At 47.5% G+C, this 70,941-nt stretch overlaps 2 protein-coding genes across 9 annotated transcripts in view; both read left to right on the top strand.

Moving 5' to 3' along the window:
* Positions 1–209: 209 nt before the first annotated feature.
* On the top strand, positions 210–29,687 carry PKM (pyruvate kinase M1/2; the record flags this gene model as incomplete). 8 transcript variants are annotated; one of them, XM_081084964.1, is made up of 12 exons in its annotated part: positions 395–482; positions 1,869–1,945; positions 11,385–11,551; positions 12,188–12,279; positions 18,004–18,135; positions 18,609–18,795; positions 19,384–19,654; positions 21,632–21,782; positions 21,996–22,148; positions 25,593–25,759; positions 28,068–28,249; positions 28,961–29,687. In XM_081084964.1, 11 exons carry the CDS (start codon positions 1,905–1,907, stop codon positions 29,065–29,067), a joined length of 1,650 nt encoding a protein of 549 aa, XP_080941090.1. In that variant the 3' UTR covers positions 29,068–29,687. The 8 variants fall into 8 exon arrangements, 7 of the variants coding, with proteins under 7 accessions (XP_080941092.1, XP_080941094.1, XP_080941090.1 ...); XM_081084965.1 differs by lacking the exon at positions 25,593–25,759 and adding an exon at positions 26,165–26,331; XR_013995608.1 differs by lacking the exon at positions 1,869–1,945 and having other exon boundaries at positions 210–482; positions 25,593–26,331.
* A 39,138-nt stretch (positions 29,688–68,825) lies between these two features.
* The window catches only part of GRAMD2A (GRAM domain containing 2A), a gene marked incomplete at both ends in the record, with an annotated part of 6,266 nt that continues 4,150 nt past the window's right edge, over positions 68,826–70,941 (top strand). Inside the window, 4 exons of the mRNA XM_081102504.1 lie at positions 68,826–68,830; positions 69,089–69,181; positions 70,046–70,103; positions 70,448–70,523. Of these exons, the coding sequence (XP_080958630.1) occupies positions 68,826–68,830; positions 69,089–69,181; positions 70,046–70,103; positions 70,448–70,523 (232 nt within the window). The remainder of the gene's footprint in view (positions 68,831–69,088; positions 69,182–70,045; positions 70,104–70,447; positions 70,524–70,941) is intronic.

Below are 70,941 nucleotides of genomic sequence, written 5' to 3' on the forward strand. Positions count from 1 at the left end.
ATGGGCCAGGGCATCAGGGTGGCCTGGACCGAGGGTCAGGAGAGGAGCCCTCCTCAACGTGCTAATTGGCGGCAACAGGTGGCCAAGGCGCCCGAGGGTCTGGGGGGAGGGGGAGGTCTGCGGGGCTCCGAGGGCGGATCCTGCCGCCTCTTCGCTTCCTCATTGGCCTCCACCGAGCGTCACCGTGAGTCAATGTACAGTGTCCTTCCGCCACAGAATATAGTCCTTCCCAAAAGGGCAACCTGCAGGCCCGTTCCGGCCTCGCGGCACTTCCTTCTGAATGACTGCTCCCCGTGAGCACGCAGAAGGGCGGGCCGGGCGAGCGGGAAGCCAGGATTGGGTCGGGGGCGGGGCGGCGGAGGGATTGCGGCGGCCCTACTGTCGGGATAACCTTGAGGCAGAGACAGCAGAGTCTGCACACGAGTGACGCCTCCGGAGCCTCGCGACCTCCCAGCTGCAGCTCCTGCCGGACCACGCCCGAGGTGAGCGGGGGCCGAGGTTGCGCCATGCATGCCCACCTGGACCCCGTCGGCCCGGCTCGTGCGGATTCCTGGCACCCATTCCACGGCGGTGTTGGATCCTGGGCATCTTGGACCTGGTGGGGCTGGGGGAGAGAAGCTGCTCGCACCCAGGGCCTGTTCTTCAAAGCCCCCAGCTCCCGTTTCTTCCAAAGTCAGATGGGTCAGCCAGCCCCTTTCCTGTCTCAATCCCTACTCTCATTCTGGCCCCATTCTCGCTACCCACTTTCCCTCCTAATCTGCTCCCCGCTCCCTTTCTCCCCTTCCCGCTCCCTTGCTCGCCTCCCCTTCCCCCTTAATACGATGCCTTTCGCCTCCTCATCTTCAACCTGCCCGTTACCCCCTCATTCTGATGCTTTCCTTGTAACCTCTCCATGAAAGCCCTCTAGCTCCCCCCGCCGCCGTTCCTCCCCACGCACGTCCTCGTGCCCTCTGCACACCCACCCCTGCCCCATTCGTGCTCCGCTTCTCGCCCCTCCCCTCCATTCGGGTCACGTCTGCTCCTCCGCATCCTTGTCCTCCGCGCCGCGCGGTCCTCGCCCCTCCCACTCCGTTCTGGTCACGTCCGTCTACTCCCCGCCCCCATCGCCCATCTCCCATCGCCCATCTCTGTCCAGTCCCTTCTCCATCACGCATCCGTCTCGGGCTCTCCTGGAGCCCCGGGCGCGTGGCCCCCGATGGGCAGGTTTGGCCGGGTGCAGCCGCGATGCAGCGGTGGCCCGGGTTATGTAACCCGTGACCTTCCCCGCCTCCGGGGAAGAAAGGGTGGATGCTCCTGGGACGCCCCAGATTCGATGGGGGTGGCCGCGGCGCTGCGACCGCCCGCGAGAGCGTCGCCGGGCTCCATCCGGCCGCGGTGGGGCTGCACGTAGCGGCCGGCGTCGGGGACCCGCCCCGCGGCGCGACGGGCCTGCGACCGGTTTCCGCGCGGCCTCACCTGCAGCGCGATCTGCCGCCCAGGCGGCGGAGGCCACGCCTCTGCTTCCCGTTGCTTAATTAACAGACGCTCCCGCCTGGGGCGCGGGGTGGGATGGAGTAGGTGTGGGCTGGCACCACGGACCGCGTTCACTCAATAAAAACTGCCAGGAGTTGTTTGGGGCAAAGGGATGGAGACCGGGATGACTGGGTCGGCCGTAGTCCACAGTGCTCGCATTCTTACTAGAGAACCCACACTGGTTGTGTGGTGAGGAAGGGACGCCCTTCCTGCTCGGGGAAGCGGGTGGCGGGTGCCAGGAGGCCTCACGAGCTGGCGTCACACTGAGTTTGAATAAGTAGGAAGGCACCTTATGGTCTGAAGGTTATTTAAAGGCAAGGTCATGGAAAGACTTCTTATGCATGTCTTCAAAACAGGACATTGCTCCTCTCCAGTACCAGAGAGCCTGATGGATGGAGGCATCGGGGCGGTGTCAGCAGGCGTTTAAGATCAGGTTTGACTCATTAACATGCTGATGAGAATGATGGAAGGAGTTCGGCCCCAGGACGTCAGTTTTCCCTGTGGGAACCTGGAGTAACGTTTTTCTCCTGATTGTTTTTAGACACACACACACACCCCACGGTGAATAGTCAGTGCAGTGTCTAATCTATGGCGAGATCTCAGAAATGCCTCCAAATGTACACTTTTAGTCACTGAACAAATTCATACATAATTGGGCACGAAGGCTCTTCATGCCATCCCCATACACAGTTCATAGTTATCCTTGGGAGTCTCTAAAGCCAGCTATCTCCTCAGGGATCCTGGTACAGTGTTTACAAAGTAACTAATAGCGTTACTTTGAAACTCTCCATTTGCAATGGGTTTTCTTCCCCTGAGAATAAGGACCTCTTGACAAAAAGGCAGGGGAGTGGGAGATTTCAGTCTTTAGTGTTTGGCTATAAGAAAAGAAACAAACTTGCAACCCAAGACTGAAATCTTTACCTTTTACTCCCAACTTGCCCAGATTCTAGGATTTGCCCAGCCAGCTGGTAAGGGTGAGATAAGGATGGCAGTGCCGCCCCCCCCCCCCCCCCCCCCCCCCCCCCCCCCCCCCCCGCTGTACTGGAGGTGTGGCCACTCCCTAGGGTGATAGGAGGGCCTAGGTCAGGACTCCCACTCTGTAGCATTGTTAGCAAATAATTTGTCCTCTGGTTATTCAAGGATGCTGCTGGGAATACAGTGGGGCTGTTCAGAAGGGCTGGGTATGTTACTATCAGCATCTTTGGGCGTGGGGGTGGGGAGGCTCTGTGGGGAAGATGACTCAACCTTTCAACTTAACTGCTTTTGAGAGAATTCTCTTCGTTGGGTGAGTGGGAAACTATGTTATGATCTTTGCAGGTTTAAAAAGTCCCCTCTCCCCTTTCAGTGAGTCAAATAATGAAATATGCATTTGCTCTAGTTAAAAATATCTCAGCTACAGTGAAAAGTGGTTGGTCCAGGTCCCCGGCTCAGTACTGCCCTCTAAGAGCAGAAGTGCAGTGCAGCAGAGACCTATACCCAGTCTGTGCACATTCCAGAGCCTTCTGTGGTGGGTGTGGCCACCTCTTGAGATAAGGGCTGTAGTAGATATGAATAAGGCCTGAAAGAATGTCCTTGAACTCATTTCTGAATTACTGGATTTGAGCCAGAAGATATGGACATTAGAATCTTCCTGTCTACTACAGCTACTCTCATTTTAATCACTGCATTAGAAGTAAATTTAGTGTTGAATTTACAGTTTAACCAAGAGCATTACTAGGTCTTTAAGAAATGTACCCTCAGTGATTTGGCAAATTTGGTAGCTGTGACTCCAAACAGCTAGCACCTATGGGAGTTATTTCTGAGCCTTGAATGTTGGGACATCAATGTGGAGTCATAGGAAAAACCATTTCATTTTTTAAAACTGTTTATTTCTTAATGATGAGGCAATGGAAGGAATGAGGAAATGGTTGTGAGTGGGAAGGTAGAAAAATGCCACTCTTGCATTAAAAACTCATACTACATGAGTTTTAATCTATTTTGCTTCAGCTTTTATGAAGACATGCCAGGAGGTGTTATTCTGACCCAGAGCTAAGGCTGAGATCAAGGTGGGGAAAGTGACTCATTTGACATTGTTATTTCTGAATCATTTTGAGGATCCAAAAGATGAAATCCCAATTAACTGGCACACCACAGAATGTGAGCAGAGTTTTCTTGCAATCTTACGAGATGTATAAGTGATTTATTTGGTAAAAAGTCTTATAGTACCTTGAGTCATCACTTTAAGCATCACATTCTGGTACAGATTGGGATAGAGTTAAATGAAGACCATTCTTAATGCCACCATACATTCTCTGAGAGGCAGCCTTAGACTAAATAAATGAATAGTCTGCTTCTTCAGTACTTTGTCAAAGAAGCTTTTTGGGGAAAGGTGAGCCAAAGGGGATGGTAGGTGGTGTAGTGCAGCCTGGGCTGGGCCCTGAGCAGTGCTGCTCCGCCCCTGCAGTGGTTCGTGCCAGTCTGCACGTAGGAGAGCGAGACTGCAGTACCTCTGGTGGCCTCTGAGACTAACCTCCCCCACTTCTGACCACAGGCAAAGCTCCTCTGGCGCTTTAAGCCTCTTTCCTGATGTCAGCAAGCTGTGTTTGGAAGTCAGGCAGGGGCTGTGGTGGGGAGATGCCAGGACCCCACTGTGATAAGGCAGGGAGGTTGCTGGTCATAGCATTTCTGAGTATGAGGCAGGTTAGCTGATACAGTCCAAAAATTTTTCTGAAAGTAGCCTCATCCCTTCTAAACATCTTTAATCAACCTACAGAGAGATAGTATTTCTTTCACTTTAGACAGCAGGTGTCTCTCCTGTCTCAGGTGTGAGTCAGCTGAGTTGGTTTGGTATGAGGCAAAACTGCACATTTTGGAGAAGCCCTGGAGTTTTGATCTAGGTAAAATGTAGGGAGGTAAAGACTTGATATCTAATATCCCTCTTTTGTTATTATTTTAGAAAGCAGACTCACAAAAGTTACCCATCAGATGGTATCAAATGTTGGCGAAGGGGTGGTAAGGCAAGAGCGGACATATTGGTTATTGTAAATGGATAGAACCACTTTGGAGAGCAATTCAGCAATATTTAGTAAAGTGGAAAATAAGCATACCCTGTGGCCCAGGAACTTTATTTCTAGGCATATAGAAGCTCACACCCGCACAATGAGACATATACTAGGAAAGCTACAGTATTGAAAGCTGAGGAAAATTGGCATAATGGGGGTGGGCGGGGGAGGGGGGGATGGCCAACCAGTAAGGGAATACATAAATAAAGCATCTAGCTGTGCAGTGGGCTGGTGTAGTAGTTCACATGAATTTATTAGATCTGTATATCAACTAGATAGATGTTAAATGTGCTGAATGAAAAACCAAGTGTGATGATATTTGTACAGTATACTATATTTAGGGCATTTTAGAGAACAGCAATATTATGGGGCTCGGTATAGCTATGGACACACTTAAATGAACTAGAAGGATAAAAAAATGTGTGATATTGGTTGGTGTCAATGTTTTTGATGGGGTGTGGAAGAGGTGAAGAGACCCGGGGATGGAGAAAAATAATCTATAAAATTGTAATTGTTTTTTTAAAAGTCTAAAAAGAAATCTGGCTAAATGTTAATGGTCAGTTCTGGGTGGCAGAAATACAGATGTTAGTAGAAATACAGATGTTAATATTTCTTTAGTTCAAAACAAAAAAAAAGAAGTTAACCTATTAAGGTCACTGTAGGAAGACCAGTCACACTAACTAGGTCAGTGCTCTTGGTCAGCTGGCACTGCCTTCCTTCCATCCCTCCCTTTCTCCCTCCAGCTGTGATGCAGGTCGGCTCCTCTAAATGCTGAGGCCACCACCCAGCCTGGTTGTACCTGACTTGGAAGAGCCCTAAACCAAAATATGAATCCCAGGCCTGGAAGCACTGCCTCATTACTTTAAGCCTAGTAGGAAGCACCATAACACAGCAAAGCTTCATCCAAACTTCCTCCTTGGGCTGAAACAAGTCCTCTGCTCTGAGCATGTACAATCAAACCAAGAAATCCTTGGCATCTGAGGACAGGGAGGTTTCCCTGACTTGGGACTTCTGCCCTGGAGTTGTCTGTTCCATTTGGGATTGGGCCCTTTCAGGCTCAGCTTTTGTGTCCTGTTCCACACTCCGGTTTGAAAAGGGACCTTAGGCTCCTGCTTATAAGGTTTAAGTCACTTCGTTCTAGCCCTGAATAAATAAAAGCAAGGGAATTTTACTTGAACCCACAGGTGGGTTCATTCTGTGTAACCAGGTAAACTAGACTTTGCTTTCTGTTATGTGCCTGCTGAGGGTAGGTAGCACAGACTTCTGATTCACATTTCTTAGTTAAAAATTGCTTATCCTCCGTAACCCACTCTGTATGCAAATACACTGTTTCGTGACTCTAACTGTACATCAGGATGCATGCCCATTCACTGCAGACCCTAGGTTCTGTGGCTGGCCCAGTGCCCGTTTGCATCTTCTTGCTGCCATCGTCAGATGAGGGCCACCCTTGGGAGTTATATTTCTCTGCTCCATCTCTGGGGAGAGAGCTAGGGAGCAGGCTGGCCTGAAGCCTTGTCCACCATATTGTGATGTTAACTTTGCAATGAATGCTTAGAGACGTGGAGGCCCAAGTAGGAAATGGATGTGAGAGCGAGGAAGACAATTGTAGGCATCAGGCGTCATCATTATTGGGTCAGTCTGTGTGGTGAGATTGGCATTAAAGCAAAATCGGTGCAGAAATTCCTGGCTGGTTAAAAGTTGGCATTTGCATGGATAAGTTTATAGGCCAGGCTGTTTACTAGGGCAGAATGATTCGGGCCTTTGTGAGACAGAATTGGTGGAGTGAAGTGTGAATCTTTCCCAGAACAGCTTGCCTACAGTATAGGCTCTCAGAAATGTTGGTTTTTTGTTTTGTTTTTAAAATATATTTTATTGATTTTTTTTTTTACAGAGAGGAAGGGAGAGGGATAGAAAGTTAGAATCATTGATGAGAGAGAAACATCGACCAGCTGCCTCCTGCACACTCCCTACTGGGGATGTGCCCACAACCAAGATACATGCCCTTGACCGGAATCTAATCTGGGACCCTTCAGTCTGCAGGCTGACGCTCTATCCACTGAGCCAACCGGTCAGGGCATGTTTGGGTTTTTTGTATGAATCCCCCAACTCCCTGCTGGTTTCTGAAGAGTGGCACAAATGACACTATAGCTTTAGAGAGCCAGGAGCCACTTGAGAAGAAAGGAAAGGTGGAAATAGGAGCACCTGGAGCTGAGCTGACTGCCTACTCTGTCCTGTCAGCCTGTCCTGAGGCCTCTGATGGTGTCTTGTTTCCAACACAGGAGAAATGGCTCTGAGGAAGATCCTACTGCAGGGCCTCAGGCTCAAGAATAAAGCTCCTGTACCTGGGCACGGCGTTTCCCGCCATCAGTGGATACACCGGGCTTCCACTGCTGCCCGGAGGTTGGCTCTGCATGTCGGTGCCTCCCAAGGAGGAGGATGCAGTAGTGAGTCAGCCTGACAGGGCTGGGCAGCATGTCCTGGCAGGCACTGTCCAGGCGTCCAGCACGAGGAAGGGAGTTCTTCCCAGAGGCAGGCCCTGCGAAACCAGGACTGGCTTTCCAGAAAGTGTCTTAGGCAGAATTCTAGGTGGTGGTGGGATTGGCAGCTTGTCCTCTGGAGAAGAGGTTCCTGGAGGCCCTTGGAGACAGGCAGGGGGACCAGTTAGTTGGAGAGCCAGGCATAAAGCATGAGGTCTCTGGTTTGGTAGAAGCTTTAAGAACATGCTGAGACCTTGTAGGAGTCTGGTCTCGCTTGCTGACAAGGAAGGTTTTTTTTTTTATTGCTGGTATGTATTTCCACTCAAATACCAGATAAGTTTTTTTAAAATATATTTTATTGATTTTTTACAGAGAGGAAGGGAGAGATAGAGAGTTAGAAACATCGATGAGAGAGATACATCGATCAGCTGCCTCCTGCACACCTCCTACTGGGGATGTGCCCGCAACCAAGGTACATGCCCTTGACCGGAATTGAACCTGGGACCATTCAGTCCGCAGGCTGACGCTCTATCCACTGAGCCAAACCGGTTACGGCCCAGATAAGTTTTTATTAGTTATTTTTGTGAACAAATGTAACTGGGTGAACATAAGATCAGAGCTTGTAAACCTTGATTTAATTTGAGATGGTGAAATAGGGTTAGTGTTTGAGCCCAATATAATTGTATCTGCTAATGGCATTTTCTGGTCCTGGAGGCAGGCCTTCTGTACCAGAACACCTTTGTAACAAAGATTTTGCTATGAAGCCTGAGGACAGACTAAACAAGAAAAGAAGCTTGCTGGATTTGGTCAAATAACTAACAGGTTTTGGCATTAAATTTTTCTATGAACTATATTAATATTTTTATTTTATTTATTTGCTTTGAGGTTCTGAATGCATCAGGTTGACCTTTTTTTATTAATGTTTCAGAGAGGAAGGGAGAGATAGAAACATAAATGATGAGAGAGAATCATTGATCAGTTGCCTCCTGCACGCCCCCTCCTGGGGATCGGACCTGCAATCCGGTATGTGCCCTGATGGGGAATTGAACCATAACCTGGTTCAAGGTTGATGCTCAACCCCTGAGCCACACGGGTGGTGGTGGGGGGCGGGGGTGACCTTCTTAAGCCGGTGAAACTGTCCAATTGTGACCTAGGGCCTAAGATGCATTATCTTACTTGCCACACTTAAACAGGGTATTCCTAAAGTATATAAAACAGCAATTGCGTAATAGAACCAGGAGATTCATATTTGTATTTTGTTTTTGCTATATGTATTTATATATATGTGTGTATATATATACATATACATACACACACACACATTTTTTTATTGATTTCAGAGAAGGAGAGGGAAGAGAGAAACATCAATGATAAGAGAGAATCATTAATCAGCTGCCTCCTGCACGGCCCCTACTGGGGATTGAGCCTGCAACCTAGGCATGTGCCCTTGACCGGAATCAAACCCAGGACCCTTCAGTCCCCAGGCTGACGCTCTGTCCACTGAGCCAAACCAGCCAGGGCATCATATTTGTTTTTAATTTCAACACTTTTACCAGGATGCTTGTAAATATATTGTTTTTGAAGAGGTATGTTTGTAATTTTTCTTATTATAGAAGTTTTTCATATTAGTAAATTCATTAATAAAGACAAGAAAAAATTTTGCTGTACTTCTATCATCCTGACAACATAATGTTAATATTTGGGTAGCTATCCTTCTAGCCCTTTTATGTATGCTTAATTAGTAACAGCTGAATCTCTAGGAGCAGCTCCCACCTGGATACCTGGTTATTAAAGTAATTTTTCCATTACCCCAAAGAGCTTTAGTTATACTCGGCTTTCACACCTGCATCCTTGTACAGCTCTGCAGGGAAAACCTTACTCAGCTCCGAGCAGTCTTTGCAAGTGGGGCCAAGGAGCCACCCTGAGCCAAACAAAGAGCATTATGTCACCGGAGGCCCAAGCCCAGAGAACACGAGGTATGACCAGTAATCAGTGGCCCCAGGCAGATCTTTGCAAGGAGACCCTAATGTCTCAGGTCTAGTGAAGAGCAGGCTGATGCTTTTTTTTTTTTTAATATATGTTTTATTGATTTTTTTACAGAGAGGAAGGGAGAGGGATAGAGAGTTAGAAACATTGATGAGAGAGATACATCCATCAGCTGCCTCCTGCACACCCCCTACTGGGAATGTACCTGCAACCAAGGTACATGCCCTTGACCAGAATCGAACCTGGGACCTTTCAGTCCGCAGGCCAACGCTCTATCCACTGAGCCAAACTGGTTAGGGCCAGCTGATGCTTTTAAAGAAGAGTGGGGTTAGTTACTCCAACCCTGTCATTCAGACCTTATTTTATTCATGACACAGTCTTTGGGTTGGATGGCTCTCTCTGCTTGGAGGCCCCAATGAGGCCTTTGCCCCATATGCCACCTGCAGGGTACATCTCCTCAGTCATGTTCCCTTAAAAGCCATACTTATTTAAGCCTGGCTGGGTGTTCTGAAGGCACGCAAGCCCTGCTTCAACTGAGTGCAAGTACAAGGACCTTGGCTGTCCAGCCATCCTGCTGTAAATCAGAAGTTCCTCAGGTTTGGCATGGGAGAGTGGAGGTACAACTTTGATTTTGACAAAGAGGCATTAAGACACACGAAGAGGTATTCAACAGACACTGGGATATGTCCAAGTGCTTAAAGGTACAGAACAAAATAGGTCATGGAGGAGAGGGTTGACGTTGATTTTTGGAGACCTGGTAAGTATTAGGGAGTTACTAGGAAATGCACATTGAAAAGGAACGGTGTGTTTGGAATGTGGAATAGTTAGCCGGTATCTTGTTTTTTATCTTAAAAGTTTTAGGTTCTGTGGTTGAAGACGTAGAGCCATTAGTTTTTAACAGCTGACAAAAGGTTTGCTCACAAATGGTCACAAAGCTTTTGGGGCTTTTACCAGGTTTCTTAAAGATGGCAGAGATGAGTTTAGTTGCATGCTCTTCTGGATCCACCCAGAGAAGCCACAAAGTCAGGGATGGAGGAGGAGAAGTAGTAAGGTTATACGTATTGGAAGGGTGTGGGGGTATTTGGAGCCCTGAGACTGAGGAGGAGGTGGGACAGGGCTAAAAAGGGATTTGTTCCTGAGCCTGGGCTGAACCTTTTAAGCTTGAGGACTTTCGAAGGAGTGGCCTTGGTCTGAAAACTGGGGGAAAGGGACAGCCTTCTGATGAGGAGTGTCAAGCTTCTGCGGGCATCCTTGCCTGACAATTCTTCAGAGCACTGGCCACAAGCTTCTCACTTCTTTGTCTCAAATCAGCTAACGAACTGGCTGAGTGAGTTTAGTTATAAATCAGTAATGCAGAAAAGCAAAGGTCAGGACAGTTGTCAGGATTGTAACCTTTGCTGATTAATTACCTGGAACAGATGGTCTTTGTTACTGGGAGTGGTGTGCTTGTCAGACTTCAAAGGGCAGTTAGGATGGTGCATCAGGAAATCAGTTGGGAAAAAGATTTGACAAGCAACTTTAATCTCCTCTTGTTGCAAATACAGCTCATTTTAGAACTAGACTAGAGCCATTGTGGTTATCCTTGATTCTATGCAAATTGCTTTGCACATCCTAAAGTCCTGAGCAAAAGTAGATGTGGTTTTTAGGTACATACTCCTGTGACAAAAGATTTTGCATTCAGAATTCCAGTGGGACTTTGTTTTGTGCCCGGGGATTGGTTTTTATTGTTTATCAGTGGGCTAGGACCTACTTGGGCAAGTCACATGAATTTATATGGTGCTTTGGGTGAGTGGAAATATAGGACTCCGGAGCTAGGAGGACTGCCTGAGTGGTGGTTTTCTTCAGAACCAGGAACATCACTTGGAGTTTGAGTGGGGATTGTTAAGATGCAATGTGAATGCCCCACCCTTCGCAGATATTTGTAGCTTTGAGACAACTTATCATACAAAGATCTAGATTTACTGAGGTTCTAAACTAGGAGTCAGTTGTTTATATCACTGGAAGGTGGTTACAATTTTCTTTTGAGGAAGCTCCTTTGGGGCATGTAAAATGATAATATTTATAGGATTATCAGGAAAGCTGTCAAGGTAGAAACTAGGCCAGTGTGAGGGAGATCTGCTTACAGTGGATGCCTGGGAAGTACATGCATTCATTGGGTCTGAGGTTTTAACTTGCTCATGGTCCCATGAGCCCTTTGCCTGACTTGAGGAACACCCACACAGTCAGAGTATGCAGGGCTCCCTGTGGCTTGTGCACAAAACTTGCTTATTGAGTTAATGTGTAAGCAGGAAACGGCCTCCTGTGCCAAGCAGTGTCAAACAACCCGGGCTTCTCAAACTCATCATTCTCTTCAATCCCCTGGACCCAGGACCTCAGAAGCCATGTCGAAGCCCCAGAGCGATGTCGGGACTGCCTTCATTCAGACGCAGCAGCTGCATGCAGCCATGGCTGACACGTTCCTGGAGCACATGTGCCGCCTGGACATTGACTCGCCGCCCATCACGGCCCGGAACACTGGCATCATCTGCACCATTGGTGAGTGGGTGTGTCCCTCCTCTAAAACAAGGCTTCATGTGAAGTGATCTTTTCTCTCCTAAAAAGAATAAATGCAGCAAACCTGGGTGGTGAGTGAGATTCTACACCAGTGATGGCGAACCTTTTGAGCTCAGCGTGTCAGCATTTTGAAAAACCCTAACTTAACTCTGGTGCCGTGTCACATATAGAAATTTTTTGATATTTGCAACCATAGTAAAACAAAGACTTATATTTTTGATATTTATTTTATATATTTAAATGCCATTTAACAAAGAAAAATCAACCAAAAAAATGAGTTCACATGTCACCTCTGACACGCGTGTCATAGGTTTGCCATCACTGTTCTACACAGATTCTTGTGGGAACTCAGACCATAGGAAGCTGCAATAAAGAATAAGTATGCTTTGTTTCTGCTAACGGCAAAATGAAGAAGGCATCTTCCTTCGCGTATCTCTGTAGGATCATCTCCAAGACCAAGGAAGATCTTCTTGTCATTCTCTGTGCAACCAAGATTCTTTGGTTGGACATCTGGCTTCAGGGAGAGCAACATATCAAGAGTTCTTTAATCCTAAGCAAGTTTCAAGTGTTAATCCTTTGAATAATTAAGACTTTTGTCTTTAAAACTTTGTTCACCAGGCCCTGCTTCCCGATCGGTGGAGATGTTGAAGGAGATGATTAAATCTGGAATGAATGTGGCTCGCATGAACTTTTCTCATGGAACTCACGAGGTGAGCCTTGGTAGACAGTTTGGCCACTGAGATGGCTTGTAAGATGCAGTGCTTATTTGGCACCAGTGGACCAGGCAAGAACGAGTCTGGGGTTTACAGCCAATGGAAAAATGGCCTTCACTAGCCCATTCCTACTCTCCTTTTCCCCTCTCCTGCCATCTCAACTGGCCATGTCTCCTTAAACAAAGACCTTCTTTGTCAGTGGCCATGGTTCTCCCACATACCTGGGCTACCATTAGTCCTCACAAAGGAAAGTGGAAGGATTCTACTGGAACCCTCCCTGAGCCATTAGGTGTCTTGGCCATAGGGCTTGACACTCCACCCAGGGTTTCTGTACTAGCTCATAATGCAGTGACGAACCAGAAGGTCACCCTACGTGTTGATTCTGGCCTAGTTTAGACCAAGATAACTAGGCAGGTCCAGGAGAAGGGTTTCCACTATGGCAAGTTAAGGACTGAGTTTAAAGCACTAGCAGGTGCGCTGTTGGCACAGTAGCTAGTGCGTCAGTCTCACAAAGCACTAACTGTCTGGCATTTATTCCCAACTTCATCAGCATTGTGTCCCCAATCTCTCCCTTCCCAAGGGTTCAGGTCCTAGCACTTTCCCAGGAAGCTGGGAGGATTGTATTAGTGCTGGGCTGTTTACAAGCTGACTTGACCTGTGGACACTGGCCTTACCAGGGACCAGGCAGCTCTTGGGAAGCCCTCCATTCCTGCTTCTGTTCCCAAGGTCAGAATGCCGTTTAAAAGCCTTCGGGCTCAACCATAGGCCCTGAGATTTCACACTGGCATTGATAGAAGAGTAATGGATGAGCCAAACTTTCCCTGCTCTTTTTTGTTGTTGTTGTTGTCTTTTGTTAATCCTCACCTGAGGATATTTTTACATTGATTTTTGGGAGAGTAGAAGAGAGAAAGACAGAGAGAAACATCGATTGGTTGCCTCTTGCATGAGGCCTGACCAAGGCCTGGGCGGGGGAGGAGCCTGCAACCAACGTACGTGCCCTTGATCGGAATCAGTCCCGGGACTTTGGCCCAGAGGCTGATACTCTATCCACTGAGCCAAATGGCTAGGGCCAAACTTTCCCCACTCTTGACTTCTGAATAAAGAGAATGCTACCCAATATGGGCGGGGGGGAGGGGTTGCCCTCTGGTATTTGGAAGTTGGTGTTAAGTTTAGACTAAAAATAAAGCCTCAGAAAGAGCAATCCAAGAGGTGAATTCCTCCTCTCTGGAAACATGAGACTTCATCATAGGTTCCCAACCCATTTTCCGTAAACAGCCTATGGCCTGGCAGGTAGCCGGCCTCCAAATGTCATGGAGACCTGACCAGGTTCAGAGGAACTGTGCTCAGCAGGCATCTCAGGCAGGTTAAAACATGCCATGACATTCTGTAATTTTCCAAAGGAGGTTCTCCGCAGGAGTCATCAGGAATTACTTAGCCCAAAGAGAGCTAAAGACATTAGTGAAAATGGGTTCACACTTGGTCCCTGCTGCTGGATCAGGGATTCAGGGTCTCCTGTGTGCAGGGGAGGGAACAGAAATAGAGTTTAAGATGTTGACCTTTAACTGGGCTTTATGGCCTCTTCCATCCAGTAAAATAAAACCGCACAGCCTTGAAATGGCCAGGGCAAGTGCTGTCTGCTGCGCCTGCTGGATGGGGGCGGGCTCAGGGATTTAACTTAGAGACATTTGGAGGTAATCTGTGCTTTAACTCTTATTCACAGATTAGAATTGGAATTGAAAAAAAAAAAAACCAAGTCCCTCGTGTGGGTTTATTTTCGGTTTTTGGCCAGGATGAGGTTGTCCCTGGGATCTGGGCTTTGGAAGCTGATCTGAAATTGTTCTATCATATAATGTAATGTAAACAAGTTATAGTTTGTGCATCGTGGCTCTTGACTAGCCTCTGGGGCTCTCTTAACATTTTAAATGCTCTTCTAAGCAGAACATTGAAATTGTTTTTTCTCCCTCACTCTGACAGAGGAATATCCACTGGCTGCATTTGATCTCTTCACAGCTTTACCACAGTATCTCTAGCCCCCACTTTTTTTAAAAAAATATATTTTATTGATTTTTTACAGAGAGGAAGGGAGAGGGGTAGAGTTAGAAACATCGATGAGAGAGAAACACTGATCAGCTGCCTCCTGCACACCTCCTACTGGGGATGTGCCCACAACCAAGGTACATGCCCTTGACCGGAATCAAACCCAGGACCCTTCAGTCCGCAGGCTGACGCTCTATCCACTGAGCCAAACCCGTTAGGGCTAGCCCCCACTTTTATCAGTTCACATGGGCAAGATGTGTTGTTACTGAACATGTGGTCCCATAATGCTGTGTTGGCCAGAAATACTGACTTGACCAACCTAAATTTAGACTTTTCCACGAGGGCAGCATTGAGAGATGCAATTCTTTACCAATTGGTAACATCCAACAAAGCCACAGCCACAGTGGAAGACTTTAGTAAGCCTACCAAAAGATGACCAACTTAGTGGATTTGGTAATATAATACCTGATGATCTAATTGGTTTGTGTATATGATTTTATCTACAAGACATAAATGCCTGATTATCTAACACGTTAAGCGCTATGGACTGACACTATACTTTCCGTCTGGAAGACGGAACAGGCTGGGCAGTTTAAAAACACGGATGTTTGCCGGGCTGGCGTGGCTCTGTTGTTGAATGTCTGTCTATGAACCAGGAGGTTGTGGTTCGATTCCTGGTCAGGGCACATGCCCGAGTTGCGTACTCAGTCCCCATTGTGGGAGGCGTGCAGGAGGCAGCCCATTGATGATGCCCTCTCATCATTAAATGTTTCTGTCTTACTCTCCCTCTCCCTTCCTCTCCCTTCCTCTGAAATTAGTAAAAATATTTTTTCAAAATAAAATAAAATATGCTAATAATTCAAAAATATATTAGGCATCAAAAAAAACTAAAGTTTTATAAAGTAGAAATTATATAGGCCACATTCTCTGGCTTATCTTTTTATGGAAATTGAGAATAAAGTCTAATATAGTAATCAGAAAATTTGTAAACTTAAATCCACTTGTCAGAAAGCAAGAGTCTGAAAGTAAATGAAATAAATACATATTTAATACAAAATACTAGGGGGGAAACCTAAAATAACTTTAAAAGAGTGAAAGAAAGGAATTTACTTAAAAGAATAGTTTAATGAAGTAGAAAATAAATTTGACAAATTGAGCCATGAGCTGATTTTAACAGTCTAAACCCAGTAGTGTATTAAAGTCATGACCCTGACCAAGTAAATTGTATTCTAGACACACAGTTCACAATGGGATTAACGTGTGATCAGTGTAGTAGAAGTTGATAATAGGTAACACTCATTAAATAATTACTATGTGCCCATTTCTGTTCTAAGTGCTTCATGTGTTCTCTTACATCAATTCTGAAGAAGAGGTATTTGACAGTATTCAACACCCATTCCTTTAAATTATTCCTGTATTCTATTCTGTACTATTTTATTGCAAGTAGGCAATAGAAATTTTCATAACTTTTACAATAAGGACCTCTACCTCAAAAAAGCCAGTGGTCCTCATTATAAAGTATGCCTGAATTAGGAGCTGAGGCTTTTCAGACACAAGCTTTAGGCAACACCATGCTTGGAGATTAAACTCTGGTTCAGCTCCTCTCTCTGGCCTCATACTTGCAGGAGCCGCTCTCCTGGGCAGTGGTGGTTAAAGGACAAGGCCCACACAGTGCTGAATGGGGTGCCTCTGTTACCAGCAATGCCATATTGATTACACTTTTTAAGAACTTTTGACATCTTAGCTTTGAGTCAAACGGTATTGGCAAGTGGAAAAGAGAAAGGGCTTAAGAAAGAAGATTGACCCAGCCAGAGTGGCTCAGTGGTTGAGTGTCAGCCTATGAACCAGGAGGTCATGGTTCGATTCCCAGTCAGGGCATATGCCTGGGTTGTGGGCTCCATCCCCAGTGTGGGATGTGCAGGAGGCAACTGATCAATGATTCTCTCTCATTGATGTTTCTATCTCTTTTTCCCTCTCCCTTCCTCTGATATCAATAAAAATTATTTAGGAAGGAAGGAAGATTGAAGTCAGGATTGTTGCAAGGGAGAAAGGCATACTTCCATCTTTCCCTATTCCACTTCAGTCTCTAGAAAGTAACTGTGAACATAGGCCTGCATGACCTTAGGAATAGGCCACCTTTTATTTAGCTTGGGCCACTGTTACTTAAGTAAATAACTTTAAGTTTGAATTGTAGCTGGAATCAATAGAGGAAAAGCTCAGAATTACCAAATCTACTCAGCATCTGATTGACAGACCAGTATTATCCAAACACAAGCCTGGACCTTTTACTCCTGTTGTCTGCTTTATTTGATGAGTTCTGAGAAAAAAAGAACCATTGAGGGGACACGGGCTTCTTCCCCTCCTGCCCCCCAAATTATTGGGAAGAAAGAAAAAGAGAGAGATTTTAGTACATAAACCCTACCAAATCAACCAGGCCGAAGATACATAATACCAATAATAGTTGCAAAGTTCCTCTTTGTTTTTGAAATATAACAGAAAATACCCAATGTAAGAAATGGAAAAAAGTGTTGCAAATTCTTCTGAGGAGTGGAATTAGAGGTATAAGAGGAAGTACTCTTTTTTTTTTCTTTTTTAAAAATAATTATTTATTGTTGAAAGTATTACATATGTCCCCTTTTCTCCCCATTGACCCTGTCCAGCGCGCCCCCCCCCGCCCCCCCCCAGGTCTTCAGCACCCTATTGTCTGTGCCCATGGGTTATGCATATATGCATGCAAGGTCTTTGGTTGATTATCTCCCACCCACCCCCCTTCCCTCTGAGATTCCGCACTCTGTTCCATGCTGCCACGTCTCTGGATCCACTCCCTTCATCACTTTGTTTTGTTACTTAGATTCCACATATGAGTGCTATCATGTGAAACTTGTCTTTCTCTGAGTGACTTATTTCACTTAGCACGATACTCTCCAGGTCCCTCCATGCTGTCTCCAAGGGTAAGAGATTCTTCTTTGTTACTCCTGCATAGTATCCATGGTATAAATATACCACGGCTTTTTTGTCCACTCATCTATTGATGGGCACTTGGTATTTTCATTTGCTATTTTCATTTCATTTCATTTCCCTTTGCAAATAGCAACAATCCTGACTTCAATCTTCCTTCCTTCCTTCCTTCCTTCCTTCCTTCCTTCCTTCCTTCCTTCTTCCTTCCTAAATAATTTTTATTGATATCAGAGGAAGGGAGAGGGAAAAAGAGATAGAAACATCGATGAGAGAGAATCATTGATCAGTTGCCTCCTGCACATCCCACACTGGGGATGGAGCCCACAACCCAGATCTTAGCTATTATAAATTGAGAACACAGGCTTCTTTATGTTGAGACGTGTTTACGCCCATGCCTTTAATGGTTTTTAGTGGCAATACTCTGAAAAGTTTCTAAGATTTACCCTTGAAGTGAATGAGTGCTGTGATAGAAGTGGTGGAAGCCAAGGAGCTTGAAATAAGCAGGGCGGGTACTCAGTACACGGGTGAGATTAGACCAGCGGTCGCCAACCGGTGGACCACTGGTAGTCCGTGAGGTCAGAAAGGTTGGCAACCGCTGGACTAGACAATGGTAGAGGAGGTCTGGAACATCCACAGGTCTTTCCTGAGTGATCAGCATCAGCTCCAGTGCCAGACCCTGACCTGGCGTGTGGGAGGACGCTTACTATTGCCCCTCCTTTCCCCCAGTACCACGCAGAGACCATCAAGAACGTGCGCACGGCCACCGAAAGCTTTGCTTCTGATCCCATTCTTTACCGGCCAGTTGCTGTGGCCCTGGACACTAAAGGACCTGAGATCCGCACGGGGCTCATCAAGGGCGTGAGTATCCTGGGAGAAGTGAGGGGGAAGTGCAGGGGTCGGGGCCCAGAGATGTCCTCAGCTGTCCCCGCCCTCCTGGAAGCCACATTCCTCAGAGTTCAGGAGTATAAATGAAGGTTGTATTCGTCGCTGTAAAAATGTTGATTTAATCTACTTGGCTAAGAAACGATACTAAAAAGGAATCCTTTTTACTCTAAAAAAACTACTTCTAAATCTCTACCTTTGGGGAGCAATTTGTCTCTTTTCCCCTATCATTAAATAGCATAACTAGAACATTGTAGGCATATCTGGGGTTATTTCCTTGAAATATACTAAGTTAGGCAATATGATGATTTATTCCCCAAGGAAAAAATCTTTACTGTTACTTCTACACAAGATTTGAGCATTGTTCCCTGGAGGAAAGCATTTCTTTCCCTGCCAGGGCCTGCTTGGCCTCTGAAGTTTAGACTTGGGGCTTACTCTCTTGTCTGCAGAGTGGCACCGCGGAAGTGGAGCTGAAGAAAGGGGCCACTCTCAAGATCACCCTGGATAACGCCTACATGGAAAAGTGTGACGAAAACACCCTGTGGCTGGACTACAAGAATATTTGCAAGGTGGTGGAAGTGGGCAGCAAGATCTACGTGGATGATGGACTTATTTCTCTGCAGGTGAAGGAAAAAGGTGTGTTTAAAACCGGCTTCCATCTCTAAATTTCTTGGACACAGGAAGAGAGGTAGCTTATTCGGCTGACAGCAAGATTGAGTCTGTATTCCCAGGAATTCCCTTTATAATAACTTCTTATCCTCAAAAAAAGACTTGAGTCCTGCTTAATCATGCTCTTGGGGAGTATATAAGATTTCTTTTTATGCATCCTCACTGCTTTGAGCTTTCTGCTTCTCTCCTCCATTCATCAATGTGATATGTACAGGACTCCAGTGTTTCTGGGGATGATAGCTCATTTAAGTGCCAGACACTAGTCTAAGCATTTTACATGATAATTTGTTTAAATTTTAAGACAACCTTATGAGGAGGTATTCCTATTTAACATGTGAGGAAACTGAGTCCCAGAGAGATTAATTCACTTGCCTAAGGTTACACAGTCAGTGGAATTGGGATTTGGGCTCTGGCAGTTTGGCTCCAACTGCCCATGCTGTGCTGCCTCCCAGTTCACTGTCCTGGCGACAGAGGCATCGGCTTTTTGTTTCTCCCCTCTCTGTTGAGGACACATGCCCTCATTGCCCTCCTCCCCGCCTGCTCCATTTGACACAGGTGCTGACTTCCTGATCACAGAAGTGGAGAATGGTGGCACTTTGGGCAGCAAGAAGGGTGTGAACCTCCCTGGGGCTGCTGTGGACCTGCCTGCCGTGTCAGAAAAGGACATCCAGGATCTGAAGTTTGGGGTGGAGCAGAATGTAGATATGGTGTTCGCATCTTTCATTCGCAAGGCATCTGATGTCCATGAAGTCAGGAAGGTCCTGGGAGAAAAAGGAAAAAACATCAAGATAATCAGCAAAATCGAAAATCATGAAGGAGTTCGGAGGTAAGTCCCGACCGTCTTTCCCCGCCTTCTTCTGCCCCAGCCCAGCTCTCTGAGGAAACAGGTGTACCCTGTGAGTACCTGGCTGCCTGTGCATCAGAACACAGCCTTAGCTTGTTCCAGACCCACCGAACCAGAATATCTGCAGGGGAGAATTGGAAGGCGTTGGTATATGTTTTTAAAAAGCTTTCCAGGTGATTGGAATGCCAGATTCTTGTCATTGTTCCAGAGACCCAGGGATCAGCCTTGGAGAGGACAGGGTCACTGTTCACAGGATCAGGAGCCATGGGGCTACATGCCTAACCAGGAGTACTACCTGTGTTTGCTGGAATGGGGTGCCACCCAGAGAAAAGGCAGCAAGCGGGCTCTTTGGAAAGGGCCGTGTGGAAGGAAGCTCAGGGCCTGGGGTTGATGCTGAAGATTATAGTTTCCTAGTCTGCACTTAGAAAGCAGCTGGCTGGGTAACCGGGCTAGCTCTGGCATGATATCAGCTTCCTGGAGGGGGGCATGTGGTTCTCCTCTAGGCTTAGATTGTCCCAGCTCAGCTCACAGCCTCCCCAGTGCCCACCAACTAGAGTCAAATGATTGTGGCCAGCGTGGTGACATCTGTTCTTTGGCTTCCTACTAAAAGCATAACTCAATGCAGCTAAAACCCTAGACTAGGGGTGGGCAACCTTTTTGTGAGTGCGTGCGAAAACCAGCAAAACCTCTGGCTCAAAATTCTTCTGCGTGCCAACCCTAATTTTTTGAGAACATGTTACCCCTACTTGGTATATCTCTTAAGGTGAAGAACCTTGAAGAAATAATAAAATTCATTCACGCAACAAAAACACAGTATATGATGATGAAAAATAAATTTATTTACATTTATTACACTGATAGTCCGACAGAAAACTTTATGACTCCGTTTGATATTATCAGTGGGACTTTTGCTGCTGCATCACTAATGACAGAGATTTTACATCAGGTTTATATTTCGTGACCTTCAGAGATATGCACGAGCTACTACTTTCATCCGTCAGGCTACTCCTATTATGAGACTTAACAAAATTCATCACTGAGAACAAAGATTCACAAGCGTATGTGGATGAAAACATGGAGAGTAACGCTGTTGCAAAGTTTTTTAAACAAAAAATTTTCTGGAATGGCATTCCAAGTCCTCAATAGTTCGTTTTTGACACTTCTCTCTGGTACTCCTGTCTCTAATCGCTTTTTTTTCAATGTTTTCCAAGTCAACTCTAAAGTCAATACATTTCTGCTTCCAAATAAAAAAGTCGATATTAAGAAAAAAATTGTAAATGGAAGTTATAAGAGAGGGTTTCGAGTGCCAGCAAAAGTTACTGGCGTGCCATGTTTGGCACGCGTGCCAGGGGTTGCCCACCCCCGCCCTAGACCTACTCGTGTGGATTAGGCGTGTGCTTGAGGAGGGTGGAAGGAGCAGCCCTGCCCCCTGTTGTGACCTTGTGGTCCTTGACTTTGTGCAGATGTCCTTTGTATTAGGTAAGCCAGCTAACCTCGGACCCAGGCCAGGCAGAGCCATATGTCCTCTTCCCCTCGGCAAGTTGGAGGGGGAGCAGCCTCAAGGAGCAGCCCTCGGGTTCCTGGGCTGGAAGAGGCCATGACCTTTGTGTTGGGAGCTTTTCGCAGGCCTGAGGTTTGCCTCCTGCCTTGGGAGTGTAGCGAGCAGAGGGGCCGCAAAAGATGCAGGTGGAAAAGAAATGAGCTCATGGGGCCGGAGAGGAAACCTCACCCCCGCGCCTGTCCCTGATGAAGCGTCCATACTAGTGCTGAAGAAACCCAGCAGGCCAAACTGTCGGGCCATGCTAGGGAATGAGGTAGCTGGAACTCCCACCTCCGTATCAGTGGTGACATCATGGGTGGCTGTTCTGCAAGGATAGCTAAGGCCGAGGATCCCAGGAAAAGTTCCTTTGCATTACCATACCCCTGTTCCACATAACCTCTCTTTCACCTTTCCACCAGGTTTGATGAGATCCTGGAAGCCAGTGATGGGATCATGGTGGCTCGTGGTGATCTAGGCATTGAGATTCCTACAGAGAAGGTCTTCCTTGCTCAAAAGATGATGATCGGGCGGTGCAACCGAGCTGGGAAGCCTGTGATCTGTGCCACACAGGCATGTGCCTCTTCTCACTACAGATGCTTGCCCTGTTTCTTCCACAGACCCTTCCCCACGTCACAAACACATACACACATGTTCCTTTCCCCCGGTGCACCTACACGAAGCCATACTCTGTGTACATACACACTCTCCAGGGAGTCAGCTTGCAGTCATTCATCTCTGAAGACAGCCCAGGCCACGTCTCACTAATGCTCTGTCTCCTCCCAGATGCTGGAGAGCATGATCAAGAAGCCCCGTCCCACCCGGGCTGAGGGCAGTGATGTGGCCAATGCAGTCCTGGATGGAGCTGACTGCATCATGCTATCTGGAGAGACGGCCAAAGGGGACTACCCCCTGGAGGCTGTGCGCATGCAGCACCTGGTGAGTTCTTGGGGCCTGCCTGTCTCCCAGGCTCGGGCTCGGGCTAAGGCTGGGGTGGAGGCAGCTCTTGTACAGAGCCAATGCCTTTTAGGCTTCTGCACCCACATTTTTTTATTATCCTTCAAATTGCAACAAGAGTGAGGGGGTGTGTGTCCTTTGTTTTTTTCTGTTCTGCCTTTCCTCCCACATCCTCCCTCCTATTTCGCTCTGTTGTGAAGTGTTCTCCTTCATCAGACATAGCCCAATCACTCTGGCTTCTTCCTTTGGCTCAAGTATCAAGATACTTGTACCTCTTCCTCTGCACAGCCCAGAGGACCTCGCACCTCTGCCCTGCTCTGGAAAAGGCCAAGGCCTCCTGCTCCTAGCCATCCTTTGTTTGGCTTCCATTTGATTCCCCACCTGTCCCACAGACAGGGGACTCCCCCACAGGGGCCTCTGGGCCTGTACTGGAGACTGTTGTCCACACTGAGTTGACTGTGAGCTGGCCTTGCATGGCGTCTGCAGCTGGACCTGCTGTGCTGAGTTGTTGCACTCACCCTAGACTAAAAATGGGGTTTAAGTGACAGGTGACAGGTTCACAAATAGAGACTGGTGGAAGGATGGCTGATCCTGGCTGGCCCTGGAGTGAGAGCATCTGGTGGAGCCTTGGAGGTGACTCTTCCCCCCCTCCCCTCCCCCCCACCCCCTGCCCAGGGAGCTAACTAGCTTTTCAAGGCTTTTCTGCTCTGCATGTCCCACTGCCTGGCTGTGTCACGGTTTGTCTGCTCCTGCTCTAGAGCTTACTGAAGAGTGAACGTAGGGATCGGCTATCAGGGTTATGATACCCGAGAAAATGAGTGCTACAAATTAACGTGCCCATAGTAGTCTTAGGTCAGTGTTTATAATGTGTAGCTCAGTGAATTTCTATCTTATCCTGAAATGGGTTTTCTTTAACTTCCTACTCTCTTTCAATCAACAAAGGACCCCATGCCCTTTGTGCAGCACCTCCTCTCCTGCATTTCCCCAAATTTAAAACAACCCCCAAAAAGAACCTCTGGACTAGGTATCTTCCTTTCCTCCATTTTCTGTGTCCAATTATTAGGTTTAACTATAGGTTTAACTAGCTTCCAGAGAAGACGTCATTTATAATTTCATACCATTTCAGTGGTGAACTGAAACATCTTTTTTTTTTTTTTTAATATATTTTATTGATTTTTTACAGAGAGGAAGGGAGAGGGATAGAGAGTTAGAAACATCGATGAGAGAGAAACATCGATCAGCTGCCTCCTGCACACCCCCTACTGGGGATGTACCCGCAACCATGTGCCCTTGACCAGGAATCGAACCCGGGACCCTTCAGTCTGCAGGCCGATGCTCTATCCACTGAGCCATACTGGTCAGGGCAGAAACTGACACATCTTAACAAAAGTTGTCCTTTGGGCTGTCTTCAGCATCCCCCATGGATTTCCCCATGAGGAAATCCTGTCCCTGGCATGTCTGTGTACCTTGGCCCTGGCAAGTATGCACTTGTTAGTGAGACAAGCTTGCTGTTCTGATGCTCAGGTACCCTGAGCCATCCTCTCTCCCTTCCTCTCTCCAGTGGGCCTTGAACCAGTGACCTCTGGAGTGGCTGCTGGTGTATTTATGGGCCTCTCCACACCTCACCAGTCTCTAATTGCCTTGCTTAGATGTATGGCCTCAGGTACAAGAGTGACCTGATACACTGAACCATGAAACATGTAGGGACTTTAATGTGTCTCAAGGCCTTATCTGTAAAATGAATTAGATGGGATATGTTTAATTATAAACTTAACATTAAATATTCACTGTAATTATTAAATGTCTGTTACGTCCCTGTGTAGACTGATGTAATCTTCATAGCCTCCGTGAGATATAGAAGTCACCCAATTTATAGATGAGGATTACATGGTAATATAAAGCCTGAGTTTGAACCAATATCTGACTTTGAAGCCAGTATTCTGTCCTGCACCATAACACTCTAATCTCACAGGAGGTAAGGCCAGGTCTGGGGTCAAAGACAAAGAATCAGGCTCTGGGCTCTCACTTCATGTCCATTTTTTCCAGACCCTAATCTTCCCTATAACAGATGGACACCTTAGAGAGAACTGCAGGGCTCGGATTACGTGGCCCTGCTCATAAGATAAGTTATGGGGTCCAGGCCAGGTGGTGCTGGCCTGTCCTTTCCATGTCCCTAGTTAACACTGGCTGACAGCTTCTCTAAACTGTTAACTCCTTTCTCCTGTGTCTTAACTGATGCAGTAAATGGCCTATAACTAAGGACTAGGCAGTACCGGGTATGGTTCTGTTCCTCTCCCCTGTCCTTTGGGCTGCATGCATTCCATTCTTGAAGAGCGAAAACTAGTGAATCCTGCCACATATCTGTCAAATTAATGAGATGATATTACTGATTCTTCCCTCACCCATTATTCTCTAAGCCAGTGGTTCTCAACCTTCTGGCCCATTAAATACAGTTCCTCATGTTGTGACCCAACCATAAACTTATTTTGTTGCTCCTTCATAACTGTAATGTTGCTACTGTTATGAATCGTAATGTAAATATCTGATATGCAGGATGGTCTTAGGTGACCCCTGTGAAAGGGTCGTTCGACCACCAAAGCGGTCGTGACCCACAGGTTGAGAACCACTGCTCTAAGCTGTTGACGATTGCATTATAATCCTCTAAAATTTAAATTTTCTTTCTAATTTTTAGTGTTATGTGAGCAGGTGGTCTGTAAATAACTCAGTGGCTTTCTCATGACTTTTCATTAGATTTTAATCAGATGTCTCGTTCAACTTGCTTCCACAGGCATCTGTCTCCACATGGCTGTTCAGTCATCCTGACAAATGTGCCAGTTTTCTACCCTCCTGCTTAGAACGCAGTGAAGCCTCATGGCTTTCAGTTTCCAGCGCTGCTCGGTGTGTTTCCATGGCAGGCCATCGGAACACCCCTGTGCCCTGTGCCAAACCAAGCGCTCCATGGAAGCTGGGCAGGAAGCCCTGGAGAACTGGACAGCCATGTGAGGAGGGCGGGCCTGTTTCTTCCTGTCAGCTGTGTCATGAGGCAGTGTGATCCAGCCCTGCCAGGCAGTGCCCGGGCCCAGCCTGGACATGTTTCCATGCTAAGGCCCCGGAACCTGCCACCATATTGTCTCCCTCCACCCCCACCCCCAATCCGAATTCCTTCCAGAATGGAAGAACCAATTTCCCCTCTGATGGAGGGGAAGCAGCCGCAGTTGAGGCTGGAAATTCTTCGCATACCCCTGAACTGGCTTGTGTCACCCTGCCTCTGCATCTGCCTGTGGGACAGATTTAGCCAATTAACCTAAAGTTACCTTCTCTTTATTCTCTGATTAATTCCTCATTCTGTCTTTCCATGTTGTTGTCTCTCATATTTTTTTCCTCCTCCTTCCCTTTCCTCGCCTCCCTTCCCCCTAAACCTTACAGATAGCTCGTGAGGCTGAGGCAGCCATGTTCCACCGCCAGCTGTTTGAAGAACTTGTGCGAGGCTCACGCCACTCCACAGACCTCATGGAAGCCATGGCCATGGGCAGCGTGGAGGCTTCTTATAAATGTTTAGCAGCAGCTTTGATAGTTCTGACGGAGTCTGGCAGGTAGGGCCCTAAAGGCAGGTAACTCTGTAGGATAACCAGCCTCTTGCTCCAGCTGCTCTAGAAAACAGCCAGGGCCCAGCCCTGCCCCTGGGGCCTGGGCCCACAGCCTCTCTTTTCATCTGCAGGAAGCTAGCCAAGGGAGCTCAGGGCAGGGCAGAACCAAAGGGACTGTAGCTCGTAGGCACAGGTGGTGTCACAGGCACCTGGTGAAGGACTGGTCCCTGCGAGTCTCGATCTTGGTCAGCTCAGAACCTACTGTGATTGGGTTCCTTTTGGCCTTTGCACCCAGGGATGTGTTCCCCACCAGCTGTCTGTGCAACTCTTCCCCTCCCTCTCCCATTGTGACACAGCTCTGACAAAGCTCTGTCCCCCTCTCGTTCCTCTGGACGGATGTTGCTCCCTTAGATTGCCCGTGAGGCAGAGGCCGCCATCTACCACTTGCAATTATTTGAGGAACTCCGCCGCCTGGCGCCCATTACCAGCGACCCCACAGAAGCCACCGCCGTGGGTGCCGTGGAGGCCTCCTTCAAGTGCTGCAGTGGGGCCATAATCGTCCTCACCAAGTCTGGCAGGTAGGAGGTGGCAGCAGCTCCCTGGGAATGCCCTGCTTAGTGGCACCTTTCCTTGGGGGTCCTGGGAGCAGCGCATTGAACAATGCTCAGATGACATGAGCCAAGGTAAGACCCTGCTGCCTGCCACCTGGACCCTGCAGGGAAGGAGCTCCCTCAGCCCCCAGGCCAGGATCCAGGAATAAGCAGAGCCCATTCCCTGGGCTCAAAGGACTCCAGGCAGCACTCAAAAGGCATGGGACCATTTGACTCCAAAGCAAGTTTATACCATCAAGACTTCGCTGTTAACTACAGATAGACTGACTACAGTTGATTACTTGGTATTTAAAGGCTGGTCTTCTAAAATGGTAGTAGGCCTCCAGCTTTGCTTCTTTCAGTTATTGTATGCTCTTTAGAAGTTTGGTTTGGAAAATTAGTGTTGTTCACTGACATGCCCTTTGGTTGGTGCATGAGCCCCTCTCTGTCTTTGAACTCCAAAGACAAGTGATTTCTGGCCCAAGAACCGTCACCATGTTGTCATGCAGCCAAGCTGGGGCCTGTTTGGCCATGGACTTAGGATCCCCTGGACAGTTTTGGGGTATGCTCCTCGTCCCTGCCCACAGGACAGCTAGGGTTTCCTGGAAGAGGAGCAGATAGGCAGTCCCCGTGCACTGAGAAGCAGCAGGAGGGGCTACCCAGACACTAGATCTATGCAGATTCCCTCAGCAGAGAGCTCAGGGTAAACAGCCCAACCATTGGGTTGACATTTATGAAAAGGTCCAACCTTTGCTATCTGGCTATTTTTAGCTCCTGTCTTCTTGGATTTCACTCTCAGCCTGTCCTGATTTCAGCAACTGCTTCCCTTTGAAAGTCTTATAGAGGCCAGGCCTTAAGCTGGGCATTCTCTGCTGTAATATGGTGTAGGTTTCCTTGACACCTGTTGAGTGTCCTCATAGCTTACTTTCTGGGGCCCAGTCACTCCTGCACACTATTCTCCAACTCCTGAGACACATCTGCAACTGCAAGTATACAGGAAGTACCCAACATTGGGGCTCCAGAGGGTCCCCTACCTTCCGGAGGAATCTGCCAGAGCCTCCCACACCACACTTCCAGTTCCTGGTCTTGCCCTCACTTAGATACGCAGATTTGACTCAACCTTTAGAGCTCAGTTGCTGGAACTATTTCAGGACCTGGAGACCTGGGGGCCACATGGGGTTGGGAGGGTCTAACAGTATGGACGGCAGCTTGTGTTGTAGATTCCCAGGGGGTTGGTAGGCTCTGTTCCTGTTCTTTGCAGATGTCAAGAGTCAGGTGCTATTCACATGCTGCTTGGCTTGTAGGAGTTACTGGCATCTAGAGAAATGGGTACTGGTGAGCTTGGGTGAGGGCTGCCTCCCTGTGCCAAAATGGAAAAGTTCGGAGGGAGCATTCTGCCAACTATGGGCCATGTGAGGAAAGTGGGTGAAACTGATCATTCTGGGTCAGGAGGATTTCTGGGCCTGTGAGGAGGGGTGGAGGGCGAATGGGTCTCACAACTCTGAAGAGGAGCTACATGCTGTGGAGGATACAGGAAGAGGGTCTTGCCAGCCATGGGAATTCCCACAGGGGCCCAGGGGATAGATGTTTAAGTGGCCAAAGCCTCAGGCTGGCATAGTGAGTTGGATTAGAAGATGAACTGTTGAAGCCCCTGAGGGGCTTCCTGGGAGGCTTCTGGAACATTATACAATGGTCTCTTCTGCTTGTCCTTCATCCCCTCTCAGGTCTGCTCACCAGGTGGCCAGGTACCGCCCCCGTGCTCCCATCATTGCTGTGACCCGTAATCACCAGACAGCTCGCCAGGCCCACCTATACCGAGGCATCTTCCCTGTGGTGTGTAAGGACCCGGTGCAGGACGCCTGGGCTGAGGATGTGGACCTCCGGGTGAACTTGGCCATGAATGTTGGTGCGTGACTGGGAGCAAGGGCTGGAGCCTGGGGTGGAGGTGCTTGTACGCTGAGCTCTCTGGGATGCTAAGGAAAGGGAACATGCAGACCTTAGGGTGCAAGAATCCTGGCTGGCCACTGTCAGTGGGAATGTTCTCTCTGATTCCTCCATCCCCATCTTTGAAGTCTTGGGCTGAGCCCAGGAAGGAAGAAGGCCTTTGAGTCGTGGGGCTAAACAGTCTAGTTTGTCTTCTCACTCTTCTAATCTAGGGCCCAAAGCCAAAGGACCTAAGTAAGCAGGATTGTCCATCCTTTGGCATCTGCTCATTACTGGGTTTTGTGTATGTGTTTAATAAAATTGGCCAGAGCTCCTGCACTGTGGGGTGGCGCACACACAGATTATGTACTGATGTGGCCTTCGTCCCAGTGTAAATGTAGGGTGCCACTGAATGAGAGGAAGCAGCTAGCTCTAACCTTGAGCAAGGGTCTCCATCCTCCAGTGTATAAAATGAGTGATGTCCAAAGGTCCCTGCCAAGTCTGCCATCTGAGTGATAGGGAAATCTCAGGACTGCCCTCATCCCCTTTACCTGGCTTTGAATCTGGGGCCACCTTGTGGTGTAAAGAAGTAATAGTCAGCCAGCCCTGCTTGCTATCTGGCTGTGGGGCAGTGTCCCAAGTTCATACCTGCCTGACTTGGCATTTACTCACCCACATGCCTTCTCTTCTTCAGGCAAGGCCCGAGGCTTCTTCAAGAAGGGCGATGTGGTCATCGTGCTGACCGGGTGGCGTCCTGGCTCTGGCTTCACCAACACCATGCGTGTAGTGCCTGTGCCGTGATGGGCCCCAGAGCCCCTCCTCCAGCCCCTGTCCCCTCCCCTTCCCCAATCCACCCCTTAGGCCAGCGATGCTTGCAGTGCTCACTTGGGGCTATAGTATGGCACCGATGGGCTGGGGCTCTAGGGAAGAAGATTAAGGCCTCTGTAAAGCATGGCGATTTTTAAGACCCTGCTCAGGTGAGGTATAGTCCAGAGCCAGGCTGTCCATCTTACAGCCCTACCCAAGCAAGAGAGGCAGGGGTGCAGGACTGGAGGCTCTGAAGCTGAACATAGGGGCAATCGCTCCTGCTTCTCTGTGCACTCCATTCAGTTCCTGTAGAAATGGACACTCAGAGAACTCCCAAGCCTGGCCTGGGTCAGAAGATAGCCGGCTAGAGAGGGCAGTGGTTCCAGTGTCAGCAGACTCTGTCTGGCCCTGGCCCTGGCCTTCACTTGCTTCTCCAATCCCCTAAGCCTCCCCCACTCCCATCTTGTGCACTGTGCACCTCTGTTCCTGCACTCCACTCAGCTGTCGCTGCAGACAAACTCCATCCTCCACCTTGATTATCCCCACTACTGCAGCCGCCTCTAGGCCTGTTGCTATAGAGCCTACCTGTATGTCAATAAACAGCAGCTGAAGCATTTGTTGCCTCTTTTCTGAAAGGGTTGGTGGTGATCTCTGCCCTCTGAGAAGGGCGAAAGGGCATGAGCCTCAAGGCTCCTCCTGGTGGGGACTCCCAAACAGCTCAGGCCGCCTGCATACTGTCCATCCCCAAGTGCAGATTTGCATAGTGAGTTGGATTAGAAGGTGAACTGTTAGTAGCTGACTTGCATAGGTTGCCCCCTTTAGGTGGCTGTGTAAAAGCTCCTGAAGCCCTGGCTGGTGTGGTTCAGTTGGTTGGAGTGTTGTGTGCACCAAAGTGTCATGGGCTTGATTCTGGTCAGGGCCCCTTTCCAGGTTTTGGTATCCATCCCTGGTTGGGAAGCAAGTAATGTTTCTCTCTAAAACAGCGGTTCTCAACCTGTGGGTCGCGACCCCTTTGGGGGTCAAACGACCCTTTCACAGGGGTCGCCTAAGACCATCGGAAAACACATATATAATTACATGTTGTTTTTGTGATTAATAACTATTCTTTAATTATGTTCAATTTGTAACAATGAAATTGGGGGTCACCACAACAAGAGGAACTGTATTAAAGGGTCGCGGCGTTAGGAAAGTTGAGAACCACTGCTCTAAAATCAATACCCAAAACTGCAGCTGGGGAAGTTTTTTTTTTTTAATCCTCACCCAAGGATATGTCTTTATTGATTTTTAGAGAGAGGAGAGATGAGAGAGAGAGAAACTGATCAGTTGCCTCCCCTACAACCTGGTTATGTGCCCTGACGATCAAACCTGTGACCCTTTGGTGCAAGCAAGGGACAATGCTCCAACCAACTGAGCCACAGCCAGGGCTGCAGCTGGGGAAATGATAATGGCTTGTTTGAGTCATATGAGAAGGCAGTGACCAGGGCCCTTTCCTGTTCTGGTGGGTAAACTGAGTGGAGTAGTCCTTGCCCTGCCCGCCCCTTAGGCCTTCATGCAGTAGAGGCCCCTGATGGGAGCTGTAGGACGAGACCTGGCTCCTGAGACAGCTTCTGCTCCAAAGTTCCCAAAAGTTTCAAACCTGGGCTCTGTTAGTGCCCCTTGCATCTTCCTATGCCCTCCCTCCGTGGTACAGCTGGGTGAAGGAGGTGGGGAGAAGAGGTTTGGGAATGGAACCAAATCCACTTGCACCTTTCCTCCTGACCACTCCCAAGGACTAAGCTCTACCTGGTGGGGATAGGAAGGAAGGGGCCTGCAGGCCAAAAAAGTTGGGGGAACCTGAGTTTGAGCCTGTTCTCAAGGCCCAGTTCTTTGTCACCCCCATTGACACCACCAAGCCCCACTCTTCATTTCCTGGCCGTCTTCAGTCCTCCCCAGACTTATCCAAAAGTCTTTGCCTGGCCACAGTGAAGTTTCCAGCTCTGGGCAAGGTGCATGGCAGCATTTTGCTCCCAGTTTGACTTGTTCCACCATTGCCTCTAGTATTCCCCACTCAGGCCCTCAGTAATACGGTGTGGAGAAAAATGGAAAGCTACCCTGGAGTTCAGTGTTGGGAGGGCTGGAATTGGTTGCTGCAGAGCTCCGCGAAGAGACTCGGAAAGCTGAAGAGGAAGAACGTGGAGGGGCCCCGAGGCCCTTGCTGTGCAGGGCTGGAGGAGCAGACCCTAAAGGGGCGTGGAGATCTGTGAGGCGTTTGGGCCCCACCTTGAGTCTGGAGAGGGTGAAGGACCTGCCAATGGGCAGGGCCCGTCCCGTGCGGGCAACCAATGGGCAGGAGGAGGTGGGCCCTCCCGGCTGCGAGGACGGGGACCGGCTGGTGGCAGTCGGGCCGCTGGGTCTCCCGCGCTGGCCGGAGGCGCATCTATGACTGCTCTGAGCAGGGGCGAGACAGTGGCGGCTGGCAGGTAAGGGACTGCAGCCGCCTGCCTGGTTCAGGCGAGGGGCGGGACGGGGCCCGACGCGCCTGGGTGCCTTCTGCCCGGAGGGCAGGCACTTCCCGCCCGCCGAAATGCAGGCTCGGCTCAAGAGCTGCGCTTCTCAGGTTGCGGGGTGTTCGCGGCTAGGCACGTTGTCCCGGCTGCTGTGCTCCGCGCGAGGGGTCCGGGCGTGGGGATGAGGACGTCCGGGCAGCGGAGGGCACCCTTCTTGGGACATCTCCGTAGCCCACCACCACTACCACCCTCTGCCATCATCCCTGTTCGTTCGTTCGTTCATTCATTCATTCATTCATTCATTCATTCATTCATTCATTCCCCAGCCCTAGCGACCCCCAGCCCTGACTGCTCCCCACCCAAAGGCTGATGCTTCCCTGCTGGCCCGGGGTGGGGGTTTCAGCCTTTCTGCCCTCCCAGCTGAGTGTGCAGTTATATCTGGCTGCGGCTGCCCAGGAGACGGTGTGGAGCTGTCCTGGCACGAGTGGGCCACCCCCGTGCATCAGGCCCGTCCTGGTCGGGCGGGCTGGGGCTGGTCTTTCAGCCTCGAGATTTGATCCAAAGTCGCCCTGGGAGGAAGGAAATTCTTGCACCTGGGGAAGAGGCAGAGAGGCAGGGCAGGTGGAAGGTGGTTAATGTGACATCAAGAATTGTGGACTCTGCCCCTGAGGTCTTGGGGCTTTTGGCGGGGGTGCGGGATGGGGGGAGTGGAGAAGGGGGGACAGTTGGTGAAGACAGAACCAGTGGGTGAGGCTGTAAAGTCCTGCCCCTGCTGTAAGTTCCCAGGTGCCACAGTCTGAGCTCTGGAGGGCAGCCTGCCCCCTAGTCAGCTAGCACTGGGGCAGGTGACATGCCTCCTCCACAGCCCTCTGATCACATTGGCTGGAGTCCAGTCCAGTCCATGTTGGCAGGCACACTCAGGTGTGAGGCTGCAGTTTGACAGGACCAGTAAAGCAGTGAGCAATTCTAGAGCAAATGGGCAGTCTAGAGGGTGAACCTGAAAGAGGCTGGCACTGAGCTTCCAGGAATTTCTGCTTTGGAGAATGTTCTGAATAGCCTCGAGGGGACAACCCAGGCCCTATCTATGTCTTGATGTTACTGGTTGCTTTCAAATTTAAAAAAATTTTTTTTAGCTCAGGCAAGTCCTCAAAGCCTTAGTGCAGACCAGAAAGACCTGTGTGCCAGTTTATTCACCTAGGATGCCCCCCAAGGTTGAGGTTGCCAGTACTCAAGGTGGCTTTATGCCAGCCAGCCTCCCTGAAGCTCTTCCACTGACCTGCTTGAGTGGCTCCACCCAGGCCTTAACCTGGTTAAGTTGTGGCTATGGCCCTTGAATGCCACATACCATATTTATCAGACCAACATGAAGAGCCTCATTCAGGGAATCAGAAGTGAGTTCTCAGCCTAATACTGTTCCTATTTTGCTGTGACTTGAAAACAAGTCAGGTTTTCTCTCTGGGCCTGCTTTGCCCATTTACAACTCCAGCTGGTTCTGAAGTCTAGCTTCTTTCAGAGCAAAGACTTCCAGAGCTGTAGGGAGAGAGAGGTGAGTAGAGGGTGTCTTCTCTACCCATTAGGTAAGGCGTTTGGACTGTAGGTCCCCTAAAGCCCTTCTCCATTCAGTCATTCAGTGATTCTGCTACCTAGCATGTTTCCCCTTTATTTCTGAAGGCATTTCATTTCTTTTTATTTACAATTTCTTCTTTACTGTAACTACTTAGGGAAAGCCCATGAATTTGAGAACAGTGCAGCATTCCGCTTTGGTGCCCAGTGTCTGAGTCCAGACACCAGAAAATCATTTGTTTTTCCTTTCTGAGAAGTGAAAATCATTCTTTGTCATGAAGTCCATCTTGACCACTATGCTGCTATTCACCCTGGATGCAATTCACCTGGGCTGCAGGGCATCAGTTTGTCACTACCTGTTCTCTATCACCAACCTTGGAAGCTTTGATGAATTTCCTACCTGTTTACTAATGTAGGAAAGGAAAGGGGATGGGGGAGAACAGAAGTCCCTGGCATGGAAATTCCTGTGTAATTCAGAAGGAATTGTCTGCCCAAGGAGGATGTGCCTGCTCAGCACAGATACCAGGAGGAAGGGGTTGTTTTCCATAATATAAACCTTTCATTTCTTCTTTTTTGTTTTTGTTGCAATGTATTTGTTGAAGAAATAGGATTATTTGTCCTATACCATTTCCCAGTTTGCTGGTGTTGTTTAAAATATTCCCCTGACTCTTGTATTTCTTATAAATAGTCGGTCTAGATGTTGCTCAGTTTCAAAAGGTATTGAGCATTTGAGGAAGAACATTAGGAAGCACATCTGGTTATTTCTCTTTGGAGGATGACAGCAGGCATTGATGATCATTTTATTTAAACCTGTTATTTCATTAGGGATTGTAGAATGGTATTGCTCTAATTCTATCACTCTTTCATCATTTATTGGCTTGAATCTTCCCATAAAAAGAAATGTTTCCTCTTTCAACTATTTGTTTACCCTGAGGTATAGCTAGTACTAGAAAGGCAGAATTAAAAACGTAATTCTTTCTTTTTATTTACAATAAGTTTATTGCTAGCTGAGTATTTACTTTTTTTAAGTAACAGTTTTGGAGTTTATATTTTAAATCCATTTTGTTGCTGATCAAATTAAAGTTGTATTTCCTATCATTTTGGTAGTCTTGGGTACATTAAAAATCTAATACAAGTGAAATGCTCTCTTTCCAGATGCATACCTCTTTGTTCAGATATAACAATTTTGCCCAAAATTTCAGGCGTTCCCAGGCCCACCCTGAAACTCTTGCCTGGACTCTGGGGTCTCTTAGACTGTCACCTGTGGTCCATAAAGATGGAGGACTGGAAATAACCAGTTGGCTCCCTGTAAAAGCAGCAGGAGGAAAGCTATCGGGCCTTCCAATATCACTCAGGAGAAGAGAGGTTATAAGTGGTTATAGCCCAGACTCTGCAGTGGTCGCTCGCACCAACAGTGGAAATCTAATTTTATCAAGGAAGGAACATGGTGACAAAGGTTTGTTCCTTGATGAAAGACCACTAGATAGAGTTATGCTTATTTGAGTGTTAGAAAGAACTTTCTAGTAATCAGGGCTACAGTGATATACGTGATGAATGATATTCACATGTAGGCACATACTTTGAAACTCCTTGCCCTGGCCAGCTTGGCTCAGTGGATGGAGCGTCAGCCTGTGGACTGAGGGGTCCCAGGTTCGATTCCGGTCGAGGGCACATGTCTGGGTTGCGGGCTTGATCCCCAGTAGGGGGTGTGCAGGAGGCAGCTGATCAATGATTCTCTCTCATCATTGATGTTTCTGTTTCTCTTCTCCCTTCCTCTCTGAAATCAATAAAGAAATATATTAAAATAAATAAATAAGGAACTCCTTGTGCCCAATTAGATCGCCACCATTTTTCCACCCACTTGAATATTTATTTAGTTCCTTTATATGGGTAACAGTGAACAATTTCTTTATTTTCCTTTAAGTCATTCGCAGATGTAGTCACTGTGACATAACAATGGGAAAAGCATGGGCTTTCAGAAAGAGCTGGACACAAATCCTTGCTCCAGAAATGAATGCTGAGCCACTACTGGGTCTGAGCCTCCCTTTCTTCATCTATCATCACATCTGGTTCATTTAAAGGTTCTCAGGTGGTGTAATAGGCTGGTTACCAAAAGTTAGTTTCCCTTCAGTGCCTCCAGCTTTGAGAATCTGAGACCCAGACTCTCTGATAATTTAGCCCCAGCTCTAAGAAAAGCTTAACATTTTTACTTTTTCAAGGTGCAAAGTTCATTTTTAATACACTTTTTATTTTCAGATAATTGTAGATTTACAAGCAATTGTATAAAATAATACAGAGATCTCATGTATCTTTCACTCAGTTTCTCCCAATGGTAACATCCTACATGACAGTAGCGCAATAACAATCAGAAAAATTAACATTGATATAACCCATCAACCTTGTTCAGTTTACACCAGTTTTCCACACACTGGTGTGTGTGTGTGTGTGTTTAGTTTTGTAGTTTTATTACATGTGAAGATTTGGCAAAGTTTATTTATTTTTTTAAATCTATTTTTTTAAATATATTTTATTGATTTTTTACAGAGAGGAAGGGAGAGAGATAGAAAGTTAGAAACATCGATGAGAGAGAAACATCGATCAGCTGCCTCCTGCACATCTCCCACTGGGGATGTGCCTGCAACCCAGGTACATGCCCTTGACCGGAATCGAACCTGGGACCTTTCAGTCTGCAGGCCGACGCTCTATCCACTGAGCCAAACCGGTTTCGGCTAAATCTATTTTTATTGATTTCAGAGAAGAAGGGAGAGGGAGGGAGAGAGAGAGAGAGAGAGAGAGAGAGAGAGAGAGAGAGAGAGAGGAGAGAGAGAGAGAGAGAGAGAGAGAAACATCAATGATGAGAAAGAATCATTGATTGGCTGCCTTGAGCCTACAACACAGGCATGTGCCCTGACGGGAAATTGAACTGTGACCTCCTGGTTCATAACTCAACCACTGAGCCATGCTGGCCAGGCTCAAAGTTTATTTTTAAAATCAATGTCATTTTTTCTTTTGGATTCTGAGGGTTTCCATGTAGGAAGAATGAGGTTTTAGGAATTTGGAATTTTAGAGGTATCTATTAGTTAATATTGCTGTGCTGTAGGAATAAGTTTTTGTGTTGTTGTTTGTTTGTTTTGCTATATTCTCCTTCTTCCTTTGAATTCTTAGCTACAAGTGAGATTGTTTGTTGTGATCATAAAAATCAAGCACAGTATATGGAAAAGTCTAAAGAAGAAAATAAAAAAATATCTAAAATCCCAATTCATGAAGAAAAATATTGTTAGAATTTTGTGAGCATCCTTCCTACATCTATTATATTATACATGCTGTTCTATATAATGCTTTTTTCAATGTTATGTAATGCTATCTGTCTATGTTAATAGACTGTTTTTAATAAATGTTTTAATAAATAATTTGGTACATATTATTTTAATAGTTACAAAGCCATCTATTCTATGAATAAATCATAATAAATCATAATTTTTATGCCTTATTATTTCTCTTCTAACTACACTTCAGTGAACATTCTTGTGCATTTAAATGGGTCCAGTTATTTTCTAACAATAAATTGTTAGAAATGGAATTATGATCTGAGGTTATCTACATATAAAATGTATCTACTCTTCTCACACTGCCCTAAACACAACAGTATGTGAGACTGCCCATTCACCAACATGCTGATCAACAGTAGGCATTATTGGAGTTGGTGCATATAGAGACTGGCAACAGTAGCTAGATCCGAACTAACAGCCGCCATTTCCAACCACTTCCTGTGAGCCATGCATGTAAGTGTTTAATGTCAATCAACTCATTTCAGTCCTCACAACAACCCAGAGTCCCATCTCACAAGTGAGGCTGTTAAGGCACAGAGGACAGGAGGAGCTTACCTAAGGTCATGGTAAAAAGTAGTAGTGTCAGGGATTTTAAAATGGCTGTGGGGTAAGTGGAAGCTACACTGATGCTCTCCCAGTACCAAACTGGAAATACAACTAAATCACAGAAGACCCACTCTGAAAAACCAACGGAGGACTAGCTAGACAGAACCCTGATAAGCAAGGGTGGAAAGTGGAGGCCACACAGAGACGGTAGGAAGTGCAGAGGTGTGAAAGGGCTGACAGGGCTCCCACAGAAAACATCTGGAGTCCTGAAGGGATATCTCAGTGGTGACGGGTTCCCACTGAGAATTCTGGGGTCTAAACTGCAAACTGGGCTCCCCAGCCCAGAGAACCAGAACTGAGAAAGGTGCCCACAGAACATCTGGCTGTGAAAAGCAGCAGGGTTGCTATCAGCCAGCAAGAGATGGCTGGAAATGCAGGAACCCTCTTAAAGGGCCAATACACAAAATTTCATGTGTAGCCACTCACCTTGGAGGGCAGAGTGAACTGGAGTGGTGTGAGGACAGTTCAGGGTGGGGGGCTCTGGGTTGGAGCTCAGAGGGCAGTCACCCTGGTTTCCTGTGCTGATTTATTCCCTCACGTGTGGAGAACATCTTTCTCCCATGGACCTTTCTAATCCAGGCAGTTTTTGCCTGGGGGGAAGGCAGTTGTCCCACCCTGTTGGAAAAACCCCTCACCCTACCCTGTGGTCAATAGCCTGAGGTTAATAAAGGCTGATAACAATCAGACTGCAGGAAGAGGAGGATTTCTGGAGGCGTTGAGTTTTTGCCTGATCTCCTTCTGGGCATGGGGCCAGGAAAAGCAGACCCTGATGCGCATATTGGTCCTTTCCAAAGGCACCCAGTTCCAGCAGAGGGAGCCACAAGCTGTGTATTGCTGATAGTTCCAAACAGTACTCAGGGCCAGTCACAGTGTCTGACATTGTCTGGCACTACAGACTGGAAGTCATGGCAGATCTACCTACAGACATAAACCCAAATAGGCAGACAAACAAACAAACAAATAAAAACAAGCCTGAAATGAAAGAACAGGAGAATTCCCCAGAATAAGAGCTAAATGAAATGGAGATAAGAAATTTATCAGACATTGCCGAAACCGGTTTGGCTCAGTGAATAGAGCGTCAGCCTGCGAACTGAGAGGTCCCGGGTTCGATTCTGGTCAAGGGCATGTACCTGGGTTGTGGGCACATCCCCAGTGGGGGATGTGCAAGAGGCAGCTGATCGATGTTTCTCTCTCATCGATGTTTCTAACTCTATCTCTCTCCCTTCCTCTCTGTGAAAAATCAATAAAATATATTTTTTTAAAAAAAGAAATTTATCAGACATAGAGTTTAGAATAATGATGGTAAAGATGCTCAACAGCATGAAAAAAAGATATATAAACTATAAAGAATGACATGCCACTAATAAAGAGCACAGTGGAAGGAATACATAGCAGATTAGGCAAAACCAAGGATTGGATCAGCGAATTAGAAGACAGAGTAGAAAAATATCACTCAATCAGAGAACCAAAAACAAAACAGGAGGACAGCTTAAGGGAGCTGTCCTCATTTAACAAGTGTGCCAGAAGGGGAAGACAGTGAGTAGGCAATAGAGAACATTTTTTTTTAAATTAAATCTTTATTATTCAAATTATTACATTTGTTCCTCTTTTTCCCCCCATAACTCCCCTCCTCCCAGTTCCCGCCCCACCCTCCACCCTCACTCCCCACCCACTGTCCTCATCCATAGGTGCACGATTTTTGTCCAGTCTCTTCCCGCATCTCCCACACCCCTTTCCCCCCCAAGAATAGTCAGTCCATTCCCTTTCTATGTCCCTGATTCTATTATAATCACCAGTTCATTCTGTTCATCAGATTATTTATTCACTTGATTCTTAGATTCACTTGTTGATAGATGCATATTTGTTGTTCATAATTTGTATCTTTACCTTTTTCTTCCTCTTCCTCTTCTTAAAGGATACCTTTCAGCATTTCATATAATCCTGGGTTGGTGGTGATGAACTCCTTTAGCTTTTCCTTATCTGTGAAGCTCTTTATCTGACCTTCAATTCTGAATGATAGCTTTGCTGGATAAAGTAATCTTGGTTGTAGGTTCTTGTTGTTCATCACTTTGAATTTCTTGCCATTCCCTTCTGGCCTGCAAAGTTTCTGTTGAGAAATCAGCTGACAGTCGTATGGGTATTCCCTTGTAGGTAACTGAGTTTCTTTCTCTTGCTGCTTTTAAGATTTTGCTCTTGGCATTTTAATTATGATGTGTGTTGGTGTGGTCCTCTTTGGATCCTTTTGTTTGGGGTTGTCTGCGCTTCTTGGACCTGTAAGTCCATTTCTTTCACCAGGTGGGGGAAGTTTTCTGTCATTATTTCTTCAAATAGGTTTTCAATATCTTGCTGTCTCTCATCTTCTGGCACCCCTATAATTCTGATGTTGGTACGCTTGAAGCTGTCCCAGAGGCTCCTTACACTATCTTTGTATTTTCGGATTCTTTTTTCATTTTGCTTTTCTGGTTGGGTGTTTTTTGCTTCCTCGCATTTCAAATCATTGACTGGATTCTTGCGCTCCTCTGGTCTGCTGTCGGGAGTCTGTATAATATTCGTTATTTCAGTCTGTGTATGCTTAATTTCTAGTTGGTTCCCCATCATAACATCGAGGGTCTCATTAGTTTTCTTGTAGATCTCATTAAGTTTATCGGCGGCTTCTAGACAGTTCTTGAGAGACCTTAAAAGTGTGGTTCTGAACTCTATATCTTCCATTGACAATTTTGTCCTGTTTCTTTGTCTCCGCATTTTGTTATGCTTTCTTGGTGCACCCCTTAGTGGTCTTTGTGCGCAGTCTTGTAGTTAAGCCTTGATTGTTGTAGCTAATACCAGGGAGGGTTTGACCTCCAGGCCAAGTGGCTGTGAGAATCAGCTGTGTCTGCAGTGAGAGAACTTCTGTCCTCTAGGGAGGTGCTAATCTAGCCTTTGCCTGAGGCTATCCGGCAAATGCCTCTGTGCAGGGCTTGGGCGGGGCGGGTCGCACAGGATCAACAGGGTGGGCTGGAGAGAGCAGTTATGGCGGCTCTCAGTCCTGTCCCCAGGGGCTCTGCCTCTCTGAGTCCCAGCACCCACTGCAAACCTTGGAGAGAAAGCTGCACTCTCTCTGACCGAAGCCAGACAGTCCCGCTTCTCCCGTTTGAGTCTGGGTCCCTAAAGACTCGCCCGTATCTGGAGCTCAGAGTCTGCGACTCCCTCCCGATTGAAAACGCCAACCGCGCCCTCCGCCACCAGCCCGCTCCGCGCACTCCGCACCTCAGAATTTGACTTCAGCACTGCGCCTCCTCTGAGTGTCTGTATGCGTTTCTCTTTCCTCCTAGTTGTAGGACTTCCACTCAGCCAGCATTCCTGTTGTTCTGGGTGATGTCCGTTCCGTCTTTTAGTTTCACTTTTGAAGTAGTTGTTCAAGGCAGCAAACTCTGGCGTTAACCTATGCTGCCATCTTGGTTCTCAAAGAACATGTTTAAAGAAATAATGGCAGAAAACTTCCTTAACCTGGTGAAGGAGGCACAGAGAGTCCCAAACAAGAAAAACCCAAACAGGCCCACACCCAGACACATCATAATTAAAATGCCAAAAATTAAAGACAAAGAGAGAATCTTAAAGGCAGCAATGGAAAAGCAATGTGCTACCTACAAAGGAGCTCCCATAATGCGGTTAGCTGATTTCTCATCAGAATCTCTACAAGTCAGAAGGGAATGGCATGAAGTATTCAAGGTAATGAAAAGCAAGGATTTGAAACCATGATCACTATATCCAGCAATGTTATCATTCAAAATAGATAGTGAAATAAAGAGATTCCCAGACCAAAAAATAAAAAAGGCTAAAGGAGTTTATCACCACTAAATCAGCACTGCAAGAAATGCTAAAGGGACTGCTACAGAAAGAAGAAATATATATAGAGACAAACATAGGTATAAAGAATTAAAATGATGCCCGGCCATCATGGCTCAGTGGTTGAGTGTCAACCTATTAAACAGAAGGTTACGGTTCGATTCCCGGTCAGGGCATATGCCTGGATTGCAGGATTGATCCCCAATGTGGGGCATGCAGGAGGCAACTGATCAATGATTCTCCCTCATCATTGATGTTTCTATCTCTCTCTTTCTCTCCCTTCCTTTCTGAAACCAATAAACAAATATTTTTAAAAAAAGAATTAAAATGGCAATAAATAAGTACCTATCAGTAGTAACCTTAAATGTAAATGGATTAAATGCTCCAATAAAAAGACATAGGGTAGCTGAATGGATACAAAAACATGACCCAATTATATGCTATTTACAAGAGACCCAGTTCAGACTAAAAAACTCACACAGGATGAGCATGAAGGGATGGAAAAAATTTTCCATGCAAATGGAAAGGAAATAAAAGCTGGGGTAGAAATACTCATATCTGGCCCTGGCCGGTTTGGCTCAGTGGATAGAGCGTCGGCCTGCGGACTGAAGGGTCCGGGTTCGATTCCGGTCAAGGGTATGTGCCTTGGTTGTGGGCACATCCCCAGTGGGAGGTGTGCAGGAGGCGGCTGATTGATGTTTCTCTCCCATCGATGTTTCTTAGCTCTCTGTCCTTCTCCCTTCCTCTCTGTAAAAAATCAATAAAACATATTTAAAAAAAAAAAAGAAATACTCATATCTGACAAAATAGACTTCAAAATGAAGGCCATTACAAGAGACAACACAGGTCACTACATCATACTGAAGGGATAAATTCAGCAAGAGGATATAACCCTGGTAAACATATGTGCCCAATAGATAGATAGATAGATATAAGCAAGGATTCGAAACCATGATCACTATATCCAGCAATGTTATCATTCAAAAAAAAATTATATATATATATATATATATATATATATATATATATATATATATATATATAACTTCTAGAGGACTTTAAGGGAGAGATCAACAGCAATACAGTCATAGTAGGGGACTTTTAATACCTTGCTGACTTCACTGGATAGATCTTCCAGACAAAAAATTAACAAGAAAACAGAGACTCTAAATGATACACTGAATCAGATGGATTTAACTGACATTTATAGAACATTTTACCCCAAAGCTGCAGAATATACATTCTTCTCAAATGCCCATGGGTCATTCTCAAAGATAGGCCAGTCACAGTGTCTGACATTGTCTGGCACTACAGACTGGAAGTCATGGCAGATCTACCTACAGACATAAACCCAAATAGGCAGACAAACAAACAAACAAATAAAAACAAGCCTGAAATGAAAGAACATAATTAGGACATAAAACAAGTCTCTACAAGTTCAAGAAGATTAAAATCATATCAAGCATCTTCTCAGTTCACAAAAGAATGAAATTAGAAATCAACTACAGTAAAAACACTCAAAAACATTCAAACACCTGAAGGCTAAATAGCACGTTGTTAAACAACTAGAGGCCTACTGCACAAAATTCATGCAAGAATAGGCCTTCCCCAGGCTTCTGGCACCGGCTTCTCTCTGGCACCGAGACCCGGGCTTCTCTTGCAGGCCTCGGCTTTGTCTGGAAGGTCGTCTGGAAGGACGTCTGGTCTAATTAGCATATGTGAAATGGAGTTGTTGGGTCAAAGGATTTGCATTTCATAAGGCATTGATATATGTCAGAAAGGTTAACTTAGCTTTCACTCTCATCGTGAGGTATAAAGAATGCTTATTTTTTACATTCTTGGTAATGTTGAGCACTATAATTTTTAAATGTTTATGAACAAGATAATTAAGAGAGAGATTTCTTTTGTGACTGGCCTGTTCATATTCTTAATCACTTTTCTATTAGTTTACCTTTTCCTTTTGCCTTGGATGAACTCATTAAATATTAAAAAGTACCAATTCGTTATTTGATGTACAAAGGTTTTTAATTTTTGTGTGATTCTGAGTTTCATATTTTTATGTGTTCTGGGTTTTATATTTTGCTTAAACATTTCCTGATATTTTAATAATTTCCTCCATTTTATTTTAGTTTTTTATTAATTTAGAAAATATTTGGATTTTTAATCTACCTTGAATTTATTTTGTGACTGATGTTTGGTAGCCAATTGTCCCAATACCATTTATTGGACAATCCATTCTTCTCTTACTTATTTGAAATACGTTCTTAATTATATACCCACTAGAGGCCTGGTGCACAAAAGTTTGTGCACTCGGGGTGGGGGGGGGTCCCTCAGCCCGGCCTATGCCCTCTTGCAGTCTGGGACCCCTCGGAGGATGTCCACCTGCTGGCTTAGGCCCGCTCCCTGGGGGATCAGTCCCAAGCTGGCAGTCAGACATCCCTCTGGCAGCCCAGCAGCTCTCGGGGGATGTCCACTTACCAGCAGGGAGCAGACCTAAGCTGCAGTCGGACATCCTTAGTGCTGCTGAGGAGGCAGGAGAGGCTCCCGCCACCGCCGCGGTGCTGGCAGCCGTCAGCCTGGCTTGTGGCTGAGCAGAGCTCCCCCTGTGGGAGTGCACTGACCACCAGGGGGCAGCTCCTGCATTGAGCGTCTGCCCCCTGGTGGTCGGGTGTGTCATAGTGACCAGTCATTCCCAGTTGTTCTGCAGTTAGGGTCAGTTTGCATATTACCCTTTTATTATATAGGATAGAGGCCTGGTGCACGGGTGGGGGCTGGCTGGTTTGCCCTGAAGGGTGTCCTGGAATCAGGGTGGGGGTCCTGCTGGGGTGCCTGGCCAGCCTGGGTGAGGGGCTGATGGTTGTTTTCAGGCTGGTCAAGCCCCCCAGTGGGGACCCTCACCCCATGGGGGTTTGGCCAGCCTGGGTGAGGGACTGATGGCTGTTTTCAGGCTTCCCAAACCCCCTTCAGGGTGGGGGTCCCCACTGGGGTTCCTGGCCAGCCTGGGTGAGGGGCTGATGGCTGTTTTCAGACTGACCAAGCCCCTGGGCAACCAAAGGTCCCAGCCTTTCCTTTTTTTATTTTTTGTTTTTATTTGCTCCAGCTCCATGGCCACGGAGACTGGAAGCAGGTATCTGGGGTTTATTTACCTTCAATAATTGAAACTTCGTTGCCTTGAGAGGAGGCAGCAGCCAGCCTTGAAGCTTGGCTTCTTCCATTGCCAGTGCAACCAAGCCTCCTGCTCACTTGAGCTCCGTGGCCATGGCAGCTGGAAGCAGGTATCTGGGGTTTATGGCTGGGGCAACCAAGCCTCCTGCTTGCTGCAGCTCTGTGGCTGCCGGCCGCCATCTGGTTGGGTTAATATAGTCGCTCTGATTGGCTGGTGGGTGTGGCTTAAGGTATAGCAAATGTATGGTCAATTTTCATGTTTGTCTTTTATTAGATTAGATAGGTCATGTTCTGAACTTATATGTTCTATCAGTATATTAATCTTTACTAAACTAGTAAATACTGTGTTATGTTAATTGATTTGGCTTTGTCATTTGTTCTAACATATGGTAGGGCAAAGTCCCTGAATTAAATTTGAGATAAATTTGCTTCTTTAAAACTTTGAATCTTCCCACTCAAGAACAGAGTTTATCTCTCCATTTATTCAAGTCTCCTTTTATGTCATTTTAAAAATGTTTGTGATTTTTCTCTCACATTTCTTTACATTTTTTTTAAAAATATATTTTATTGATTTTTTACAGAGAGGAACGGAGAGGGATAGAGAGTTAGAAACTTTGATGAGAGAGAAACATCAATCAGCTGCCTCCCGCACACCCCCCACTGGGATGTGCCCGCAACCAAGGTACATGCCCTTGACTGGAATCAAACCCGGGACCCTTCAGTCCGCAGGTCGATGCTCTATCCACTGAGCCAAACCGGTCAGGGCTCTTTACATTTTAAAATGTTTATTCTTGGGTATCTTATATGTGTTGTTGACATATAAGAATCATTCTCCCAAATATATTTTACAACTGTTTATTGCAGGTCTACAGAGAAACCACTGATTTTTTTTTTTAAGAGAAAGAGGAAGGGGGGGTGGGGGTTGGGAGAGAGGGAGAGAGAGAGAGAGAGAGAGAGAGAGAGAGAGAGAGAGAGAGAGAAATTGATGGCTTGCCTGAGGCCTGGAACGGAGCCCACAGCCTGGGTGTGTTCCCTGACCAGGAATCCAACCCGCCACCTTCGGGTGCACAGGACCACATTCAGCAACTGAGCCACAGCAGGCAGGGTGAAACCACTGATTTTCATGTTAATCTTGTAACCAAGTAATAATTAATTCCATAAGAGGTCATTATGTTTCTATTCCAATCACAGCTCTGCCTAGCCCAGTGCTAAATATAAGAATATCTGGGCCAGTTTCTTTCAGTTGATTATATATCCTCTGGATAACCTTACCATCTTTCAAATAATAAGAGTCTTTTTAATATTTCTTTTTCTTGCCTTTGTGTGATGTCTAGAACCTTCAGAACAATGTTGAATAATGGTGGCAAGAGCAGGCGTTTCTAGGGAGTTTCCATTATTTGGACAATCAGGGGTTCTCCCTGGAGGAAAAGGTCCCAACAAGCTCCTTAAAAGTAGATCATCGCTCAGGAATGTGAACCCTTAGCTGGAGTACAGCTTGGGGCGGCAGAGCTGGCCAGGCCTGCTTGGAGCGCCTCAAATCCAGCCTGCTGCCAGGCTTGGTGCTGGGCACCCACGCAAGAGGGGTTCCATGATGGGGTGGGGGCTTCCTTTGCAGGGAGGCCAGGAGGTGTGAGCGTGTGGATGCACCTTCCACAGGCCCCAGGCTGCACCAGCTTTTACTCCCACGCCTAGGGACCCACCGACAGGCGGGCGTGGTCTCTGGCCTCTGGTCTCTGGCGCCAGGGCCTGGGCGGGCTGACTGCTGTGCTGGAATTCTGGGCGTGGCTGTCCTCTCGGCGCAGAAAATGGACTTGTGGTTTGAGGGCTGGGCAGAGAGGCCCGTGGTGGATTAGTGTCAGGGGAAAATGGCTGGGGACGGTGGACCAAGCTGTGAGGCTGAGGGCAAGAACAGTACCTTCTCCCTCCCTGACCCCAAACACCCCTCAAGGAGTCAGGAGAGGAACAGACAATCCCTCCTCCTGCTCACACTCCAGTATCTCTGTGGTCTTTTCTGGGAGGAAAGCAGAATCCAAGGCTGGTGTGGTGCTGAGCCAGTGGTGACCTGAGTTTTCAGCTGTGCTCAGCAGCGCCCTTACTTGTGCCCATGGGCCTGTCCTCACAGTCCTTCCCTGGGCTGCAGTCGCAGGCGGGGAAGGAGGAAGGAGGGGCAGGCCTTTGGCACCAGAATCTGGATTATGCCTGCCTTTCAGGCTTCTCCGGGCCTCTCAGTAAACTGCACTGCCTCCCCATTCCTCCTTTTTGAAACACTCCTTGGGCTTTCATAACAGCCTATACACCTGACTTTCTTTCTACCTCGGAGCCTTCTCTCCTAAGCTACCTGCAGGACTGTGTTGTGGTTCTTGAGGGCCCAGACTTCTCTCCCCAACCCCTCCTCCTGTAGATACTGTTGGCCCTACATCCTCTGGCTTCACATGCCTCGATTCAGTCAACCAGGGATCGAAAATATTCTTGGGAGGGGTGGGGGTAGGGCGAGAGTCCCAGAAAATTCCACTCTGAATCCCCTCGAATGAGTGATATGTAGTCGAACCCTGCTGAAGCCTATATAGGTGACATAAAGTACAACACTATTTTATTTAAAGGGCTTGAACATCCTGGAACTTTGGTATACATGAGGACATGGGGGGAGAGGAAGCTGGATTCAATCCCCTTGTGTATACCAAAGGACAACTGTATAATTTACATACCATAAAATTCACCCTTTTAAAGTGTACAATGTGTTGGCTTTTAATAAATTCACAAAGTTGTGCCACCATCATCACTAATTCCTGACCAGTTTCATCATCCCAAAAGAAACTCTATGCCCATCAGTCACTTTCCATATTCCCCTCCTCTCAGCCTCTGGCAACTACTAATCTACTTTCTGTCTCTATGTGTTTGCCAATTCTTGATATTTCCTGTAATGGAAGCATAAAATATGTGGTCTTTTGTGACTGGCTTCTTTCACTTAGCATAATGTTTCCAAGATTCATTCATGTTGTAGCATGTATCAGTACTTTATGTCTTTTTGTGGTGAATAATATTCCACTGTATATATACCACAGTTTATCCATTCATCAGTTGATGGTTTGGGATTTACCTTTTGGGGCTATTATGATGACTATGATTATAATAAGGATTATTATGATTATTATGATGACTATGATTATAATACTTGTACAAGATTTTATGTGGACATGTTTTCAGTTCTCTTGGATATAAACATAGGAGTGGAATTGCAGGGTTATACAGTAACTCTGTGTTTAACCATTTGAAGAACCACAAAACTGTTCTCCAAAGCACTTTCATCAGCAATATATGGGGGTTTCAATTTCTCCATGTCCCACCAGCACCTGGCACTGATCATAGTCTCCTAGTGGGTGTGAAGCAGTATCTCATTGTGATTTTGAGATGTTGAGCATCTTTTCATTATTGGTCTTTGATATCTTCTTTGGAAAAATATTTACTCAAGTATTTGCCCATTTTAGTTGGATTATTTGTCTTTTTATTGTTCAGTTTTAAGAATCCCTTTTTAAAAAGTTTTAAATTGTGGTTAAGAAATTGCATAATAACTAGTGCTGGTGAGGATGTGGAGAAAGGGAACCCTAGTTCACTGCTGGCGCAAATGCAGACCTGTGCCGCCACTATGGAAAACAGTATGGAGTTTCCTAAAAAAATAAAAAATGTAACTGCCATTTGACCCAGCAATCCCACTTCTGGGAATATATCTTAAAAACCCTGAAACACCAATGAGAAAGAATATATGTACCCTATGAAAATAGCAGTGTTATTTACAATAGCTAAGATTTGGAACAGCCCAAGTGCCCATCAGTAGACGAGTGGATAAAAAAGATGTGGGCCCAGCTGGCATGGCTCAGTGGTCGAGCATTGACCTATGAACCAGGAGATCACTGTTTGATTCCTGGCCAGGGCATATGCTTGGGTTGCGGGCTTGATCCCTGGTGGAGAGTGTGCAGGAGGCAGCCGATCAATGATTCTTTCTTATCATTGATGCTTCTCTTTCTCCCTCCCTCTCTAAAATCAATCATCCTATATAATAAAAGCCTAATATGCTAAGTGTCCAGTTGTCTAGTCAACCAATCAACGTGTAATATGCTAATGATATGCTAAGGCTGCTCAACTGCTCACTATGCTGTGCACTGACCACCAGGGGGCAGACAGTCAACTAGTCGACTAGTCACTATGACACGCACTAACCACCAGGGGGCAGACGCTCCAACTGGTAGGTTAGCTTGCTGCTGGGGTCTGGCTGATTGGGACTGAGTGAGATGGGATGGACACACCCTGGAGCCCTCCTGCGGTCCCTCCCCAGCTGGCCAACTTCCTGTGTCCCTCCCTGGCCCTGATCGTGCACCGGTGAGGTCCCTCAGCCTGGCCTGTGCCCTTTCACAATCCCGGCTGTGGGGACCCCCCCCCCCCGGGCCCAGTGCACGGATTTCGTGCACCAGGCCTCTAGTATATATCTATTTTAAAAGCTGTGGGACATTTGCATAATTAAATACTATGCAACTATAGAAGAGAGTGATCTCTTACCCTTTGGGACAGCATGGATGGACCTGGAAACTATTATGCTAAGTGAAAGAAGCCAATCAGAAAAAGACAAATATCGCCCTAACCGGTTTGGCTCAGTGGATAGAGCATCAACCTGTGCTGAAGGGTCCCAGGTTCGATTCTGGTCAAGGGCATGTACCTTGGTTGCAGGCACATCCCCAGTAGGGGGTGTGCAGGAGGCAGCTGATCGATGTTTCTCTCTTATTGATGTTTCTAACTCTCTATCTCTCTCCCTTCCTCTCTGTAAAAAATCAATAAAACATATTTTAAAAAAAGACAAATATCACATGATCTCACTTATTTGTGGAATCTAATGAACAAAACAAATTGACCTACAAAATAAAACCTGAATCATGAAGGCATGGAACAGACTGAAATACCTCCATGTGGGGGTGAGGAGACAAGAAGAGATAAACCAAAGAATTTATATACTTATTAGAGGCCCGATGCACAAAGATTCATGCAAGAATAGGCCTTCCTTCCCTTGGCTGCCAGCACCGGCTTCCCTCTGGCACCCAGGCCCCGGGCTGCTTTGCTCCTGCCACTGCCAGGCACCTGGAACCCAGGCTGCTTTGTTCCAGCCACCACCAGGCATCTGGGACCAGGGCTGCTTTGCTCCAGCTGCTGCTGCCACCCACTGGGGGCATGCTCCAAGCCATGCTGCAGCCACTCAGAACATGTCCCCACCCCTGGTATGTGTCCGCTGGGGCTGGGGGTGGCACACAGTCCCCTCCGCCCATCTGTGCTCACAGCTTCTGAGCGGTTGTGATGCAGCCTCCTTCTGAGCCAGTCGTGATGCCCAGCTAATTTGCATATACCTGTTTTATATATATAGACTAGTGGCCTGGTGCATGAAATTCATGCACATTAAAAGAGAATTAATGAGAGGAAATATTTTAATATTGCTATTTGCCCTTTCTCTATAATAGAAGTGTCAAAGATGAAAGAAAATTAGTAAAATGTATATAAAATCACCCTCCTGTAAGAGTCTGGGGTGTGCTGTGGGACCTAGAGTCAAGTCCCCGCCCACCACCCTCACGTGCTTCTAAAACACAGGAGACCCAGACCTGGCTGGCCCCACCCCCACTGAGTGAGACCTAGACCCGGCTGGTCCCACCCCGGTCAAGCCCCTCTGGGCAGGGGCGCAGCCTCAGGTCCCCAGGCCTGGCGCTGGGGCGGGGGGTACAGCCTAAGGTTTCCCGGCCCGGTGCCAAGGAGGGGGGCACAGTCTGAGGTCTCCCGGCCCAGAGCTGGGGTGGGGGCTGTGGCCTGAGGTCCCCTGTCAAGCCCCACTGGGTGAGGGGTGCAGCCTGAGGTCTCCTGTCAAGATCCGCTGGGCAGGGGGCATAGCCTGAGATCTCCTGGCCCAGAGCTGGGGCGGGGGGGAGGGGGGTGCAGTCTGAGGTCTCCAGGCCTGGAGCCTGGGCAGGAGTCCCCCGTCAAGCCCCACCAGGCAAGGGGCATGACCTGAGGTCCACTGTCAAGACCCACTGGGTAGGGGGTGCGGCCTGAAGTACCCCATCAAGCCCTGCGGGCGGGGGCCATGGCCTGAGGTCTCCTGGCCTGGCGCCGTGGTGGGGGGCATGGCCTGAGGTCTCCCGTCAAGCCCCACCGGGTGGGGGACATGGCCTGAGGTCCCCCATCAATCCCTGCCTGGTAGAGGACATGGCCTGAGGTCCTCTGTCAAGCCCTGCCAGGCGGGGGGCACAGTCTGAGGCCTCCCAGCCTGGGGTTGTGGCAGGGAGCACAGTCTGAGGTCTCCAGGCCCAGAACTGGGGTGAGGGGGCACAGCCTTAGGTCCCCCATCAAGCCCAGACCCTCCCTCCCCTGCAGCATCATACCAGTGCTGAACAGGGATGCACACAGGCAGCGTGACGTTAGCACTGGGGGCAGAAGTCCCTTCCCCTGGCCCTGCCCACAAACTGGTTGTGACTGCGACACCGTAGTGGACAAATTAGCATATTACCTCTTTATTATATAGACTAGAGGCCCAGTGCACAAAAGTTTGTGCACTCGGGGGGGAGGGGGGTCCCTCAGCCTGGCCTGTACCCTCTCGCAGTCTGGGACCCCTCGGGAGATAACGACCTGCTGGCTTAGGCCTGCTCCTGGGTGGCAGAGGGCAGGCCCAATCCCTAGGTGCAGCCCCTGGTCCGGCCCAGAGCAGGGCTGATTGGGGGGTTGGGGCACCGCCCCCTGTCACACTCAAGGCAGGGTCGATGGGGAGGTTGCAGCACCACCCCCTGTCACGCACAGAGCCGCAGGGCGATCAGGGGATTGGGGAGCTCCCCCCTATCAGGCACAGAGCAGGGCTGATCAGGGGGTTGGGGCGCCTTCCCCTGTCACGAAGAGAGCAGGGCAGATAGGGAGGTTGGGGCCCCGCCCCCTGTCACATAGAGCCACAGGGCGATCAGGGAGTTTGGTTGCTGCCCCCTGTCACGCTGATCCCGGTTCCGGGAGGCCTCTCGGCTCCGCTGATCCTGGTGCTGGGAGGCATATTACCCTTTTACTATATAGGATAGAGACCTGGTGCATGGGTGGGGGCCGGCTGATTTGCCCTGAAGGGTGTCCTGGATCAGGGTGGGGGTCCCCACTGGGGTGCCTGGCCAGCCTGGATGAGGGGATGATGGCTGTTTGCAGCTGGTCACACACCCTTCAGGGTGGGGGTCCCCACTGGGGTGCCTGGCCAGTCTGGGTGAGGGGCTGAGGGCTGTTTTCAGGCTGGCGGGTGACTGAAGCTCCCAACTGCTCCTCTTTTTCTTTTTTATTCTGGGCCAGCTTTAGCTCTGGCTCCAGCTCTGAGGCCTCTGCTGCTGAAAGCAGGTATCTGGTTTGTTTGGGTTCTATAATTGAAACACTGTATCAACTCCAGCTCTGAGATCCCTGCTGGCTGAAAGCAGGTTTCTGGGGTTTTGTTTAGCTTCTGTATTTGTAACAATGTTTCAAACTGCAAGCTCAGAGGCCGGCAGCAGCAGGCGGGAAACGTTGGAGTCCTCCGTCACTGAAGCAAGCAAGCCTCATGTTCGCTTCAAGCTGCCTGGCTGTCGGCCACCATATTGGCTGGCAGTTAATTTGCATATCACCCTGATTAGCCAATGGGAAGGGTAGTGGAGGAACGCCTAATTACCATGTTTCTCTTTTATTAGATAGGATATGCATAGCCCATGGACACAGGGTGGTGAAGACCTGTGGGGGTGAGTAGGGTTTGGATGGAGTGGTAGTAAATAGGGAGGGGCAGGGGGAAATGGGAGACATCTGTAATACTGTCAACAATATAAATAGATAAATAAATAAATAAATAAATAAATAAATAAATAAAATTGATGAAAAACAAAAAAAGAAAAGCACATAACATGAAAATTACCATCTTAACCATTTCTAAGTTCAGTAGTAGCAAGTATATTCCTATTGTTGTACAATCCATTACCAGAACTTTTTATCTTGCAAAACTGAAACTCTATATCCTCTAAATAACTTTCCATGCTCCCCTCCTCTGGCCCCTGGCAACCACCATTCTACTTTCTGTTTCTATGAATTTGACTACTCTAGATTTCTTCAGAGAAGTGGTATAATACAGTGTTTGTCTTTTTGTGACTGGCTTAGTTCACTTAGTATAATATCTTCAAGGTTATAAGAGTTCTTTGTATGTTCTGGATACCAGTTTCTTACGATATACTAGTGGCCTGGTGCATGAAATTTGTGCACGGGGGGGTTCCCTCAGCCCAGCCTGCACCCTCTCCAATCGGGGACCCCTTCGGGGATGACCCCACAGGGATCGGGCCTAAACCGGTGGTCGGACATCCCTCTCGCAATCTGGGACCACTGGCTCCTAACCGCTCACCTGCCTGCTTGCCTGATCACCCCTAACCTCTCTGCCTGCCTGCCTGATCACCCCTAACTGCCTCTGCCTGACTCCCTGATTGCCCCTAATCCCTCTGCCTGCCTGCCTGATCGCACTTAACCCCTCTGCCTGCCTGCCTGATCGCCCCTAACTGCCCTCCCCTGCCGGCCTGGTCTTTCCCCCAACTGCCCTCCCCTGCTGGCCTGTTGCCCCCAACGGTCCTCCCCTGCCAGCCTGATCTCGCCCCCAACTGCCCTCCCCTGCCAGCCTGGTTGCCCTCAACTGCCCTCCCCTGCCAGCCTGATCTTGTCCCCAACTGCCCTCCCCTGCTGGCCTGATCTTGCCCCCAACTGCTCTCCCCTGCCAGCCTGATTTCCCCTAACTGCCTCTGCCTGATCGCCCCTAACTGCCCTCCCCTGCCATCCTGATCTCACCCCCAACTTACCTCCCCTGCTGGCCTGGTTGCTCCCAACTGCCCTCTCCTGCTGACCTGATCTCACCCCCAACTGCCCTCCCCTGCCGGCCTGACCTCGCCCCCAACTGCCCTCCCCTGCCAGCATGATCACCCCTAACAGCCTCTGCCTCGGTCCCCACCACCATGGCTTTGTCTGGAAGGAAGTTGGACATCCAGAAGATAGCCAGTCGACCCAGTCTAATTAGCATATTACCCTGTTATTAGTATAGATAGATTATATAGGATAGGATTGCTTAAATGGGGGCGGGGGGAAGGCTTTTTCATCAGGAGGAGATGATCTTGGCAGACAAAAATACATAATCCCTACATCTGGACTGATAGCCAGCCATATGCACTATACTACCAAACTGAGCATTAAAAAATTGAACCACTTTCTTACACCTTACACCAATCAGCTGTTGCCCTTAAAACCCCTCCTCAGCCCCCACCTTAGGTTCTGCCTTCTCAGTTCACCCAGATTAGGTTCTGATTGGTCAGTTTCTATGCCAGTCAGCGTCAAAAGCTCCGCCTCCTAGGCAGCCATTGGCTCCCCACACTTTACTCAGATTTGGTTCTGATTGGTCGGTTTCTATGCCAGTCAGAGTCTCTGGGCCTATCAAAGGGCCTGATCAGAGAGGCAGAGCTGATCAGAAGCCCAGAGGAAGCCCAAGAGAAAGAGAGGCCCAGCTGCTGGCCAGGCCCAGAGGGAAAAAAGAGGCAAGTGCTGATCAACAGTTGCCACGGAGGCTATGGATCAGACCCTGGTTTTCTCTCCAGGCCTCTCTCTGGGCCTGATCTTCAGCCCCCTCAGCAGTCAGTGCTGGGTTGGGGCACCCGCAGCAGCAGCCGTGGCGACCCAGCACTGACTTCTGGTCAGTCGAGCCTTTGGTCGTTTTGGATGTTATGGATCCTGGGTTTTTATATATTAGGTTATGATTTGTAATTATTTTCTCCCATCTGTGGGTTTTCTTTTCACTTTCTTGATGGTAAAAGCACAAAAGTTTCTCATTTTTATGACATTTAATTTATCTATTTTTTTCTTCTGTTCCTTGTGGTTTTGGTGTCATATCTTAAGAGACCATTGTATAATCGAAAGTCACAAAGATTTACACCTATGTTTTTTTCTAAGGATTTAAGAGTTTTAACTCTGATTTTTTTTAAGGTAATTTTTATATATGTTGTGAGATAGGGGTCTAACTTAGTTATTTTGCCTGTGCATATCTGGTTGTACCAGCATTTTTTAAAAATATATTTTTATTTATTTCAGAGAGTAAGGAAGAGGAAGAGAGAGAGAGAGAGAAACATCAATGATGAGAGAGAATTATTGATTGGCTGTTTCCTACATGCCCCCTACTAGGGATTGAGCCCAAAACCTGAGCATGTGCCCTAATCACTGGGAATTGAACCTTGGACCCTTTAGTCCTCAGGCTGACACTCTATTCACTGAGCCAAACTGGCTAGGGCTGTTCCAGCATATTTTTCTGAAAATACTATTCTTTCCCTCACTGAGTCGGTCTTGGCACCCTTGTTGATAGCGTCTCTTCTTTATGTACCCACTTTCCCTGGGGAAGCTTCCTAGAGTCTGTACTACCATGGGGCAGTAACTCAGAAAGTTTTCCCTCCAGCTGGACCTTTCTTCTGAGTGTTTTACCTGTGTATAGCCTGACATCTCCACTTAAATGTTTCTCACACATGTTCAAGACTGAACTCATGGTTGTTTCCTTCAAAGACTTTCTTTTCTCAATACATTTTCCTCTGTTTTGTCTCAGCAAAAGTAGTATCCTACTTGGTTAAATCAGAAATTAAGAGTCATTTTATATTTTTCCCTTATCCCCTACATTTAATTGATCACCAGCTAAGTTTCCCTGCCAGGGCCTCCATCTGTTTCTTTCATCTCTCTGTTCCTTACTTGGTTGAGTGGTTTGATAGGAGAGGCCACCAACAGGGATCACAATTTGGAAACATATATCTTGAATCTATCTCTGGCCTTCCATCTTCACTGCCACCAAGTCCAAGACATTATTTCTCTGCTGGAATACAGTCTCCTAACTGATCTGTCTCCATGTAAAAAGTTAAACAAAAAAAAAGGAGACGGTAGTAGGGTGCACGCCCATGAAGCCATCACCCAGGTGTAATAACCACAAATGTAAAGTTGTTCCTATTTCATCAATATTCGTCCTCTACTCCCCTTGCCCAGTCTCCTCTGGATTACTTTGAAGCAAATCTATGTATCAGAGCGATCTCTTTAACATACAAAGTTGACAGTGTATTTTCCTATTTAAATCCCTTCATTGGTTCCCCATTGCTTTTAAGAGAATGATGAAAACCTTACTGGGGCCCACAGGGCCTGCATGATTTAGCACTGCCAACCTCTCCAGACTCATTGCTCACCACTTCACTATTCACTTCTACCCTCCAGATACAAAGGCTCTGTTTTTGTTCCTCATAAATGCCACACACCTCTGGCCACAGGACCTTTATACATCATAACCTCATAATCTCTCTACAATGACTCCTCTCCAGCTCCTTCCATCCACCTTCAACCCCACCTGATTAGCACCCATTGAATATCAGCTCAAATGCTGCTGCTGCTTCAGAGACGTCTTCCCAGCTCTGCCTGGCTGAGGTGGGACTCCCTGATAGAGATCTTCCTAGGACACTGCACTTTTCTTTATAGAATATATTTCACAATTATAATTATGTATTGATTTATGTAAATATTAGTCATGTCTGCCTCTCCCACCAGGCATTTGGGGATAGTAGCTTGCCTTACCCCTCTTAGCATACACAACGCTTACATAGAGCTGAGAGAAGAGCAGGCCTTCAGCTGGTATTTACAGGAGGAAGGCGGAGAAGCTGGCAGCCGTTGGAGGACTGTGCTCTGCCAGCCGCTCCTGCGACGGGTTCTTCTGACCACGGAGGGCCAGTGACCATTTGTAGTCCACCCCGTGCTGGGCTCTGCTTTGTGTTTCCCTCGGGCATTTGCTTTCCCTCCTGGGCTGAGCGTTTCTTGCCTTGTTGCAGAGGCGTAACTGAGGCCCAGAAAGAGCGAGTGGCTTCCCCAAGGCCCGTCAGCAGTGAGGTACTTCCAGGCCTGCCTCCCTGCCTTCCTGCCTCCACACTCAGGCTCTTCAGGACCCTGAGACCCCTTCAACCTGCCTGACCACTGAGAAGAGCCTGGTGGGTCCACAAGGTCAGAATGATTCTGAGGTCGCTTGGTGGTTGGAGTGGAGTGTGCTGGATGGACAGAGCTGACTTGTCCCAAGAGTAGCCACACCTCCTGGCAGCCTGGAGTCGGGGGTGTCTGAGCGGCTGAGGCTGTCTGCGGGTCTTCTTTCCAGCAAGCCCGGCAGAGGGTGGCCACCGGAGTACAGGCATGCTCTGTTTCTTAATGAATGCAAGTTTGTTTTTAGACCTGAATGACCAGCTTCTTGTCTGAAAACGGCCAGGCCCCAAGTGGCCTGCCAAGAAAAAGCGGTCTGTGACCAGGTCCAGGGGTGCCAGCTCCAACAGAAGCTGCTGTAGGAACAGGCAGCCTCTCTCTGCAGAACCAGTTGCCTGCTCCATGGAGTGGCCTGGGCTTCCTAGGAAATCCTGGGTATTCCCAGAAGCAAAGCTCCTGGGTTTCAGCCTTTCAGCTGTTTATCCTATATGTCTCCCTGGTAACTGTTTTCACTCTGTAGGCGTTTGAGCTCTGGCCAGGAAGGGGGCAGCAATCGCTGGCCTCAGCCCTCTGGCAGAGGGACAAGGAAGGGTGGCATCCTGAGCATAGCTGGGCTGAGCTGAGGGAGAGTGTCTCTGGGCTCAAGATGGGTGGGAAGTGTCACTGGGTGCAGTCCAGATGCAGAGAAGGCCCTGCTCCCAGCTGCTCTCTCTTGCTATAGTCCCAGGGGAAGGACATGTATGGAGCTTTGTGGGTGCAGTTCAGGGCCTAGTGGTGCCTCCATCCCTGCTTCCCCTGGGGAGCTGCACCTCTAGGCACCCTTCAAGGGACATGATGGACTTGGGCCAACGAGGCTCTCAGTGGCCTGGCAGGGGGAGTGAGGTTCAATGGGCAAGGCTGTGGGAACTGGCCCCTCCCTGGGATTGGGCCATGACCTCTCAGGTCCTCACAGCAGCCCTGAAGATCTGTAGGTCAAGGAGAAGCAAACTCAGAGGGAGGTGACTGGGACCACCCAGAGGGTCAGGGAAAGCCAGAGGTGAACTTGAGTGGGTTGCTCTCACTCCAGGCCTTATGTTTGTGTCCTAAAGCCCTACTGCTACTGAGCAAACACAGAGGAGCCTTTTATCAGGAGGCATTTGTTTATTCAGTGCCGTTATTGAGCACTTACTGTATACTTGAAGCTGTGTGAGGCCCGGGGGCAAGAGATGAATACAGAGTCTAGAGGGAGGCAGCCACATAAACAGGCAATGCAGCAAAGGAAGATACCTGAGCGTACAGGGTACACACCAGCGACGGCGAACCTTCTGAGCTCGGCGTGTCCGCATTTTGAAAAACCCTAACTTACCTCTGGTGCCGTGTCACATATAGACATTTTTTTGGTATTTGCAACCATAGTAAAACAAAGACTTATATTTTTGATATTTATTTTATATATTTAAATGCCATTTAACAAAGAAAAATCAACCAAAAAAATGAGTTCGCGTGTCACCTCTGACACGCGTGTCATAGGTTCGCCATCACTGGTATAGACACTGGCAGGGAGAGTCTACTTTCCCGCAGGTACAGGCCAGCCAGGCTTCAGGGAGGAGAGGTTGGGCAGGATCAGGTTAGCAAAGCAGGGCCCAGGCAGAACTGGGAGGGGCACCTCGTTAGCACACTTCCCTAGTACATAGGAAGCCTAAGCCAGAGCATTTGCTCCTGAATTTTGTCTACATGAGGACTGGGCCTTTTGGGTGTGCTGAGAGAGCCAGGCCTGGGTGGAAGGTCAGGAAGCAGGGGAATGGGAATTAGGGCCCTTCAACCAGGGCCCTTTAACCAAGCCCCGTGAAGGGGCTTGGCTGAGCAGCTCTGGGATCCACTGGGAGCTCTGGGCAGTGGGTATGTTTTGGCTGCTGAGAGTGGGAGATAGGGCCAGCCTTGCTCTTGGCCGTGCTGCTCCACTGGATGGGAGAACCTAGGGTTTCTGAGATCCCTGTAGGTAGAAGGAGTTCTTGTTAGCACCAAAGCTCAAAGGGGTCCTTGTTCTAGATGGATCCAGCCACCCACAGAGAGAGCTGGGCCAGCCCACATCTGCTCCTGAACAACTAGCCCTTCCAGTTTGTTTGGCTCTTTGAGTAAAGAAGATAAAAACTTGGGAGAGGGGATCTGATTTAGGCAATCCTACTCCCCAGAGGGCACCTGCATATTCATCTCAGCCCAAGAAATCTCCTTCTGTCTCCCCCAATCCTCCTCTGCTGGGGCCTTTGGGGAGAGCTGGGCCTGGCCCTGCCGGCAGGGAAAGCTGTAAGAGAGGGCAGAATTCCAGGGCCCTCAAGTCCTCATGGCCCTGTGCCACATTAGAAAGAGTATACAGTTTCAGCCAGACTGGACTTTGAATTTAAGCTCCACTACTTTCTAGTTATGTAGTCAGGAGCAAGATGCTTTACCTCTCTGGGCCTCAGTTTCCTCATTTGTATAATGGGGATGACGCCATTTCCCTTGTAGAACTAGAGCAGAATGAGGATGAGAGGAGATCATGAGCTAGATCTGGTCGCCTCCCTTCTCCCAGTGGCTCCCTGGGCTCAGAGGTCTTGACTTAGTTTGAGCATCCAGGGAGAGTCTGCTCCCCTTCCTGGCCCTGAAGCCTTGTGGGAGGTGTGGTATGACCCAAGCTTGGATGTCAGACACACCTCCATGGAGTCCTGGCCCTGCCAATGACTGTGTGTGGGCAAGTCATTGAACCCAGCTGAGCCTTCATTCTCCACCCTGCCTAAAAGACATCACATGTGTGCCTTGGTTTGTCATCTTTGGGCAAACCAGGTGTGGGGTTTTCTTATCTGGCTGTAAGTGCTAGGGCACTGGAAGCAGAATTTAAGGTTATTGGGCAGCCACAGGGAGTGGACTGTCTTTGCTGCCCCTAGCCTGGGGGCTTGGCCCATGGCCCCCTGCTCCTCTCTGCTCCCATTTCCCACGCTCTAGATTAGACCCTGTCTCTGCTCCCATTTCCCATGCTCTAGACCGTGACCCAGAGATTCTGCTCCAGCATGCCTGTTCACTGCTTCTGGCTACACAGCTCTACATCTCATATTTCCCAGTTAGGACTCATTAGAAATGGAATCTGATGGGCCTGCTCATCTCTTCCCTCTACAGAGGCTGTCGGTCAGCTTCCGATGGCTTTGCTTGGGCCTGGAGCATACCTGTGGCTCTGTTGGCTATGGCCAGGGTCCTTCGGTACAAACCATGATGTTTTAGGAAGGAGGGCCTCTGGCACTCCACATCTCCCTCATTTCAAAGTGCCACGGGTAGTAAAGGGAAACCAGGCACCCTCCTGGCCTAGGTATTCTTGGACCAGCTCCTGAGAAGTGTGTCTGTGACTATGCTGAGCACCTCCCCTCCCTGAGTCCTTTGCCAGCATTACTGAGTAAGACGGCTAGATCGGGACCGAGCACGTAGCCCCAAACCCCCTGATCCTCACCCCTTCCACTTAGTATGGAATTCAATTATGAAATTTCCTCCCTTTTCTAGTCAGCAGAAAGGGCCAAGCAGTTGTCCCATAGATATGGACTATCTGCTTAGAAAATAAAAAGCAAGGTGCAGCTTCTGTGCCAGTGTGTAAGTGCAGCTCCTGTGTAAGAAATATTAGGATTATTTTTTTGCAAAAGGAGGAGATGACCTTTACCTTCAAGGTTCAGTGTACTGGTGATGAGCCTGACTCTGTCCCCAGGATTCCAGTTTCCCTTTGGCAGCAGTCCGGGCTGTGTGTCGGGACCGTGGCCCCTCAGGAAGGGCACAGTGTGGCTCAGAGCTGGCTTTGGCCACACAGGAAAGCTGCTGGTCTTCTTACTTCCTTGGCACAACTTAGTAAATGGGCTCTGTGACCTTAACAGATGAAGGAAATCTCCATTAACAATGTGATTCCTATCTTGCCAAGGATGTTCCTGGAACTCTAGGGCCCTGGATCCAGAGCCCAGATAGGAGGATTGGCCCCGGAGGCCAAAAAGCACAAAGAAAGGACGGGTCAGGCAGGGTTCATCCAGTGGTTTCATAATGCTGGGGGGAGGGGGGGTTTGAAAATCACCTGAGAGCCTTTAAGAGTCTGAAGCTGAACATACGCCTTCCTATGACCCAGCAATTCCAGTCCCAAGTGTTTACCCATAGAAATGAGCACCGTGTCCACAAGACAGGTACTAGGATGTTCATAGAAGCACTTCTGGAACAGGAAACTGCCCAGATGCCTATCAGCAGTAAAATGAATAAATCAATTATAGTATGTCCATAGAATGGAATTCTAAACACTAGTGAAAATGCAGTTTACAACTACATGTAACACTGGGTGAATCTCACAGATGCATTGCCAAGTAAAAGGAACCACATAAAGAGCACATAAGATATGATTCCGTTCAAAGAAAGTCCCCAAGAAGCGAAGGAGCCCCAGTGGCCAACATTCCTTCCAGAACAGATGTCCACTCAGCTTCCTGTCCCCAGTTGTCTATTGTATGGTCTCTGGGTTTGTACTGTCAGCTGTCTGCTGCTAAGATGTGGTTTTTTGTTTGGAAGAGGAGCTCCCTGGGTCCCAGGTCCCTGTTGGGGAGGGTGGAGCTGTGCCTGGACCTGGCTTTGAGAAGAACTACAGGACCCACAGGATGCTCTAGCGTCTCAGCTGTGCATGGGAAGTCCTGGGGAGAGTGTGGGTGTCTCCCTGGAGCAGGAGACTGCAAAGAGGACCTGCCTGTGACCACGAAGGCCAGCTGGTTCAGGCTGCCAGGCCTAGCCAAGCTTTCTGCTTCAGCATCAGCCATGGCACTGCTTCTGCCAGAGGTGTGGAGGAGCACTGGAGGGAGGTCAGCCCTGATTGGGAAGGTGGGTGGGAGAAGGGGGCTGGGCAAGCTGGAGGAGTGCTGCCAACGTGCCTCAGCCCAGGGGAGTGCAGCCAGGGGAACAGTACAGTGGGCACAGCAGGGGCACAGCTTGTGATTTCCCCAAATAACTCAGCCCATCCTGTCTGGGTCACTTTACCCTTTTCTATATGTTGTCTATCTTCCACCTGAGTTCCCTCTTTGATCACATGGATGGAATGCCTGGTAGTGCTGGGCCAGGGCAGACCAGGCACCCACTGTGTCCTCTGGATAGGCATCTGCCTTCAGACCGGGAAAAGTCCTAATTTGAGGACTTTTCCAACCTTTTTACCCTTTTAATGTCCAAAATACTGGGCCTCCCCTGCTCCATCCCCCTCATGACAATATTGCTATTTTTGTGTGTGGCTTTCATTGAAAAAATAAATATGAATTTGAGAAACCCTAATTTAAAAAAAAAACTATTTTTATTGATTTCAGAGAGGAAGGAGAGGGAGAGAGAAACATTAATGATGAGAATCATTGATCAGTTGCCTCTTGCATGTCCCCTACTGGGATTGAGCCTGCAACCAGGCATGTGCCCTGACCAGGAATTGAATCGTGACCTCTTGATTCATAGGTCAATGCTCAACCACTGAGCAACACCGGCCGGGCTGATTTTTTTTTTCCAATTAAAGTTTATTTCAATATTATTTTGTATTGGTTTTAGGTATATACATAGTGGCTAGATAATCATATACTTTACAAAGTGTTCCCCCTGATATTTCCAGTACCCACCTGGCACCATACACACTTAATATAGTATTATTAACTATATTCTTTATGCTATACTTTACATCCCCATGATTATTCTTTAACTGCCAATTTGTACTTCTTAATCCCTCTACCTTTTTTACCCAGTCCTCCAGTCCCCCTCACCTCTGGCAACCAATAGTCTGCTCTCTGTGTCTATGAATCTGTTTCCATTTTGTTTGTTCATTTATTTTGTTCTTTAGATTCCACATATAAGTGAAATCATAGGGTATTTGTCTTTCTCCGACTGACTTATTTCACCAAGCATAATACCCTCTAGGGCTATCCATGCTGTCAAAAATAGTAAGATTTCATTCTTTTTTATGGCTGAGTAATATTCCATTGTGTGTGTGTGTGTGTGTGTGTGTGTGTGTGTGTATATATATATATATATATATATATATATATAACCTCTTCCTTGTCCAATTGTCTATTGATGGGCACTTGGGTGACTTCCAATATTGGCTATTATAAATAATGCTGCTATGAAAATAGGGGTGAATTAGTGTTTGGGATTTCTTTGGACATATTCCCAAAAGTGGAATTGCTAGGTCAAAGGCAGTTCCACTTTTAATTTTTTGAGGACCCTCAAAACTGTTTTCTATAGTGGCTGCACCAATCTGCATTCCTACCAACAGTGCATGAAGGTTCCCTTTTCTCCATATCCTCACCAATACTTGTTGTTTGCTGATTTATTGATGGTAGCCACTCTGACAGGTATGAGGTGATATCTCATTGTGGTTTTAATTTGTATTTCTCTGATGATTAGTGACATTGAGCATCTTTTCACATGTCTATTGGCCATCTGCATGTCCTCTTTGGAGAATTGTCTATTCAGGTCCTCTGCCCGTTTTTCAATTGGATTGTTTGCTTTGAGTAGTATGAGTTTTTTTTAAAAAAATTGTGTATTAATACCTTATAAGATACTAGAGGCCCAATGCACGAATTCATGCACAGGTGGGGTCCAACTGGCCCGCCCTGATTGGGGCAATTGGGCTAGGCCGGTGGGGGGAGGGGCCAAGGGCAGTTGGCAGGCTGGCCCTGCCTTGATCACGGTCCCCACCCCCTGGTTGAAATCCCAGGCAAGGGGACAATTTTCATATTAGCCTCTTATTATATAGGATATCATTGGTGAATATCTTCTCCCATTCGGTAGGTTGTCTTTTGGTTTTGTTGATGGTTTCCTTTGCTGTGCAAAACCTTTTTAGTTTGATGTAGTCCCATTTGTTTATTTTTTCTTTTGTGTCCCTTGCAACAGGAGATAAAATTAGAAAAAAAAATTGCTAAGAGAAATGTCAGAGATTTTCTGCCTATGTTTTCTTCTAGGAATTGTATGGTTTTGAGCCTAAAATTCAAGTCTTTAATTCATTTTTTAAAAAAATATATTTTATTGATTTTTTACAGAGAGGAAGGAAGAGGGATAAAGAGTTAGAAACATCGATGAGAGAGAAACACTGATCAGCTGCCTCCTGAACAGCCCCCACTGGGGATGTGCCCTCAACCAAGGTACATGCCCTTGACCGGAATCAAACCTGGGACCCTTCAGTCTGCAGGCCGACGCTCTATCCACTGAGCCAAACCAGTTAGGGCTTTAATCCATTTTTCTTAAAGGAAATGCTTTGTGTTTTACACATATTTTTATCTATCTATCTATCTATCTATCTATCTATTTATTTTATTGTTTTTTTACAGAGAGGAAGGGAGAGGGATAGAGAGTAAGAAACATTGATGAGAGAGAAACATCGATCAGCTGCCTCCTGCACATACTGGGGATGTGCCTGCAACCAAGGTACATGCCCTTGACCGGAATCAAACCGGGGACCTTTCAGTCCGCAGGCCGATGCTCTATCCACTGAGCCAAACCGGTTAGGGCAAGTCTTTAATCCATTTTAAAGCTGTTTCTTGTATATGGTGTAAGAAGGTGGTCTAGTTTCTTTCTTTCTTTCTTTGTTTCTTTTCTTTTTTTTTTTTTTTTGCACGTATCTGTCCAACTTTCCCAATACCATTTATTGAATAGATTGTCTTTGCAGACTGTCTTTGCCCCATTGTTTTTGCCTCCTTTGTCAAATATTAATTGACCATGTAAGTGTGAGTTTATTTCTGGGCTCCCAGTTCTGTTCCATTGATCTATATATCTGTTTTTATGTCAATACCATGCTGTTTTGATTACTGTAACCTTGATATCAGGTAGCATAATACCTGTTCTTCTTTTTCAAGATTGCTGAGGCTATTTGGTCTTTTGTGGTTCCATATAAAGTTTTAGATTACTTGTTCTAGTTCTAGGAAATATGCCATTAGTATTTTGATGGGGATTGGGTTGCATCTATAGATTACTTTGGGTAGTATGGACATTTTCATGATGTTAATTCTTCCTGTTCATGAAACGGTATATGCTTTCATTTATTTGTATCTTATTCAATTTTTTTAGTTATCTTAAAATTTTCCAAGTACAGTTCCTTTACCTCCTTGGAAAATTTCTGATATTATTAACTCAACAGTTTGCACATGGAGATGAGATGGAGATGAAGGTGTAATTCACAGTCCACAGAGTAAGAGAAACTTGCTTGAGGAAATCTATGGGGGAATGGACAGGGGCTGCCGCAGGGTGAGGGGACCAAGGTAGTTCCCCACCCCCACCTCCCTGCTCTTGAAGCCTCTCTGCTTCCCCCCTCTACCCCCGCCACAACCCAACCTGCCTGGTTCTGCCGGTGAATGCTAGGTGACCACTCAGCCCCAAATTTCATCTGGCCTTACTCTCCTTTCTTTATTTTCACTTATCTAAACAAACAAAAAAACAAACACTGTAGAAGTGAAGACTACTTAGTAGAAAGTTTGAGTTAAAGATATTTTTTGAGCCCTGACCAGTTTGGCTTAGTGGATAGAGCGTCAGCCTGCGGACTGAAGGGTCCCAGGTTTGATTCCAGTCAAGGGCATGTACTTTGGTGCAGGCACATCGCAGCAGGGGGTGCGCAGAAGGCAGCTGATTGATGTTTCTCTCTCATTGATGTTTCTAACTCTCTATCCTTCTCCCTTCCGCTCTGTAAAAAACAAACAAACAAACAAAACCAATAAAATGTATTTTTAGAAAAAGATAGAAAGCAGTACATTTCAGCCATATCAGAGTCTCTTTATCAACAGCCTTATCAGGACAGCCAGGAGAGCTGGCTCATGAATGAACATGAAGAAATGTCTTATAACCATGCTATGGATAACAAGTAAAGGGGCTGCTTTTAGTTTAAAAATATTTGGAAGTCATGTGTTCCAAAGTGACACTATTTATTACTCTGATTTTCTTCACGGAGGTGCAGTGGGAATGTGCACAGCCTTCTTTTGTTATTCTCATGGCCTAGTCCTCCAGCCCCTGCTCTGTACTTTGCCTACACTGTCTTCTCCCAGCCATTCCTCAAACATGGCATGAGTGTCTGCTGCACGCTGGTGTTCAGGCTTAGGCAGTTCAGTGTTTTGGAGGCAGAGTCCCTGAGGTCCTGAAGCCCCTGGAGATGGACAGTGACGCACTCCAGTAACAGGACAGGTGTAATCAGGGTGCGGCGGGAGCCCCAGCAGGGCTCCTTGCTAGGCTGGGGAGGACTGAGGGAAGCCTCCCCTCCCCAAGACAGTCACATTTAAACCCAAAGGTGAGTGGTTTGGAACCCATGCAAAGGCATTATCATCCATGCATAGTTAGATTATGGAATCCATGTGCAAGGTCTTACCCCGCTGGTAAGGTCCAGCTTCGTTTTCTCTAGGAGCCCTTCTGTAACTCTGTCCTCAACAGGGATCTAAGTGTCCTTTGAGCTCCTGCAGCCCTGACAACTCAAATCACACTCTTTAGTGCTTGAGTGACAGTTATTTTTGCCTCTGAAACCATGGGCCAAGCTCCCTCTCCTTCTCCTTGGGTTCCTTCTTTATCCCCTGGTCTCCAGGCTGAGGGTTGTTCCTTCGAGTGGAGCTTCCCCTTCTTGTCCCTGGAGGCCCAGAGGGCTCATGGCCTGCAGGGCTCATGCTCTCTAAGGGTTCAGTGGTTTGTCTTCAAGGCTCTCCTATCAAAGCACTCAAACCAAGTAAGGAACAGAGATGAAAGAGATACATGGAGGCCCTGGCAGGGATACTTAGTTGGTTAGAGAGTTGTCCTGATACCCCAAGGTTATGGGTTCAATCTCAGTCAGGGCACATACAATAATCAACCAATGAATACATAAATAAGTGGAACAACAAATAAATGTTTCTCTAAAATCCCTTCCTCTAATATCAATTAATTAAAACAAATTTAAAAAGAGATAGATGGAATCTACCACACAAAAATTAAACATAATTATAGCAATAATACCAGACAAAACTAAAAGGCAAATGACATGTTTTGCAAAAATGATAAACCAAGGGTTAATATTCTCAATAAAGAATTTATATAAATCGCCTTGGCTGGTGTGGTTCAGTTAGTTGGAGCATTGTCCCATACATCAAAGGGTCATGGGTTCGATTCTTGGTCAGGGCACATACCTAGGTTGTGGGTTAGGTCCCTGGTTGGGTGCATACGAGAGACAACCAATCCTTGGGTTCCTTCTTTATATATTTCTATATTTTATATCATTATTTCTCTCTCACATCGATGTCTCTCTTTCTCTCTCATCCCCCTTCCTCTCTCTTGCCCTTCCTTTCTCTAAAATCAATAAACATATCCTCAAGTGAGGATTGGAAAAAAAAAAGAATTTATACAAATCAATAAGAAAAACATGAAGATCCTATAGACAATTCACATTTCAATGGTTAATAAGTATTTGGGGGTAAAATGTTCAACCTACCAGTAAGTAGAAATGGAAATGAAACAATATATTCTCATCTATCAAATTTGCAAAAAATGAGAAAAAGATAATATCCAATGTAGGGCTTGGATATAAGGACATGGCACCCTAATATAGTGCTGAGGCCATGTCAATTGGTATAGCATCTGGAAAGCATTTTGGAAGTGGGTCTAAAGAGCCTGATAAATGTTCATTCTCAATCCATTAATTTCATTTCTGAGAATCTATCTTAGAAATGGACAGTGACATGGGGGAATTTCTCATGAAATCATGTTAAGCATCAAAAATAGGGTGTACAGCCCTAGCTGGTTTGGCTCAGTGGATAGAGCATTGTCCTGCAGACTGAAGGGTCCTGGGTTCGATTCTGGTCAAGGGCATGTATCTTGGTTGCAGGCTAGATCCCTGACCCTGGTCAGGGTGTGTGCAGTAGGCAATCGATTGATGTGTCCCTCTCACATCAATGGTTCTCTCTCTGTGTCTCTCCCTCTCTCTTCCACTCTGGCTGAAAATCAATGGAAAAATCCTCAGGTGAGGATTACCAACAACAACAAAAAATAGGGTGTACAAATTATATGACATATAATCCCACTCACATAAATTATGTATTTATGCATAAATGTATTTTGGAGTGATTTGGGAGAATATTTTTCTTATGGGTGATTTTGGTGATCATATTTCTATACTTTATATTTATATACTCTCTATAATGAGCATTAATAAAAAACCAAGGAAGGAAAAAACCTCCATGAAATGTAAAATGATGGAACCAGATAAATTCCAAAATTAACTTTGGGAGTCAAAGGGTCAAGTCACTAGTGCAATCTGTCACTTTGCAAGATTCAGGAAATGCATATTGATGTCTATATCAAAACTCTCCATAAGACTGAGGGAGGCTCACCAGGTTTCAGCTGTGACTGGGCTGATTTTGTAGGTAAGGCCATCAGGTCAGATGGTTGTGACATTGGATGCAGCCTGTCCCCTGCAAGGTCTCCATTTCCTAATCTGTACAATAGCAGGGTGGAAGGGGTCAGGCTGCTAGCAAATAATCTCTGAGGGTCCTGGCAGATCTCTGCTGAGTCTGTAACTCTGTTGTTGTTTTAAATCCTCACCCAAGGATATGTTTTTATTTATTTTAGAGAGAGAGGAAGGGAGAGGGAGAGAGAAATATCGATGGTTTTGCCTCCCACATGCACCCCAACTGGGGATCGAACCCACACCCTTTTGGTGCACAGGACAACACTGGGCTGTAACTCTGTTCTTGAGGGAAAGAACTTTGACTTGCCTGTGTCACAGAGCTGAGAGCAACTGAGTGCTGGGATGTGCAGGTTCTAGGTCCATATCTGCTGAGAGACTATAGCACAGGACTTTGTTAGCTATTCCCACCACTGCATGTCTTGCCTTGGCTCTGCTTCTTGGCCACATTCTCTTCCCACCAGCCCCTGGGCCCACCCGTCTGGGAGCTAGTTTGACTGCTCAGCCGTTATTGATTTCAAGCCTGTCTTCCCTGGAGGGGCAGAAAGCAGGGAACCTTATTGTTTGGAGCCACTTAGTGGAGGCATGAACTCAAAGGCCACTGAAGGACTAGCCCTCTCTGCCCAGGAAGAGGGTGTCTCTTCCTTCCAGGGCCGTCTCTCTGGGTATTTAAGAGAGAGTGGGGGAGGGAGAGAGATATGGAAGAATCGGTGATGAGAGAGTCATTGATCAGCTGCCTCCTGCATGCCTCACACCAGGGATTGAGCTGCAACTCCGGACCGGGAATTAAACCATGCCGCTCAACCACTGAGCCATGCCAGTCAGGCCTCTCTGGAGATGATTTGGCTTTCAGGCTGAGCTACCCAGATTGTTCAAAGAAAACCAATGGTGGCTTACTGGTGTGAGGCAGTCCCTCCCTTTCCAGCTCACACTTAACCTGAGGGTTTCCTGGAGTCCACTCTCACACCATCTGCTGCATCAGCTCCTCAGCTTTGTTAAGGCCTCCTGTGTTTGGCATCCTTTCTATGAACCCAGAGGTTTAGAGCAGGGTTGGGGAACCTTTTTTTCTGCCAAGGGCCATTTGGATATTTATAACATCATTCGAGGGCCATACAAAATTATCAACTTAAAAATTAGCCTGCTATATTTGGTCAAACATTTAATTAACTCACCCCTAATGCCTTGGCGGGGCCAGACCAAATTATTTTAAGGGCCTTATATGTTTCCCACCCCTGATTTAGGATAATGCTGCTTGGGTCCCTCAGAAACTTGCTTTCAGCCTTGAATAAATCTCAGACTCCATCCTCCCAGTGTGCCTTCTTAAGGTTGGGGCCAGAGGCCTAACTGCCTAGTGCTCGGATGACGTAGATTGATTTTCTTCCGGCCCAGTAATAAGCTGACCTTCAGGCTTCTAGAGAAGACAACTAGTAAGACTCCCACCTAGCCAGCTGCGCAAACTCCCTGCCTGAGCTGCTGTCTCCGGACTGCAATGTCTTCAACCTCACCCTAAATAGCAGGGCCAGTCTTGGGTGGCGGGCAGGCTGCCCTGGGTATGGTGGAGCTAGTAGAGAAAGGTGTCCCCATGAAAACTCCCTTCCTGATGTGGGCCTGTTTCTTCCTAGCAACCAACAGATGCATAGGAAGATGACTTCTCTGAAGAGCCCCCTGTTCTGCACAGAGAAACTAGACAGAGTTCAGACAACCCTGGACTCCAGGTGAGCCCCCTTTCCCAAGTCAGATAAGCATGTGGATTGGGGGTGGGAAGTCCTCAGGAGGTGACCTGTTAGAAATGGGACTGTAAGGCTGAGATAGATGGTAGGTCTAGCATAGGCTGCCTAGGGCCTCTTCCTCCCACTCCCAGGCCTGACCCAGTGCACTGGGACCTAGCAGAGTCTAGGCAGCTCAGGTTACCAGCCTCCTCCCCTGCCCACCTGTCCTCAGGCCAATTTGGCTAGGACAAAGGTTTGCATTTCAGCACCACCCCATTTCTCTCAGCCTGGTAGCCTCCTTCAGGTCAGGTGAGTCTGCGGAACTCCGCACCGCAGAGCTCCAGGCCACCAGGAGGAGGCTGCTAGGAGGCCGTTCTGCCGGGATCATGGCCCATGGGCAGGCCCCGGAGCAGTGAGTCTGACACCTCCATATCACCCACTCCCCAAACTGATCCTCATCCCTGTGCCTACTGCTCAGTGATTCTTGGGTCTGCTTCTCTGCTCACCTCTTGGCCAGAGAAATAGGAAAGGGTTTTTGACACCCAGGGGTGGATGGCTCCTAAGCATCTCTGAGAGATCTAAGCTCAGGCTGAGCAAATCTCCTCGGAGGGAGGGGGACACTGCTCACAGCTGTCTGGGAGGAGGGGCCACGGAGACCCCTTTGTGCGACCCCTTTGTGCATCCAGGAGTGCCCTTCCCCAGGGTCGAGCTATTTGCTTGCTGTGCTTATCACTGCTGTGGCCTCTAGAGGACTCCTCTCCAATCTCTGCCCCAAGCTTCTGGCTTGAAGCCAGGGTAGAATTGGCACTGAGGATCCATGGGTAGGACTCAAGGGTGCCTTGTCCCTGGAATGGAATGTCTCCTTTGCAGTCTGCACTGGCCAGAAGGCTTGAAGGGTGAAGAGATAAAGAAATACAGTCGAGAAGGGGTAAGTGTGTGGAGGCTGACTACTTGCTGCCCAGCAAGAAAGGGGCCCTGGGCTGCCTGAATTCAGTGACTGCTGGCTCCTTGGCCACCAGGAAACCTGAGTGGTGTCCCTCCTGGGTGGGAGTGGTGCATTCCCCTCCAGTCACAGGCTGCCTATTAGGACCCAGAATTACCAGGAGACAAGCTGTGCTTGGAACTCAGCCTTCTACACCCACTGGCTATTTACCAGTGACTTTATGTTCAGTCCCCAGGGGGCCCTGTGGCAGTATTTCCTGGTGGCTGGAGCAGGGCCCCTTTTGTGTTGTGATCTCCCAGGACTTCTCAGCCCAAGCCCCTTGTTTGCAGACACTACTAAGTAAATACAACCAGCAATACCACAAGCTGTTCAAGGACATCCCCTTGGAAGAGGTGGTTCTCAAAGGTGAGCTGTGTCCCTGGTATGCCTGGGCAGGCGCCTGTAGTGCCTGAGGCCCAGGTACTGTCCTCACAATTTAGAAATGGGAACGGGCTGCCCTTCGGATGTGGTTGGTTCTTTTTCCTTCAAAAGTGTGAGAAGACTGAACTGGTTTGGGATATAGAGTTGAATTTATGAAAGTTTTCTTGAGGAAACTAAAGGGCTTCCAAATCTTATTTCTGTTCTGTTCTTATCAGTCAGGCACTTCTTTCCTGTCAGGCACAGTCAGGGTCCTCTCTGTAGGCAGGAAAGGGCAGGGCAGGGCATTCTGTCTGAGGGAGTGAGAATCCAGGCTTGAGTGGGACCAGGGCAGAAACCTGTCTGGACCATTTGAGACATGGATAGAGAAAGAGGAAACATCTAGCAGTCTGCTGGGGTGGAGTGG

The sequence above is a fragment of the Myotis nattereri genome (genome assembly GCF_964212035.1).
Source record: "Myotis nattereri genome assembly, chromosome: 1".
NCBI classification, from domain to species: domain Eukaryota; kingdom Metazoa; phylum Chordata; class Mammalia; order Chiroptera; family Vespertilionidae; genus Myotis; species Myotis nattereri.